The following is a 72089-nucleotide window of genomic DNA, read 5'->3' as shown; positions in this document are numbered from 1 at the left end:
TGTGGAAGATGTCCAAGAAGTTACTTCAAGCACAGGTGCGGGACGCCCGCCTCTGGATATTCCAGGCGATATGCTCATTGTAATCTGCACAGTGATTCTCGGTGCCTTTGTTGTCACACACAGCTGAATAAGTTAAATTCACATTTAGCTCAAAGTTAACATGTTAGATCAGATAGCCATTTTTAGACATACATGGAATTATATGGAGTAGGAATAATTTATGTCCATGTCCAAGCCTATTAGTATATGATGTTGTATTTCATTGTTAATATTGATTAATTACACAACAGTTAGTTCCGGTTGAGCAATTTCATTGGACAAGATCCAGTTCCATGAGTGCTGATATACAGTATAAAAGCACTAGGGCTGGACCCGAATATTCGACTATTCGGATATTCGTTCGTTGGGTAGGTATTCGGTTTTCAATTTTTTACATTTTGACCTTAATTATGAATGGTCGGCCGAGGCAGAAGATTGGGAAGAAAGTAAGCTGAAATCGTCTGTGCTAACCTAAAAGTAGCTAGCTTGCGGTCGGGAAACAGTTGTTGCTTGGCAACACTTGGTAGTGGAATCCTGAGGGAAATGTTTTTGTTGGCGGAGACAAATAACAGACAAAAATCATCTGTCATCTCAAATTACCATTTCTTGATGAATAGCTTTGTTTATACAACGAATCACAGCCGTGCTGATATACAGTACAACAGCACTCCCTCTTGTGTGATATTGCTTAAATGTTTGGAGTGTAGACCTCATAACATCAATGTTTCATTAGTAAGTCATATTTATTATTAGTATCTTATTGTATGAACAAAGTGTTACCCTATCCATGTAAAAGTTATATATACTGAACAAAAATATAAACTCAAAACTTTTGTTTTTGCTCCCATTTTTCATGAGTTGAAAAGACTTTTTCTATGCACAAAAGGCTTATTTCTCTCAAATTTTGTTCACAAATTTGTTTAATTCTGTGTTAGTGAGCACTTCTGCCAAGATAATCCATCCACCTGACAGGTGTGGCATATCAAGATGCTGATTAAACAGCATGATTATTGCACAGGTGTGCCTTGGGCTGGTCACAATAAAAGGCCACTCTAAAATGTGCAGTTTTATCACACAACACAATGCCACAGATGTCGCAAGTTTTGAAGGAGCGTGCAATTGGCATGCTGAAGCTGAAAACATCCCAGCTCTTGCATGGCCTGCATACTCACCAGACATGTCACCCACTGAGCATGTTTGGGACGCTCTGGATCGGCGTGTACGACAGCGTGTTCCACTTCCTGCCGATATCCAGCAACTTGGCACAGCCATTGAAGAGGAGTGGACCAACTCTCCACAGGCCACAATCAACAACCTGATCAACTCTATGTGAAGGAGATGTGTCGCACTGCATGAGGCAAATGGTGGTCACACCAGATACTGAATGGTTTTCAAAAAAAGCATATCTGTAGCCCTAGTCATGTGAGATCCATAGTTCACTGCCTAATAACTGTCTTTTTTCAAGATAAAACTGCACATTTTAGAGTGGCCTTTTATTGTGACCGGCCCAAGGCACACCTGTGCAATAATCATGCTGTTTAATCAGCATCTTGATATGCCACACCTGTCAGGTGGATGGATTATCTTGGCAAAGGAGAAGTGCTCACTAACATGGATTTAAACAAATTTGTGAACAAAATTTGAGAGAAATAAGCCTTTTGTGTGCATATGAAAAGTCTTCAACCTTTTATTTCAACTCATGAAAAATGGGAGCAGAAACAAAAGTGTTGCGTTTATATTTTTGTTCAGTGTATATTGCTGAATGTAGGAAGCACAACATAACAGTGTTATGGAAGTTAGTCACAGTTGTTACAGAAATTAATTGAGTGAAAGTAATCTGGGCTTTCATGTAAATGCCAAAACAATAAGCAGGACACTGCAGGGAATCGAACCCCATCCCAGTAAACCAGGAGTACCCTTACCAGTGCCTTTTGCTTTTTGACGCTACATGGAAGGTAAAGCAAAACCTGCATTACAACAGCATATGACTGGCAGCATTTCATATTATGGCCTAATTGTACTTCATTTGGTTTACCAAATGTGTGTAATTATGTAATTAGTGCAGTTTTGAATAACTGCTATATATGAGCTAATGTTTGTCAATACATGTTTTAGTTATAAATGCTGTTGTAATGCAGGAAAAGAAACCAGTGTTCTCCCGGTCTCCTTTGTCAATACTGTCATGAACTGAATGCAACATGAACATAACAAGTAACTGCTGAACATTAGGGTATGCTATTATAAGTTTTTTTTTATTTTATTTTTTTTATTTAATTAACCTGATGTTTTGCAACGGCCCGTCCTCGGGCTGGAGGACATGTAATTATTGTTCATTACTCATTAATAGGGTGAAATTTTCAATAAATCTGGTCATGTTACTCTTGTATTGGCCTTGTATTGGCCTTGTATTGGCCTTGTATTGGTCTTGTATTGGTCTTGTATTGGCTAAACAGCGTGTCAGTAAAGCGAACCAGTGCTTCCTTGGCTGTTGGCAAACCATGTGAGTCAATTTAGCGTCTACGTCATACACATCAAGCCAATGGCAGACGATTAGACTTCTGACTGACAAATCTTACAGCCAATGAGATTCAGATTCCAACGATGTACAACATATTATGGTTCAGCGAGAGGGCATGCTTTACAGTGTCAGCGTAATACAGGTAGAGAGTTTTTGGCTGTTTTCCACTGCGCACAGCTTTTGAAGACTGAGCGCATTACGCACCGAATGCAGAACTTCTACGCCGGCAAAAACACTTTTGGATTTTGTAGTCATTTTACAATGCTGAAAGCAAAGCAAAAGTCTCGGTATACCGTGGAAGAAGCCGTGGAGTTGATTACCCGTCAAAGTGATGAGTCTGAAGACATATCTGACGAGGAATCTGGGACTAGCAGCAGCATTGACTCCACAGCGGAGGACTTGATGCTATGCTAGATCGCTGAGTATCGAAATACAATTTCAAAATGTTGTTATATTATTATTCAGTGCGTTTATGAATAAGGAGTAGGCTTGATTTTCCATAATAAAAATGGCATGTGAATTTGTGGGATATGTTTGATACATACAAAGGTGATGTAATGCAGATATCATAGCTTGGTACTTACTTTCATGACGCTGATTTATAAAAATCAATAATATGATTTATATAGTACTATAAACTATTGATTTTCCAGCCAGCCAATGTATTCCTTTGTATTTATGAATGCTATTTTTCAGTGTAATAAACAATGAGAAGTCTATACTTGGGAATACAAAGTTGTTTACTTGGAACAGAGTAGAGACCTGAAACTAGGGATGGTGGTAGACAATAGGTGTTTATTTGCATTAGAGTGGTCACCTGAAACTGGGAGTGGGGGGCAGACAGTAGGTGTTTATTTGCATTAGAGTGGTCACCTGAAACTGGGGGTGGGGGGCAGACAGTAGGTGTTTATTTGCATTAGAGTGGTCACCTGAAACTGGGGGTGGGGGGCAGACAGTAGGTGTTTATTTGCATTAGAGTGGAGACCTGACAATGGGGGTGGGGGGATTTGATTCAAATTGCAGTCACTGCACCTCAATCAGTGGATCAGTAAATAAGATGGCTAATGGTTGTTTACTAGGATTAAACCGGATGTCTAAACAACAATCTATGGCAAATGCAACACACAAAATCTGGCCCATTTTTTTACTTGAAAAAACTGCTCCATGACAATATCAAACTGCTCTGCCTTTTCTTTCATTTCTTGCATCTTCAACTTGTTAGCTGCTGTAACACGCTTCTCATGCTGTACATCTCCATGATACTTTCTTGTACTCATGGCTTTTACATGTCCTCTATGCAACACATTTTGTTGACATTTCTTTTTACTCATTTCCTTTACTTTTTCTCTATGCAACACATTTTGTAGATATTTCCTCATAGAGATATAACACTAGAGGGGACATGACGTCATTAAGCGTGGGATAATCGTCCGCCATCTTAACTGGGTCCAGTTTACCTGTAACTACAACAGCTGTCTATAGGAAGCAACCACTGTTGTCCTGATCTGGACCCAACTGCTGCACTAAAAGGACCAAAGAGACCAGATAGGGTGCCATCACCTTCCACACATCAGTAGAGTAGAAGATAGAGGCTGTTTTATATGCTAAATTTAACTGATACAACTTAATACACATTACTAGTAGCCAACAGACTGGAGTTCTATTTGAAACAGTTTGTAACGGTATGTGTTAGCTAGTTAGCTGTTAGATAGTCACAGTTGTCTTGCATACAGTGAGCTAAATAAAAAGTAGTAGTGATGTCTCAATAAAAATATATTAGCATTATAATGGCAGCATAAGGCACTATCACCATTGATGTCAATTACAGTCAGCTGAGAAGTTGACCCAGGTAAGATGGCTGCCATATGGTCCCATTCCAGAATAGGAATTCTCTGACATGTCCCCTCTAGTGTTATATCTCTATGTATTTCCTTATTCATTTCCTTTACTTTTTCTCTATGCATCACATTCTGTAGCCTAGATATTTCTACAAAATATCAGGCAGAATGATACTTTGGTGTAAATTTCCTTTTTCTCTATGCAACACATTTTGTTGATATTTCCTTTTACTCGTTTCCTTTACTTTTTCCTCTATGCAACGCATTTTGTTGATATTTCCTTTTGCTCATTTCCTTTACTCTTTCTCTATGCAACGCATCTTGTTGATATTTCCTTCTACTCATTTCCTTTACTTTTTCTCTATGCAACACATCTTGTTGATATTTCCTTCTACTCATTTCCTTTACTCTTTCTCTATGCAACACATCTTGTTGATATTTCCTTCTACTCATTTCCTTTACTTTTTCTCTATGCAACACATTTTGTTGATATTTCCATTGACTAAACTCCCTTCTCTTTTGTTGATATTCTACATTGCTATACTTTTTCACTGAATATTCTTTATTCTTTTCTTGGTAAACCTTGTTGTTCTTATAACGCATTTTCATTAAGATGTTCCGTTTCTTTTTTAAGTACTTTGAATAAATATTCCCAACAGAAGAACTGCTGATATTTGCACCGCTCTGTGCCTGGCCTTTTAAGTTCCTTCTACACATGTACTGTGTCTCAGATGAATTACCCACTTTGCACAAATCAAAGCAAACCTGCTTATCAACATGTTGGACACAAACTACTGGCTCAAAATGATTATTCTCATACTGTTTCAAGTATATTCCTTCATTTGTGAACATTGAACTATTGCTACTGTATTTGAGCCATCTCTCACCACTGTATGTAAATATGTCCACTCCAAAAGCATTTGCTGTCACTTGAATTTCTATTTCAGTTGCTCTACTGCCAACATACCTCATTTGTGATTTGTTAATATACTCTGCCACTGAAACATATTCTTCATCCAAAAACGTCATGTGTTCTGCACTATGAATTTCCATGTACTTAACAACAGCAAGTCTAATTTTTCTATGACTTTTCTGAGAACCACAGATAACTTGAGATACTGATCTAAAAAAGCTATTACCATCCTCTACGATTTTATTTGTTTTACACACAACACCTAAAGACCCATATTCTGTATGCACTTGCACATCCTGTCTCTCAAACTCCACATTACATTTACTACATAATGTTTTTGCAACTTCAGTGCACATAGGACTAAAAGTGAATGTGATTTTACTCACCTCATCCACAACATCACAATCTGTTTGTTGATCTGTTACATCATCCTCAATATACACTACTCCTTCATTCCCCAAACTTGAAGTTACAACTGGACTAAAACCAGTTGTACGCTCAACTGTTTTCATTCTCTTAGGCTCTGAACTTTTCTCTGCACTTTGCCGTCTAATATTGTACGCTTTGGAGTAGGACCTATTCACTTTGCAGAAACCATAACAACTCTGCAGTTGAGGCTGATGAACACAAACAACAGTTTCGTAATGGTTACCACTGCAATTTTCCAAGTAGATCCCCTGTTTTGACAAACACCTATTTTTGCAACTATATTCTAGCCATCGGTCATCATAATATGTAAAGATATTCACTCCTAAACAATCTGCCGCTGCTTGAATTTCCAGTTTGGTTGCGCAACTGCCAACATATCGCATTTTTGAATTGTTAATGTACTCTGCCATTGAAGGATATTCATTTCTCAAAATATTCTCATATTCCACTCCATTCTTTTCTAGTTGTTTAACAACAGCAAGTCTGATTTTCCTGTGGTTCATCTGTGTGCCACTCACAGCTTGGGACATTGCTCGAAAGAAACTGTTACCATCAGCCACTATGTTCTCAGTCTTGCATGGAGTTCCCAACATACCAACTGCTGTAGACATTGGTGCATCAAGTTTCTCAAAATCCACATTCAACTGTGTACATAAAGCTTGTGCAACATTTTTACAAATAGGATCAAACTGCAGCTTTTTCGAAGCTGTAACTTGAATGTTTTCCAAATTAACACTTTCAACTGCCACTCTGCCAGAAACAGCTTCTACAACCTCATCTGTAGCATCATGACACTCAAAAGCATCACTTGGAAATGACGATTGCAATTTTTCTGAACACATGCAAGCATTAGGATTAGCATCGCTCGGACCTTTGACGGATCTTGGTGTGCGCCGCATACCGAAATCCTCTTCCTTCACAACCACTTCCACAGCACTGGCAGGTGATGGCTCTGAAGACACCTCCACAACGCTTGGTGTTGCCTCCACCTAGAAAAAACAACAATTGAACGAACTGCATAAACAAACACACATACACACTGAATGAAACTAAAATGAGGTCTGTTGTTATTTCAATGTGTACACTTGATGCAACCTAGACTATATAAAGACTACCAACTAAAACAATTTATTTATTTATTAATGAGCGAAAATAACATTGAAGTGTTGTTTTTAATTCTAATTTCTACTGCATTAACAATGACAGTGAAATAGCTTTGCATGCTCCATTCAAAAAACAAACAAAGTGCACCAACCTCCTCCTTCACAGCCACTTTCACAGCCCTGGCAGGTGATGGCTTTGAAGACACCTCCACAACACTCGGTGTTGCCTCCACCTAGAAAGAAAACAATTGAATGAACTGCATAAACAAAATAAAACCATGTATCTTTTCATTGTTTCACAATTATTTACTAAATACTACAAACATATGCAAAAAAGTAATTGCTGCCTGTCTACTCAAACTGTACAACAAACAATTCCAAAGTCAAATATTGCATTTAAAAAAATGACAAACCTGCTGCTTTGCCAGTCTCCTCTTGGAGGCAGCTGCTTTCTGCTGCTGCTCCACCTTTGGTTTCTAATATAAGAAAAGCAAAATAAAGTTTTTGAAGCCATATTTGGGGCATAGCTCCTTTTGGACAATATAAGCAATCTTGACTGTTATTAATTTGTGTGAGTGTGTCAGGAAAAAGGAGACACTTTATAATAAGGCCACAACCAACAGATACAATTTGCATTCAAATTACCTTTTCGCCTTGGACAGCCGTGGACTCCACAGGGCTACAAAGATGCGATGGAACAACTTCATCCATCGCGTCCAACATGGCACTGCTAAACCTGACAGGTGTTAGCGGGATGGAACACTCCTTCAACACCTGTGAAATAAAAATGCAGAAAGACTATTGCTGACAATTTGTCTTGTCAAAAAGCAAGCCATACACATATAATCAATAATCATATCCTAATTGTTTAAGTTAAAGCATAATGCAAACATAACAAACCTGCTGCTGAACCATCCTCCTTTTGGGTGCACCACAGGACTGCTCAAGTTCCCCAGGTTGGCACCTCTGTAATGAGAAATAGCATAGTTTGTATTAAACAAATAGGTACCCTTTGACCATTACTAAGGTAAACTGCTTAGGGAATATCGCTTTTTTCAGAGTCTCAACCACACAATTACAGTGTGCAACCTATTACCTTCCTGCCCTGTCCAACAACTGTCCACTCAAAAGGGTTTGGTGGTGGACGTGGCACGATGACCTCTCCCTTCACAACCACTTTTGGAGAGAATCTTGGCGGTGATGTCCTGGGAGGAACCTGTGGCTTTGGTGCTGCTGTCTCCAGTTGCTGATAAGCAGCACTCCACAGCAACTGCACAAGGGTCTGCATCCCCTCACCATCACTCAAGTGGACCTGCAAAAATAATTAACAATTAATTTACAAAACAGAAATTTTACTCTCAATATGTATCTGCCATTAACTGAACTTGTCATATCAACTACAAAGAAGTGTACATCAAACTTTTCCATTTGCCAAGTCACAACAACAAATTCTACTTACACCATCACTGCTCCACAGCTCAAGGCAGTCCAAAGGAAAGTGCTCAGCAACAGACCAGTACTTGACACCTTAAAAAAAGAGAAAACATCACGAATTATTGAAATATCCATATATATATTTTAACTCCATGCTTTTTGTTAATTACACAACCAATCATGAATATTATGAAAATTATAATATTTATTCAATAATTTTGCCTAAGAAGATATAACCCGTTATACATGTAACTATACTTAAACTAAAATCTTTTTTAAACATACCCATACGTGCCGCCACACGATGAAACTCCTGACGCAGGAGATCCTGCTGATCCGCCTCGATGTTCAGACGCGGAGGAAAGTCCAGGACAAACACCTATACAAAACAATAGTTGGTCATTACAAAAGTAAATTTTTTTCTCAAAATGTCATACCCATTAAAACAAATACACATTATTCTGCAACAGCTCATACAACCAAATTAGTTATAGTTCCAAAGATATATACTAATAACAATAATCATAAATACAATAAAAAATAAGCTTACATTAGGCCAGCGACCGCAGACACTGGCCAGGAGCCTGCCAAAGTCGGCCCCTGCCTCGTCAATGGTCCTGCTGGCTGTCAAGTTGTTGCTAGGGGCCAGAAGACAGACTGCATCGGGTGACCGGGGCACAGCAGCATTCAGCACCTCAGTCCTCAAGTCAACCGCAGCGGCCCCCGGCGTCGACATGACACCAAAGGAAAGTCCTCCCTCTGGCATCTTCACGAATCCATCTACAATGGCTCGTAGATGGGAGTCACCAACAACCAGTACAAACTGGAACAACAGACACAATTTTTTTTAGAATGAAAATCCCTTATTATTCCTCAGATCAAGTATTTTGTTCATAAATTCTAAAACAATAATACCTTCTTGTCTGGAGACTCGGCTGGAATGACCAACTTGTGGCTTCGTCCAGTCAAGGGTGAAATTGGCCAATTTTGCACTGCATGGCGGTAACCTGTACCGCTGCCTATTTATAAACAGACACAAAAGACACCAAGATAAAACTTAATGAACCTTTACAAATCATAAATTATGTAAACACAACAATTACACACTTTTCTACTAGCAAAACTGTACAAAACGCAGGGGAAAAAAAGAGTTTACAATCATGCAACAAGAATATACACCTTACATATATAAGGAAAACATTTAATGAAAAAATGGTTGGCTACATACGTGCACAACTGGCATTGCGGGGCCGCTGAGGTTCCATAGCCACAGTGCGTCGTGCCGCCACTCTCCTCTTGGCTGCCTGGGAACGACGATAGGACTTACCACGAGGCATCTAAAAGTATGTACAGAAAAAAAGTCGGCACAATTGATTAATAATGACATTACAAGACACTTTTAGCCTACAATAATTGGACAATTACATTTTTAAATATATCTATAACTAAGCAACAAATCATTTTTGAACACAACTGTACCAAAATTTGATGCATCACGCTCAACAAAAAAACACCTTAGTGCTGGCTGTACACAACTGTAAACATCTATGTTTACAGTTTCATTACTGCAATAAGTACATTCACAATACAGTACTGAAATAATACAAACAATGGTCATATTATTTAGCATCTCCCCCTTAGCATCTCCATAGATCATAGCTTATAAACACGTCACTGTTAATAAGAACATGTACATGGGTGTGTGAAAATAGTGTTGCCATATATTTTCATGTTGCTTGGAAGGGAGCTAGAACAATATTTTCACTTCAGTTGCGCTGATAAAGACCAGTTATACAGCCTTAACTGCACTAACAACATAATACACATTGAATGAAACTAAAATGAGGTCTGTTGTCATTTCAATGTGTAGCCTACACTTAATCCAACCTAGACTATATAAAGGCTACCAACTAAAACTATTTATTAATGAGCGAAAAGTGTGTTAGTATGGGTGTTGGTTTAAATGAAAACCTAGAGGTTGTTTTTAAAAATTTAAACATTAAAAATTTTGAAAATGCCCGACTCTTGCAGCCAAAAGTCATATTTTGTCATTTTTCTTCTGATGTAAGAAGTTCCTTTCTCATTTCTGTGGTGGAGCTTTCCTAAAGATATGATGCTGGCCGGTGTTTATTATAACTGTATTGCCTCCAAAACACTAATCTGAGTGAAATAAAAAACTTAACAAAAAACGTATTATGTATTTAACGGTTAACAGTTAAATTTAAAATGTAATCAATAATTAAAATAACTCACCTTGCTTCGAACCAAATCCTGTTGTCCACCAAATCCTTGAAGTATCTGACCGTCTCGTCTCTCTGATGATTTGCTCAACTGGCAAGAAGAAACACAAAAGGCCATATTTTCCCATTTCGTTTTGTTGAGTAGCCTACTTTATTTATACACACACACTTAATGAAACTACAATGAGATCAGATCATTCTAAAATATGACCAAATACACTTGAATTAGACATAAATGCCGGTCTCTACCCTGCTTCAAATAAACTGCTGCAGTCTGGGACATGGGCTGATCCATAGTTATTAGAAAAAGTACAACAACAAATTCCATGTACAACCCACAAATGGAATTCAGTAAGGAAAAACTGTGACAAATCAGTAGTTTGCCCTGTCTTGCCAGAGGAAACCTCAGGTGTGTCTCCAGCATTCAAATCTCAACTGTCTCTTAATACAATATCCCACTTAAGTCTCTCCTAGAACCATTTTTCTCTTCCTACCTTGAATGTGACACTCAATTAAATATACAATACAGTATCTGATTCACTACGTTAAGCTCTCCAACGCAACACAGCACCCCTAGTCCCAACACAAAAAACGGATCTGACCTTATCACACAGCAGCCATTTGAACTATTATGAATTATACCTGGCAGATAGACGAACAGTTACCAGACTAACTAGCAACATTGACAACAACTGCCTGAATTTAGCAGGAAGTTAGCTAGTTAGCTTACTAGTTAGTTTGCTACTAGCTAGCTGGCTAGACTAGACTCTGGTAGGTAAGTCAGAGATACTGGGCCAAATACATTAAAATGTGAATCGATATCACTCTGATTCATGAGTTTTTCCTTGTGAATGTGTGAAATACTAAGTGTAGAGCAACTGGACCTGCTCTTCCAGGTCGAGTTTCCCACCCCGGATGTTCAAAATGGCCGCCGTGTGAATAACTCCAAACAAACAAACAGAACTCATGGCACAAAGCTTATGTAATTTAGGCGGAAATCGTTGAGCAATTGATTTTGTAAAGGACAATATTCTTTTAATTTAGATTAGTTAGCTAGTTAACGTTTTTCACTTATTTATGTGGAAAAAAACATGTAGCTGAGTTGACATAATGTTACACATGCCACCATTGAACGTTCATTTAAAAAGGAGCTAACCTTACATCTTAGAATCTTAGTTTAAAAATTAACTAAAACTATCAATAGAATGTGAAGAAATAACAGTTTTAGACTATAACATGTCAAAGACGTCTATGTATTGTGCTGCAGAGATATCTACTGAAGTTAGCATGCTAACCAGCTAGCCCCCACCCGGCCTGTCTCCTAATACCACTAATGTCATCAATAATTAAAATAACTCACCAAGCGTCACACCAAAACAAGTCACCAAATATCTTCCTCAAAGTTAAATCCTTTAAAATGGGCGGTGAAATCTCTGGAAAGTCTCCTCTGTCTATCTCTCTGAATTTGCTGAAAGCAAATACAATGATCAGACTGCACGAGGTTCTTAAGCCAGCGTGTTTAAAAAAATTCGGTTAAACCAATCAGGCGCGCCGTAGAGGAAGGGGGCGGGGCGGGGAGGGGGAGGGGGAGGGGGAGGGGGGCTAGGATGATTCCAAGGACCCTGGGCTGACAAGAACATGAACATAGGACATTAATTATCTCAAGAAATTATTTAGGGCCACTAATATAATATTTTAGCCTCTTTGAATTTTAGAAATAAACTGATGGTGTGTTTTTTTCCATTCCTTTTTGCTAAAGTCATCCACGTAGCCTCCCATATCACACCCCTCGAATGGTTCAGTCCTACCTACCTGCAAAGTTAGGAGACAAAACTTGATAGTTTTTATATATATAATGTAATGTGATGTGTATATATAAAATAAAAAATATGTGCAATATATCTGTTTTTAAAATGAAAAAGCTGTACAGTTTGTGCAGGAATGTGCAAAATAGTTACAATAATTAGTAGGCTACTGTTCGTTCAGCTGGCTGCTATTTATTTGGGCTCAATGTTACAGGCCTCAAGCATGAATTACCTGTGGACAGATGATGTGTCGTGTTTTACACAGGGAAAGCAGAGACAGCAGACGTTAGTGTTCGTTCAGTTGGCTGCTCTGTCTACAGCTAGCGCTCACTTTGGTGTGTACTCCCTCTTGTGGCATGTGGAGTGACTACACTTTCACATATGCGGCTTAAAAACAATTATAAAGATACATTTCAATTTGACCTTTTCACAGGAAAATACATTAAAAAAAAAAACATTCAAACTCCAAAATTGTGACCACACATTTGTAAATGTTACATCAACAATCATGCTTATTGATGTTATAATAAATATTACCTAATATTTAAGAAAGAATATCTGGACGCAGGTTTGAACACCAGTTGGGGCAAAGCCTGTGATACATTTTCAAACATAAACACATATTTATGAATCGAGAAATGTGAATCCCACTTTGTTGTTCACATTTTGTTCTGATTATCATTAGATTGTAGTGGCAGCAAAGTGAGTGCTAATGTTTTAGATATTTTAAGTAATGATAATTTTATGCAATATGAAGTTTGTTGTTGGGGGAACATGCTGTCTGGGTCTGAACAAAAGTTATGAAGTAGCCCAGAACAGTATAGTCCTGGTAACCCTAACCCTTTCTGGCATAAATTAAAAAACAGAAATATAATGCATTTACCATCTACTTCTGAGCCCTTCACTTCACTTGGTGTGGACAGTGTAGCTGATGGTACTACAACAGAAAAAGTCTTGTCAGTCATTTATATTTTGGCAATATACAAAAACTGGTGTTAGCAAAGGCATAAATTATCCATCTTTTCCTTCACCTGCTTTTCTCAGCTTTATATAGTGAATCAATACATGTTCATCACAGTATGTATTGTACTGTTTCTTACATTAATAAGACTATATTTCATTCATACACATGCGTTTATTTGTGTATGGATAAATATTCAGTAGTCAGTCAATACAATTTAGCCTAAGCAGGGGAAGCAACATGGCACACATGCATACAAGTGTTAGTAACCAAAGCAGTTTTAAATATTTATTTTTTCTTTTCATCCATAAAAGAAAATAAAGATTGATACTTACCGACATCATGACTGGTATCAATTCATAGTCACAAACACAATAAGTAGAAAAACACAAAACACAAACATGACCAGACAAGGTCAACATGAGACAGAGCCCCAAACTTGACATGATTGCCTCATTTATTTATTTCAGGATTTATTTCATAGGCATATTTATTTATTTATTTAATATTGACTTAAATGGCATTCCATAGTTATACAGTATATTCTGAATGTCCTGGCTGTATCTCACTGGCTTTGTAACCCCTTGAAAACATTCATTAATTCATTCATTCATTCTTTCTTGCTTTCATCTGATGATAGGGTTCAATTGCCTGGTCTCCTTACTGTCTGGGAGAGAGAGAGGGAGAGAGAGAGAGAGAAAGAGAGAGAGAGAGAGAATACTGCAGTCAGATGTGCTTGGCATTGTGATAAGTGGTGTGTGTGTGTGTGTGTGTGTGTGTGTGTGTGTGTGTGTGTGTGAGCAAGAGAGACAGAAAGGGAGAGAGCAAAAAATTTTAAAAAAAGAGACAAGGAGAGCAGCGGGGGAAGAGAGGAACCAGAGAACGACAGTCAGAGAGACAGAGGGAGACCAGACGACAGCAGACGGTTACCTCACCGCTCACGGACAAATTAAAATGCGTGGCGTGCTGAGGCGGACGGTCGGCCTGATGTGGAACAGTTATCAGCTGATTACATGGCTTTCTTAGCAGTGTCAATAGTTAGAAAATGGATCGTTCTGGTCCTCAGCTCTGAAGCCGCTGTAAAATACCTGTTTAACACAAACCTGTGACCTGTGAATATGAAAGGTGGTACGTGTGGTGTTTTTAAACATCGATATTTCATTTGTGATGCCCAGCTCTGAGGTTTTGTCCTTGACTTTCCTGAAGAGGATCAACATGTTGGAAGTGATTTTCTCCATCTTCCTTTCCCTCCTTCCACCATCTGCTGCCAGAAACTCTTTCAGCTTTAGCTCCGTTTGCTCTGGAAGAACAGAACCTCTTCCTGTTTTTGTGCCGTAAAGCGATCCAGCAGATTTCCCTCCAGATCCACCAGGTGGAGAAACAATGGAGGATGCAGAGTAGAGGCTGATAGAGGCTGACAGGCTGACACTGATGGTCTCATTTGTGTAATAATGTCTCAAAATCAATGTGGTAATGATTTATTTATAATGCAACACATAGCACCTTTAATGCACTAAACAAAAATCACCACTCATACTGGTGCTAGATCTAGTTTGCTTGGTGGTGGAGTAACATTTAACATTTATGATGAATTGATCAGAAGTGAAACATTTATTGCACATTTGTTTTCTTTTTTTTTTTATCACAATGGTGTGTTATCACTGTTTTATTAAAGAAATAAACCAGTGATCCTCAACCTTTTTCATATCAAGGACCCCTTATTTAGTCCACATTAGAGCCACGGACCCCCATTTGATGAGATTTTGTCTCTCTGACCCAAATCTGAGAATATTTTTATTGTTTGATATGATTTTGTCCAGAAATGTATAACTATCTGTATTGTAGATAGAGAGATAAAACAGTCAAAACAGTCATTCTTCTACATTCTCTAAGTGTGTTAACTTCTTGTAAATGAAATAATGCTGAAGTTTAACAATTCATCAGTTTGCTGGGGACCCCCTGGAACCCCCTCAAGGACCACTGGTGGTCCCCGGACCCCACATTGAGAACCATTGAATTAAACCACTCAACATCGTGCTTTACAGTGAATTACATCGACTCTTCATAACTGTTTTAAAATCACTGTAAAGTACAGGTACATGGTTTATTGCTTTATTGTTTTTTCACTTCGACAGTAGGTGTGAAGGGAGGGGAGACCGTTACTCCTTCACTTATCCCCTCACAGTTTTTCCAGCCAGGATTCAAACCAGCAACCTTTCTGAAGACAAACCCTGGTTCACAGCCAAACTCAGACAGCTACGGTCGGAGTAGGAAGAGGCGTTTAGGAGCGGGGACAGAGACAGGTTTAAAGAGTCAAAGCAGAGTCGTTCGCTGAGAACTGGTGTTGGAGTTTCTCAGAGTACGGTCGTTTAGCTTCTCTCACCGCCTTTCTAAACCTGTAAACAACTGTACTCTGAGAAACTCCAACACCAGTTCACAGCCAACAACTCTGTTTCTGTCTGGAAAGGGCTCAGACAGATCGCCAACTACAAACCTAGAGCCCCCCACTCTGCTAACGACTTGCACTTGGCCAACAACTTGAATGAGTTCTACTGCCGCTTTGAGAGACAATGGGACAGTCCTGAAACCTCTTCACAGCTGCCCACCTCAGAGCCCCCCTCCCCCCTACCACAGTGATGACTTTGTCCATCCTGGAGAGGGACGTTAACAGGCTTTTCAAGGTGTCAAACTGCCTCACATCTTCCCTAAGAGAGCAACCTCTAAGGCTCTGTTGTTCCTGCAACACCAACATCTCCTACCTCACCACACAATTTACAATTAACATGTGCAATACAACATATACAGTACTGTGCAAAAGTCTAAGGCACATGTAAAAAAACATCCATAAAGCAAAGATGCTTTCAAAAATGATGAAATGAAAAGTTTCTCCATCCATATCAAAGAAATGTACTATAAAGAGCAGTCTACTGACACGCCAATGCAGAAAACAAATAAACATCAAAGATACATTTTATATAAAAAAGCTAGGGTGCCTAAGACTTTTGCACAGTACTGTATATTTTGTTAATATTTTGCTATTTTTTGTATTTTGTATATATTTTGTTAATATTTTGCTATTTTTTGTATTTTGCTATATTTTGTTAATGCTTATATTGTAAACTTCTTTGCTTATCGTGTCGCCTTATGTACCTTATGCACCAATCACACCAAGTCACTTTCTTTGTATATGCAAACATACTTGGCATAATAAAGAATTCTGATTCTGATTCTGGTCTGAAGCCTGCTTCTCTAAACTGTAGATTCACACAGAGACACAAGGGTAAATCCTCAAGAGCGTAATATGAACATAACGGAAAACTAAGGTGAAACTAAACTAAACTCATGACGCTCTTCTACAGCTCCATGGAGTCAACCATCACCTTCTGTATTATTACTTGGTTTGGTAATCTCTCAACAGGTGACAAGAACAGGTTGCAACATATTGTTAAAGGAATAGTTCACCCAAAAATGAAAATTCTATCATCATCTCCTCCCCCTCATGCCAGTTGAAACACAGGTGAAGTTTGTCCATATAACACACAGGGAGGTTGCAGCACAACTCCATAGCAGCCTTCTCCAAAACCACTGAAGTCAGTGGGGACCAGTTCTTCAGAGTTCCAAAAAGACCTACAGTATATTTACACCATCATTTAGTGCAAATCTGAACTACAGCTGATTGATTTGCAACAAATAATGGTGTATAGGTCTTTCTATTCACAGTGTGATTGTTTGGCTGTTTTTGTTTTGGAGCTCTAAAGAACAGGTCCCCATTGACTTCAGTTGTTTTGGAGAAGGCTGCTACCAAGTTGTGCTGGCAGCCTCCCTGTGTGTTATATGGACTAACAAATTTCACCTGTGTTTCATTTGGCATGAGGGTGAGTAGATGATGACAGAGTTTTCATTTTTGGGTGAACTATTCCTTTAAAGTGGCCAGTAAGGTCATTGGTGTCAAACTGCCTCACATCTTCCATAAAAGAGCAATTTCTAAGGCTCGAGATATTTTACAGTGTCCTCTTCATCCTCTGTATGGAGAATTTGAGCTCCTACCCTCCGGACGGAGATTTAGACTACCAAAGGCCAGGTCTAACAGGTTGAATAATTATTTTATTTCTCAGGCCACCAAACTGTTAAATGCTCATGATGACCCAGCTGATGATTAGTTTCCCATTTAACTACTGGGGGCTGATGATGGTTTTAGCGATGACTAAACATACTCTAGGTTTCCTGCTGTCACTTGATGTATTCATGCATTCATGTTATTTTATCATGTTTTTTGTATCTGAGTCTGTGTGCCTATGTCTCTGTGTGTTCTATGTTTTATCTGGCTGCAAGACAAATTTCCCCTCAGGGACAATAAAGTTGAAGTTGAAGTTGAAGTTGAAGTTGAAGGTGGTAAAGGAAATTCAGCAGTGTGTCTTTAAAGAAATGCTGCAGTAACTGTAACTTCTGTCCAGTGCAGTAGTGACTCCTCTCCATAAGATGGCACTACCAGGCAAAGTGTACAGGGAGGAGGAGGGGGTGGTGGGGGGGGGTTGATACCCTGAGCTGTCCTGATCCTTCAGACATCCAGAGAGAGAGAGAGAGAGGAGAAGAGCAAGACTTACACAGAGACGGAGGGATAAACAGAGTTCGGACCCTGAACTTGTGCGTTGCAGTGCGGCCTGATGGGATTAGACCAGTGCAAAGGGCCAATGGGATTCATTAGGATGTAAGACTGGAGGACTGGCTGAGGATGATGCACACTTTAGCCCAGGCTAATGCTACAGTTATGGGCCTTGTGAGAAAATACACCTGCATGTGTATTTACTGCAGTGGGCCCATGGTAACTCGTGGTAGATGGGCAGAGACAGTTTCTCAAAAGCCTCTATAGTGAAATAACATTTTATTGCATAATTACATAAGTTAATGGGAAAAATAATGGTGGTGCTCAAGACAGGAACAGACTCACTTTAATTGCCAAGTACAATAAATAATTTTGTGCAAAACCTGAGGACAGCCAGTGGAGACTGAGACTGATTCAACTGTTTCAAAATCACTGTTATTATATGTTATATCCATGTACAAATTTGCAAACTCTAGCCATGGTTTCTAGTTCAACTCTTGAAAAGATTGTGACAGATTTAATTGAAACTAAATTAAAATTAAAACTGAATATTGAAAAACTGAATTTCAAATATGTAATATGTAGATAATATGCAGATTCCAATGCTTCAACTTCACTCATCACATCATATTCAGTTCTCTAGTGCAGTGGTTCTCAACGTGGGGTCCGGGGACCACCAGGGGTCCTTGAGGGGGTTCCAGGGGGTCCCCAGCAGTAAACTTCAGTATATGACATTTACAAGAAGTTAACACAATAAGAGAATATAGAAGAATGACTGTTTTGATCATAGTTCCTCTGTTATCTCTCTACCTACAATAGAGACAGTCATGGGATTCTGGACAAAATGTAATCTAACAATCAAAATATTCTCAGATTTGGGTTCGAGAGTCAAAATCTCATCAAATGGGGGTCTGTGGCTCTAATGTGGACTAAATTAGGGGTTCTTGATATGAAAAAGGTTGAGAACCACTGCTCTAGTGGCACAAATCTCAAACCCACAATGTTGCATTGATATCTGTTCATGTCTGTCTTCTTAGTTGGTTTTATGTTGTCTTCCTCATGTTTTGACCGTGTAAATTCATTTTACCATGCCAGTAAAGCACTTTTTGAATTGAATTACTGATAACTTTGAGTGTTTCAAGGTACAAAGGTGTCAGAATCAGATCAATGGAGGCCCAGTTCACAAATATGTGTAGTTTCCAAAGCAGAAGATCATCATGCTGCTACAGGGAGAGCGGTGTGGAGTTGGCTAACGCTGCTCTTCCTCTCCGTCTCTGATTATATTAAGGCTGTGGCTGACGCAGAGAGAGATAAGGGGATTGCCACCAGAGGAGAGGAGAGGAGAGGAGAGGAGAGGAGAGGAGAGGAGAGGAGAGGAGAGGAGAGGAGAGGAGAGGAGAAAGGAAATGAGGAAAGGAGAGGAGAGGGGAAAAGAGGGAAGGAGAGGAGAGGGGAAAAGAGGAGAGGAGACAGGAAAAGAGGAGAGGAGAGGTGAGGAGAGGAGAGGAGAGGAGAGGTGAGGAGAGGAGAGGAGAGGAGAGGAGAAAAGAGGAAAGGAGAGAAGAGGGGAAAAGAGGAGAGGAGACAGGAAAAGAGGAGAGGAGAGAGGAAAGGAGAGGAGAAAGGAAACAAGGAAAGGAGAGGAAAGGGGAAAAGAGGGAAGGAGAGGAGAAGGGAAAAGAGGAAAGGAGAGAAGAGGGGAAAAGAGGAAAGGAAAGGAGAGGAGAAGGGAAAAGAGGAAAGGAGAGGAGAGGGGAAAAGAGGGAAGGAGAGAAGGGAAAAGAGGAGAGGAGAGGAGAAGGGAAAAGAGGAGAGGAGAGAAGAAGGGAAAAGAGGAGAGGAGAGGAGAGGAGAAAGGAAAAGAGGAAAGGAGAGAAGAAGGGAAAAGAGGAGAGGAGAGGAGAAAGGAAAAGAGGAAAGGAGAGAAAAGGGGAAAACAGGAGAGGAGACAGGAAAAGGGGAAAGGAGAGGAGAGGGGAAAAGAGGAGAGGAGAAGGGAAAAAAGGAGAGGACGAGAGAAAAGAGGAGAGGACGAGAGAAAAGAGGAGAAGAAAAGGGAAAAGAGGAGAGGAAAGGGGAAACGAGGAGAAAGAAAAGGAGAGGAGGGAGAGGACGGCTGCCTGCCGGTGTGTGAAAGAAAATTACTAATCAACCTCATCTCTCCCTCCCAATCCCTCCCTCCCTCCCTCTGTGTGAGTCATAACGTACAGATGTAGGCACACACACACACACACACACACACACACACAAACTTTCCTGTACATGATGTTCTCTTTTTCCTCACTCTCTCTCTCTGTGACCTTGTTATTTGTCCTCTCGCTCCCTCCATCCTCTTTCATCCTCAGTTGTTTTTGTATAAAAGACAATTAAACACAATCATGTGTCTGCGTCAGCCCTGACCTGCGGGTCACGCTCCACATCATCACATGTAATTAGCATTCCACTTCCTTGATGATGCGTTTCGGTAATTATGGCGGAACGAAAGCGAGACGGAGCGAGCGTCCTTCCTTTGTTATGTGAGTGTCTTTCAGTATGGGTTTTTTTTTTGAGCTGAAGTTTTCGTACACACACACACACTGTAGCTAAATAGTTTTCAAAGTGTGGTACAGAGTCAGGGCATCTGTGAAACTTTGAGAACAAAAAAAAGTACCACACTTTGAACACTGTACTGTTATCATATCAATACATCAAAGTCTTAAAAACAGTATCAAGTAATCTGTGACTTTATGGGACCATGAATTGCAATAACATTGGCAGAAGTTTTTTACTAAATACTGGAATAATAAAACTGCTTTGTCGTTGGCTTTTTGGGGCTTGGGGAAGGATAATTTTTAGTCTTCGTAGGTGAAATTCAAGTTCAAGTTTGTTTATTTATACAGCGCTTTATCACAAGCATGTCTCAGAGGACTTTACAGAGAATGAGCCTAGCTAGATCTAACTAAACAAAAATCAGTGGTGAACAAAATGATATGAGGACAAGTGTAGCGAAAAGCACAAGACAGACAAGATCAGATTTTAGCAAAACAGACAGTCTACATATTCTACGTAGCCTAACCTACCCAGCACCCCCTTCCCCTAGACCGAGTCATTCCTATGTTCCCAGGGTCCTATGTTCCCCAGATTTATATGGCACATAATGGGAACATGACAAAAGGTCCTATGTTCCCAGGGTCATATGTTCCCCAGTTCTAGGGTTAGGTTAGGTTAGGTTGGTTGTGTTTACCCAGAGCTCAGGGTTAGAGACCTTCAAAATCAAATAAAATGATAACCATTGGTTTTGTTGTGTTTATATAGCTGTTTTGAAGCCTTGTTCCAATAAAAAAAAAACTGGATAATATTTATTAAATATTTTAATTTGAAATGGGTCAAATTTGACCCGAACACAATAGGAGGGTTAATGTGTGTTAACAGAATATTGAACTGGGGAACATAGGACCCTGGGAACTTAGATACGCTCCCCCTTAGACCCTAATGCACACAAGGAAACACTTCCAAGAAAACCCTTACGCCGGGTTCAGACCGCAAGCGTAAGCGCCGCGAAGCGTCAATTCACGCGCGAGCAGGAGCCTGGCTGTTCACACCAGACGCGCATTTCTCCGCGCCGGTCACCAAGCGATTCTGCTCTACAGGAGGAGAAAACCCTGTGGAAACAGGCTGTAGCTGCTGACATTGTGTTCCAACAGCCACCAAAGCTTCATCTGTTCACTGCTGTCCTTGTAGAAACACTGCTGACAGCTCACTGGACTTTTCCACATCAGGGATGAACTTTATATTTTCCATCTTCTTAATTTCCCCCTTTCTTCACAAACTCCCTCATATCAAAGCTGTCACGTTTATTTGTTTGTTTTCTCAGCAAGAGTCGTGACTTGTGATCAGGCAATAATTAGGAAAGCCTAGGGGACCGAGCTATCTCTCGCTCCCCCTCTCTCTATCTCTGTCTCTTTAAATAATGACATATAGGCCTAAATAAATTAAGTAGCCTATAAATAAACAAACTTAAACATGTATCCTTGTTTACTTTTGTGGTAACTCAATAACAGATGCAATTTTCAAAAGACAAGTGATAATTCAAAACCAGATAGATCATCATCCTACAATGTATTGCATTTAAAACTTGCATCAGTGCAGATTGATTCATCAACAACAACAGTGAAGACCCTGGTAAGTTGATCATTTAATATATTTGTGATTCTGTGGTGATATAATGGAGATATGACCATCTATATTGTTTTCTATGGCGTTTTCCTGTGAAATGCGCGCCGCGGCTCGCGGAGAAAATAGACCAGACGCCGAAACTGGCGCTCCAGATCGCGAGCCGGCCGCGGAGCTCCGCGCCGAGGCGCGGCGCGGCGCGCCCGGTCTGAACGGTCAAATCGGTTAACATGGGCGCCGAAAGGAAACTGGCTCCGCTTCGCGGCGCTTCGCGGCGCTTACGCTTGCGGTCTGAACCCGGCGTTAGCAGGAAGAACTTGGAGGAAACCTCGGGCGGGCCGAGGCAAAGAGGGATCCACCTGTGTGTAATACCAGTCACCTGCTCATAGCACCGGCTTGCATCAGTGAGAAGGTGAACATGGATGGGGAGTAAGTGGGGAGTAGGGGTGTGGGTTTTTGCTCCAAAACAGTGAATTGGTTGGAAAGTGAGTTAAAAAAGACAGAAATCTGGTCACTTTGTGCTTAAAAAAACAACAACTTTAAACAAGGATGTATGGCTACAGTAGTTTGGGAAAACATACATTTGTTTTACTGTTCAACATAGCAACACCTAGCCACATAAAATCCAGTATGTTCACAGCACGTTTTCTTGAAAAGTAACACAAATTGTTTTTATTTAATACAAATAATGTGTGTTATTATTACAGCTTTGCCATCAAATTCAGTGCTTCAAGTTACTCAAAAGTCTCACTCCAGGCATGCAAATCATTTATTCCAACCAGCATCAATTTTCTAAACAAGGACTCATAACTGCTTCACATGTCATGTCTTGAACGTCCATGTCTTGATCCTCTGTGTCATGTTGTATACGTGTATGCAAATCTCCCTGTGGGATAATAAAGTATTCTATTCAATGTATTCTATACTCACTCACTCACTCATTCATTCACTTATTCACTCACTCACTCTCTCTCTCTCTCTCTTACCCAGAAGCTGGGCTTGTGCAGGTCGTGCGAGGCAGCTTGTGATGGCACTGCACTTCCTTAAGCTGTCAATCAAATGTTGTGACAGACGACAAAGTTTCCTAATTCACACAGTTTGAACAGAGATATTTAAATTTATTCATAGCTCCGTCTCTGGGTGGTTGTGTCCAATGCATCTCATTCTGAAAACTATTATGTATCTGTCAGCCGCACACAACGGCTGAAATGCAGTTAGCATAAGAAGAGTTTTGTTTCAGAGTGGGATAAATACATTTGGGAATAAAAACAATTTCCTGGAGTTCATCGTTCAATAGCTCTGGAATACAGAGGAGCCGGCCTGGAAAAGTGATTTTATTTTGTCAGATGAGGACTCAACATACTTAGTTTTAGTTTTTAGAGAAGAATTAAATCGTTTTCAAAGCCATAATTTACGACATTGATGCACAAAATGGCACTGCACACAAGAATTACTTTGATTTTAATTATTTGGATTAATTCAAGGGACCGTCACTCATTGATTTGCACATTTTTAGAATGTGTGCAAAAAAAATGAACACTTTTCATTTCCATTTTTACTTTTAATACCCATTCATTTTACTTTTATCATTGTACTTTCATGATCCTATAGACTGTCACACTACTCGTCTACACTTTATTTCCTGGGCGTTTTTTTTTTTTTTTTTTTTTTGCCCTTTTTTACATTTATCTGTTTTAATTCTGTTTGTTTGGTTGTCTCTTGCCTCGTTTTATTTATTTGTTTGTTTGTTTGTTTTTTTAACCTGCCTCTTGTTTTATTTCCTGTTGTAAAGCACTTTGTAACTCTTGTTTTGAAAAGTGCTATATAAATAAAGTGTTACTTACTTACTTAATATTCATTTTCATGTACTCAAGTGACAAAAAAGTGCAAAACAAATCTCTCACTTACCCAAAAATGCCTCTCAGTTCTCAAATCCCTGAGGACGGTATCACACTGAAACATTTTCCTTCACCTCGCCCTAAAAAATGTTTGTACTTTTTTGTCACTTGAGTACATAAATAAATTACTTACTGTTTTATACCAGTGTGCAGGTCACTCCAATTTTCCCAACAATAGATTTTTCTCATAATATCAAGGAAAACAACGACTTTGAGTATGACGAGTAATAACTTGTAGTGTTTGGGTGTTTGTGAGTGTTGATGTAAAATCTAACCCAATCTAATCTAATCAACCTGGAGGTATCAGCACTGAGTTTCACCCCAAACCCAGAACTCACTATATTGATAAAACTGTGACATTGGGTGTTGTCAAATCATTTTAAGCACCTTGTTCTTCTGCTTTCACATCCTGGAAGTGAACGTTGTTGCTAAAATTGAGTTTCATTCCAAAATGCGATGTCTGCTATGTGGCAAGAGGGGGAATTTACCGGCATGAAAGCAAAAACTCAAATTTAAAAACAAAAAAACAACAAGTTAAGTTAATATTTAAGTTAAGGGCTCATTCACAACCTTTGCTTGCAAAATGTTTGGAATTTAGGATTTTTTAGATGCTGAATGATTACATTTAAAGTTTTAATGTTTCCTCATTATAGTGGTTTAAATGAATACTAAAATGTAAATATTTACCAAATGTGTACTTACTGGCTGCGTTACCAAGGCAGTGTCAGGAAAAAACTGTTGATTACAGCATCAAATCATGTGAATCGGTAAATACCAGCTGACTTACCAAGACAAATTCCTCTACATTTAGTGATTCTTATTTATTCATTCTGATTTACAAGACCACAAAAGGGGCATCAACAAATCCGACTTAATGACACAATATACACGTAACAGCCAGCAATCCGGTTATTTTTCGACTTCACACCACATATTTTTAGCATAGGCTTCTATACATGGGACAAACCATAGCTATAACAGGGCTTTAACATCATGACCTAATGTTACGGTAACAGCAGTGAAGTGACTGGCCGGCTGTGACTGCGCTGCCATAACCAGAATAACAAGGGGTCAGACCAGGATTTAGCCCGGCCCGGGGTTAGGAGGTCAGGCTGAAACACACTTATGAAACATGCTTAGGCGGTGAGAAGGCTGTCAGCTGGAAAAGTTACTGCTGACCCTCTCTCACCTCCTCATAACACCGAGACTAGAGCACCATGCTAGAGCATTGAACGTTTTTCAGCTTAAAAAGGAATCCTACGTTAATTAAAGGGACGGTCAACCCAGTTAGAAATGTTAATTTTCTTATTTATATTATATTATTTCTTATTATATTTTCATCATTCACCAAGATTTGAGCGTTCCTAAAATTCAACAACTGTAATAAAACGGAGCTTTTGGCTGCTGCATTTTCTAGTGAAACAGTTCAGAGAGCTGCTGGGCGAGCGAGCTTCACTCAACACTGGAGAGAGAGAAAGAGAGAGAGAGCCGGCACAAAACACACCTCTGCTAGCTCAATGTAGTTGAGCCTAAAACATTAGACAGCAAAAATATTTTTCTAACAATGAGTTTTAAAACCTCATTCTCTAAAGATGGAAAGTTTGAGCGTTGTTTACACCATCAGAACACTTGTAGTACTGAGCAAAGAGTTATTAGTAAGCTCATAAAATGTCATGAAATGAGCATGAACTCTGAAACGCAGACTTCCTGTTGTGGACACAAAATATGTCAAGATCATATTCCTCCAACACAACTTGGATTATGTGACAACAGCACGGATTAGACACACGGTTTTCATCACTAACAGTTAAGTTTGGGCAAGCAAAACAACTTGGTTAAGGTTAGAGAAAGGCTTTGGTCATGGTTAAATAAGAAAAAGTAAACAGAAAAATTAAAACTTGATTCACAGTAGAAATCTTCTCGGTAGAAGCTGGGAATTGAACCCGGGTTGTCGGAGTTGAAGGCAGATTCACCCATTAGGGCTGAACGATTTTGAAAAAATATCTAATTGCGATTATTTTGACTGATATTGCAATTGCGATATGATTTGTGATATTAGAGGGAATGATAATTTTTACATCATTATTCTCATTTTCATTGAAAAACTTATTAAAATGATTATGGTGTGATTTTGGCGGGGATCTGTACCAAACAAAGATGTTTTCTTAAGTCTGTAGAATATGATGTGTGGGCCAGGACATATCTGCAGCACCACAATATTTAATTTAAAATGATATTTTGACACATTTCGCCTTTAACAAATATTGTGCCTCCTGCGATTTGAAAATTGCAGTAGGCCATATTGCAATTTCGATAAAATTTCAAGTAATTGTTCAGCCCTAACACCCATCCACCACATTATTTCAATAAGAGACCCCCTTTTCCTGTTTCTAGCCACGCCTCTTTCACAAAACCCTTTAATTTCTCTCACTTTTCGTGCATGGAGCATGTATTTGCATTTTAAGACATCGTGCTCAATTCACTAAATTTCAGGACACCAGGCTGGTTTGCCACGTGCCCAAATATCCTCTTTCCGAGCGTCACCTGCCCGCTCCATGCAGCTTGTCAGTGGGTGAAGTTCAAAGTCTCAGGATTGATCCCTGTACAGCAGACAGTGTGTCACTCTACTGCACTCTGGTCAAATTCCATCAGAGGGATATGAATTAGAGATAAACTGCTAATTATCCTGTGATATGATATGATGATTGAAGTGCTCTTTAATAAATCAAATTCCCTATATATCCTCGGATCATTTTCTAAGAATTTTGCCGTTTCCAGTAAGTGCATTATCGCTCATAAGAAGCTTTCTGGACCCCGACTTAAAAGGTTTGCAGCATTTAAAGCCTGCTAAGATGGTGCTTTGCGGCGGGTTTGTTAGAGGTAAGGGTTAATGGTCTGAGAGAGTTAGAAGATTACTTACACTTTTAAATACTTCTCTGTGATTTTTTAGGGGGGCTTAAAGGAAAAATCCACCCTTAAAAAGCAGGTATTGGTGATGTTGGCTCATTTTGTTGTTCGGTGGTGTATTTTTCATATTAGAGCGGATAACTGGCCACACATAGCTGACATTATGTCACATTGACATATTTCCAGCAAAACTGCAATGGAGTTTGATATCAGAAAATATTTCAGGATCTAAAACATCAGCGGTAAACGTCAGGTTTTTGGTGTCAGTCCCTCAGAATCAAAGAGCGAGGGGCTTCTTTCTAGAGCCGCCATTTTGGCACCAAGAGACGCTCAACAATCATACAGGGAGAAATCCATCGCAGAAGAGGAGAGAGACCAATTTCTCCACCCACAGGAGCAGGAGAGAGACCAGAATGCAATGCAGCAGAGAGACAGGCTGGGGTTTGAGTAAAGGGGGACGATTCTCACTTTTTCTCAGCTGGAAAAACTCTCGCTCTCTTGCTCTTAACACTGCATTATCACTATCACTCTCTCCACCCACACACATAACCCTCAAAGTTCAGGCTCGTTCTCTGGGGGGTCGTCGAAAGGCATTCTGGGAAACGTAGGAAGTCACTTCATCACAAAATAACTCTTGGAATGCAGTGGACATCACAGATTGACGATATATAACGGTGTAAGAATATCCAGGGGTGGATTTTTACTTTAAAAACCTTAGAAACATCACAAGTCCTGCCTGTCTGGATAAAAGCAGGCTCACCCAAACACTCAACTAAGGCAATTAAAAGAACTTAAGTAATTGGAATGAATTCAAATACAGTTTGACCCAGCTCTGGGATTTCACAGCAAGCGCCTGGGAGTCAATTCAAAACACCAGAGACGTATTTGCAGTGTTGAAGAAATCCAAAAGAGGACTGACATTAACGTGCAAAAGTGAAAAAAAGTGCAAAAACTATATTAGCTATCATGACAGAAACTGTTTCAGCTATCAGCTCTCAACTTAGGAAGAGAACTGATGAAGGTCTAGAGATCAAAATGCTTTTTGTTGGTTCTTGTTGACTTCTTTTTGTCTCCAATTTTTTAACCCACATGTGACACAAACCAACCAAAATCATATTTCTTGGCGCGCTGAGATTTCTCACTTGCTCTAAGCTGGTAGAACACACACAGAGTGAAAGAGTGAAGTGTTTGTCTCTGAAATAAGTTTAAAAGAATCTAAAGAATAAGAAGTAATTGCATTGTAATCTGTTCACCAATCCAAATATACAGTAAAAGTGTCCGCCTGGTTGTATGGAGGCCCTTATGGCAGACACATCCTGAGGGAGTAAGTTGAAAAAAAAAAAAAGGATTGTTGTTGAAGTTAGTATGGCTGAACGAAGAGATGAGAGAGAGAGAGAGAGAGAGAGAGAGAGAGAGAGGGAGGGAGAGGAAGGAGTGAGTTAAAATTATCCACCTAAAGCCAATCCTCCTCAAGCTGATCAGTGTGTGGAATGGACTAACCAGCTTGGGGACTCTGACGCTTGCAGGCAGGTAAGGAAACTTTTATTTTCCTCTTACAAAATCATCGCAATTATTTACTAAAAATCAAACCACTGGGATATCAAACAGGTCTTTTAATTGTTTTGTTATCATAAAATGTTCCGGTGGGAGCTGCTTGGCCCAGTACAGCGGGAACCCAAGCCTTTTGAAAGTGTTAGAGTGAGTCAGGTGGTTTGTCTGGACTGACGCAGATATTACAGATAATATTCCTGCAAACCATCATCTGACATAGCGATAATTCTCGTTCCTTCAGATCACACAACACAGTTTTTAAAACAGTTATTCTGTGTAACGGTGTGGAGGGTAAAGTGTGATGCACTCTGTTATGTAATGCATGGAGAGGATTTTCTCATGGGGCTCTATAGACTTGAGACTCTAACAGGAACTCTACTCTAACTCTACATGCTGTATGTCCAACCGCCAAAGAGACAGCGGCCATTTTAGCGTTTGTGCTGAAAATATACATTTTAAAACAAAAACACAAACAAAACCGAAACACAAACAAAGTGTTGGGATCACACTGGATGAGAAGGGTTTGAAGACGCTGAGTCATCTGCAGTCTACACACCTGTACAGCGGACATGAGGCAGTCTGTCTGTCCGTCTGTCTAGTGTCTATTCATTTTATTTTAAAATTAAAAGCAAAGAAATAGCAGGGGAACTTAAGGATTCGTCCTGATCTGAATCACAGGGAGTTATGTTGAGTTTAGACGAGTCGTTTTGTATTATATTGAGTTGTGTTGAGAACTGAATAGTGCTGTGGCTTGGAGTTGAGCTGAGTTGAGCTGAGTTGAGTTGAATGAAGTTGAATTAAGTTGCATTAAGTTGAATTAAGTTGAATTGAGGTCACAAAATCAGAGAGCTGTTGCACTTGTGGTCGTTCGCGTTTACAGTTTGATGTTTTAACACTCATAGCAAAATGAAACTTGTTGCTGTAACACCATATGAGTCAGGCAAATCCACTGTGCTCAGTTTCACAAAAAATTAGTACTTCAGTGGGTTAAATATTATTTGCAAATAGTCCTTGTTTGTGCTTGTTTTATCTTAGTTAGTGTCGAAACTTTCTAACGTATTTCCAAATGCCTTTCGTTCAATGAAGACTATTTATTTTTTACCTTTTGTAATTCTAACATTGTCTCAGGAAGATCCTTCTTTGTTTTATATTTTAAATACATTGCACCCCCCCCCCCCCTCCCCCCCTCCCCCTCTCTACATGTGCCATGCTCAGATCCTCCTGTAATATTCAGCGCAGTATTGATGGGCTTTAGCTCACGTGCCGCTGGTGAGATCTTGACTTCTAACACCTCAGCCCTCGTGACAGCATCACCATGTGTCTGAACTGAGTCTGACTGCTGAAATTAATTAAGAAGTGACGCAAACCATCCTCTCATCATACATCTGTTTCATTAATAACCCTTCAGATACAGGAGCTATAACTTCAATAGGAATCCATTGTCGCGTTTTCATGCCAGCATCATCAGAACATAATCTTGTCAGAATAAGTGTCACATTTATCTCATGATGAATACTGTTTTGGTCACTGGATCAATAAATTAACTTTCCATCCCACTGAGCCGTTTGACATTGATGTTTAAAAGACGCCTAAATGGTTAAAGACATGTAGGCTAAGATTTGGCTACATAGGATTTAAAAGTTAAAGTTTAGTAGACTACATCTTCTGAGGTATATGACAGAAATAGAACATTATCTTGTACATATGGACTTCTCTGGTGCATATGTTTGATATTTACAGCTGTTTATGCATTATTTAAATATGTATGTATTTACTGATTGGTCTGAAACAAGGCCATACATAGGCAAAAAGATCCTGGGCGATATGAGAGCTAAAGGACAGACGCAACGTTGAAATTAGAGCAGCAACGATTAATCGATTAATCAATTAGTTGTCAACTATTAAATTAATCGCCAACTATTTTGATAATCGGTTTGAGTAATTTTTTAAGAAAAATACGTCAAAATTCTCTGATTCCAGCTTCTTAAATGTGAATATTTTCTGGTTTCTTTACTCCTCTATGACAGTAAACTGAATATCTTTGGGTTGTGGACAAAACAAGACATTTGAGGACGTCATCTTGGGCTTTGGGAAACACTGATCCACATTTTTCACCATTTTCTGACATTTTATAGACCAAACAACTAATCGATTAATCGAGAAAATAATCGACAGATTAATCGACAATGAAAATAATCGTTAGTTGCAGCCCTAGTTGAAATTATATCTAGTGTTCACTTGGAGGGGACCGCTGTGGAAATTTTAGCAATTGATCGGTTAACTGTACTCACAGTATTGCACCATAGTTACCATATAGTGCAGCATTACCTGAAAGTTAGTTACTGCATGAAAATAAGTCAAAGCCAACTTAGTTTTATCATCTGCAATGCTGTGAGCAGACACACGTGTTGTGTCTGGTTCCCTGCCTCTTGGCCCTCCACCTCCTTGTCTCTCTCAGTTCCCGCATGAGCCTCCTGAGCCGCTGGCCGGCCCGCAGGCTGACGGGCTTCGGGACACGTGAGGCACTGAACTGACACCTCAGTCTGACCCCTCATTAGCCTCAGTGAGGCAGGGAGGCTCACAGGGCCAGGGGTGAAACACAACATGGAGAAACCCGTCACCCCTTGCATCAGAAATACACTGCGTGACAAACGTGACACCAGCTCTTATACAATTAAAATAAACGATGGTAGTGTAGAGCAGTGGTTCTCAACGTGGGGTCCGGGGACCACCAGGGGTCCTTGAGGGGGTTCCAAGGGGTCCCCGGCAAATTGATCAATTGTTAAACTTCACCATTATTTCTTTTACAAGAAGTTAACACAATTAGAGAATGTAGAAAAATGACTATTTTGGTCATAGTTTCACTGTTATCTCTGTTATCTATAGAAGTGGAATTCTGGACAAAATCATTTGGGTCTGAGATACCAACTCTCATCAAAGGTGTATTAAATTAGCGGTCCTTGATATGAAAAAGGTTGAGAATCACTGGTGTAGAGGACGATAGGACTGGAGAGCTTCTTATTATCAACTGTATCAAACAAGAAGGTGCTCTTAGGCAGATATATATACATATATATACAGTATATGTATATTAGCTAGGAGTATATAAGAAACCAAGGCACTCAAATTGAAGTGAAAATAATTAAAAGCTTAAACAAGACTCCATAGAAAAATAATTATTTTACCATTGAGTCTTGTTTCAGCTAGGTCAAGGCAAGACACCAAAACACTTTCTGTATGTTGAGTGCCTTGGCTTCTCGTATCCTCCTCGCTAAATTCCGGTATTTTTTAAAGGTTAGTACGTAACTTAATTCCTTGGTTGACAAAGTGATAGCACTCCTTCACAGACTGGATCCTCTGTATCACAGAGCTGCTGAATAATGGACTTGAGATGATGATTTATTTTCAAAAATGAATATGTTTTATTTCAGAATTTACCTCAAACCTATACCTACATTTAGCATTAATATATGGGAACAAAGTGCAGTTTGTTTATTTGAAGCCACTGTCTGGCAGACATTTCATCACTGCTGTTAAAGAAATGCATGCAAAAAAAATAAATAAATAAATAAATAAATACGCAAATAAAGATAGAAAATATAATAACAAATATGCTGTTTTTGATTATATTTGGTGGTATAGATAATAAATTCCAAAACACTACAGCATAACTATTTTGGAAAAATCATTATCTCATCATTCAATATTTCTAAAAGTCTGCAGATCCAGGCTGTAAAGCTGTCATCACTTTGCCAACCAAGGACCTAAGTTACTGACTATTTAATGAAAAGTAATGTAATGAAAACTAATGAGCATTTCTAAGGGTCAGTGTGATGTTTTTGTCTTTTTGGCCCTGCAGTGGCCTGATGAAGCGTGAGGCCTGTTAGTGATCCTGTCTGTTGTCGTCTTCACACCAAGACTCAGACTCTTACTGTGTGTCAGAATGACTTGTTGTGATGGTTTCCTCAACAGCATTTACTATAGAATAGAATAGAATAGAATAGAATAGAATAGAATAGAATAGAATAGATGTAACATTTGTTTGTGCAGCACCTTTAAAGGACACACTTTTCAGCAACACAGTTACAGAGGGATTTACAGACAAAACACAAAATACAATAGAATAGTACAGAATACAGTAGAATAGATATACTCTTCATTACTAAGATACAGACAGAATAGAATAGAACAAAATATGATATGATACAAATTAAAAATTCAGTCTCACATCAAAGAAAACCTCTCCAGGACCAAGCTGCTGACGCTTTGGAATATTTATTTCATTTTGGTCATACCTGTTAATCTCCTTTTTGAATATTTACCATTTTCCAGTAATTTCCGTTTTCAAAGCAGTTTGACTTGATACAGCACGGCGTTGTGATGTGATGTGTGGCGTCTGTCCTTCCTGTGAAAGCCGATCCTGCAGCTCGCTGCCGCCCTAAGCTGCTGCATTAAGAGACTGTATTGTCACATTAGTTGTTGTGTTTCCACTCTCTCCTCTTGAGCCGGAGAGATCTCCCCGGCATCACAAGTATTCCACGTCTGTCCGGCCTGGCGGGGCGAGGCCGGTCTGCTGAGGCTGCTGTCCCTGTGTAAACCCAGATGGCTGCTGACCTCGGGGTGACCCAGGGGTGCTGACCTCGGGGTGACCCAGGGGTGCTGACCTCGGGGTGACCCAGGGTTGCTCACCTCGGGGTGACCCAGGGGTGCTGACCTCTGACTCACCCGTACAGGCCACAGGAAGTGACCCGCGGTCATTTAGGGGCGGCGGTAACCTAGGGCTGGGGTCTGCAAGGAAGGAGGACCAAAATATTGTCCTCTAGCACAGTGGTTCTCAACGTGGGGTCCGGGGACCACCAGGGGTCCTTGAGGGGGTTCCAGGGGGTCCCCAGCAAATTGATGAATGTTTAAACTTCAGCATTATTTCATTTAGTTAACACAATTAGGGAATATCTCTCTACCTACAATACAGATAGTCATGGGATTCTGGACAAAATTATATCTAGCAGTAAAAATATTCTCAGATTTGGGTCCGAGAGACAAAATTCTCATCAGATGGGGGTCTGTGGCTCTAATGTGGACTAAACTAGGGGTCCTTGATATGAAAAAGAGAATCACTGCTCTAGTAGAAGTACTGTTACTTGGCGGAAATATTACAAATAGAAGTACAATTATTGGTATGAAAAACTTAAGTAACTCATTTAAAATATATTCAGAGCAAATGGCACTTTTTAATCTGTGATAAAAAAAAATAAAAATTTCCATCTCCTAGTAGCAAAAGAATCAGCAATGTGTTAACGTTATTGAACAATGGAGATTCAGTTCCATCATTCAATAACGTTAACACATTGCTGATCCTTTCTTTAGCTATCTCACTGGCTTGGAAAGGCTAACAAACTAGCTGGCGACAACCAGGCAAATTCAAACAATAATACTGTTCGGCTAATGTAAACTACACTAAAAAGACAGCAAAGATAAATTTGAGCATTTAATGTTAAAGTTTAGCTAACTTACATTTCCTCCACATGCTTGATGCAGATACATCTCACAGTTGGCCAGTTTCTGTTTCAGTGGTTATGGAAACACAAATTCTGTACTCTGTTATGGATGCAGTATAAAATATAGTGAAGTACAACACTTCAAAAGTCAAAACATACTAAAGTAAAACAAAAAAATTCTATTCCAACTAAACTCTATGATTTCACTGATTAGTTCCTCCTCCCCGGTTGAAAGTGTTAATCAGTGAAATCAGTTGCTGTAGTGTTTGTGAATAAAAACCTGCAGACTGTTGGGTCAGGATGGCAGATAGAAGACGACTGCACTGGAAGTTAAAAAAAGCTGCTGTGTGACCAGAAGGTTGCTGGTTTGAATTTCTCCTTTCCCTCAGCACCCAATACTGACGTGCCTTTGAGCAACTTTCACACTTTGCGGCTCCACAGCAGAAGACTGCTGGCCTGGGCAGATCGGGAGTGTCTGATCTGAGTGTGTGATCTGTAGTGTGAGCCAGTGTTTGTTTGTTTGTTTATTTAGATCCCCATTAGCTACTGTATTGTAACAGTAGCTACTCTTCCTGGGGTCTCCATTAGCATTTTTAACAATACTTCAATAACAGAAAATACATCAATACACATCCGTAACATTCATACTCACAATAAGACTCAATGCATAACACAAACCACTAAGACACACAACAACAAACACCAACTCAAAGCCTGTCTAATACATACGATAGCTCTATATAATAATTTCATCTCTTGGGTAATTGAGAAAAAGAAATTACTTAGCAACTCATCCACTAAATCACAAATAAAAGTGGGATAGATAGCTCAAAAATAAAGTCATATAATATTCTAGACTATTCCTTGTGTAAACAAATACAATCTTAACTTTTTGTTAAAACATGTTGTATTACTTTCTGAAATCAAAAAACTTGGTAATGAATTCCATGCCACCATTGTTCGATAATGAACTGTTCTCTGTATTAAACTAGTTCTACACGGAGGCAACAGAAAACGACCCTCTGAAGATGTGAGATGTGAGGCAGGATGTGTACTCAGTAAAACTCCTCTGAGGATAAATAAATGTTAAAGGAAAATGTTCAATCTCTAGAGGTTTTATGGAATTGATACCTCGATATTTTGTGGATAGTGACAGGAAAGTTGAGAGAGAGGACGGACATGTCCACAATGTTAGGGTCTGAGCATGAAGCCTCTGTTGTTTTTGCCTCTGTTAGTTTGTCTGTCTGTTCGTCTGTCAGCAGGATCTCTCAAAAACCCATGAACATGATCTGGTGATCAGAGGCCAAATTCACCAATGTGTTCTTAAGATAGAGCTTAAGAAATTACATAAGAGGAAATTTTAGGAAGTTCTTAAGTGCAATTCCTCAATATTTTCTTAGTAACAGTCTCATTTCTGACAAATTTCTTTAATTTTCCAACTTAAGAACTTCTCAAAATAGGGCCTGAATTAATTCTGGTTAATAAACTTAACGCTTACTGCCATTGAGGCTAGGAGACAAGGCTAGGAGGCTAGGAGACGAGGCTAGGAGGCAACCCAAAGTGCTTCCATCTACAAAACAATTGGGAAAAACCTAACTAGGGCAAAGATTTAAACATTGGTTGCTGTTGGTAACTGTAAAATTTGCAGCTTATTTTCAACAGACATGAGACAGGCCTACCTGGCCCTACACCAAATAAAGCTTTACAATAAATGTTCATCTTAATGTTAGGTGTAGGGGAACCTATGAAGACTTTGAACTATAACCTACTTGTCTAAAATGTGTTTAAATATATGATATTAGAGGCTTACCTTTTCACTGTAGGAGTTTTAAGACAGGTGAAGGGCCGTCTTAAAGTTAAGAAAAAAATCAAGAACAAATTTGAGAACTTTCATTTCAAGAATACCATTTATTCCTAAGTTTTTTCTTAGGAAGAAACATAAGAAGGAAGTTAAGAAAATATATAAGAACTGTTTTTGAGAATAGCATTTTTTCCTTAAGACTAAAGTTAAGAAAAAAATGGCACTTGAGAAGATTTTTTTTCTTAAGAGGGTTTTGTGAATCCGGCCCCAGGATTTGGGATTTCCACCCTTTGCCAAATATTATTTTTTAGCTGTAACTATGAAACTAACAGAGACTCTATTCCAAATCCTAAGGGTTTATTTGCAAGGTCAAGAATTTATGTATAACGGCAAGTTTGAGAATTGTTGAGTGTTGTTATAGTTAACTTTGAGAGACTCCTGGAAATGCTGAGCACTTTTATTTGTTATTTTTGTTCATATTTATCCCAGCAGATGCAGTTTTCTTTTATAACTTGGCATAGTATTTGCAAATACTTTGTATGGTTAGTTTTATCCTACTTGGGTGCCAGACAGGTGGGGTCTGCCAAACCAATCGACACATTGAGAGAAAGAAAATTTAGACAGTTACGTCTTTGAAAGTCACATGCTTTAGACAGTCAAAATAAAAGCAGAATACTCAAAATTAATAATAAAAAAAAAGCAATGGAACAGTGAAACAGGAATTAAATTAAGGGAAGAGGAGGAGAGGAGGGGTGGAGAAGAGCAACATTCAAATCAGTACTAGGACAACAATTATCCTGACATGATAAACCCCACTCATCTGGTACTTCAACCAGGTTAAAACAATCGCTTTATTGAAATTACTTGCAAATTGTATTTTAATAGGAGGCCAGTGGTCAACAATAAATAGGGCGATGGAGGTTAGTCAGGAATAAAATCAGTGTATTGTGAGGTTAAATAGCGAGGGCTTCGGTTATAAAACTTCTTTGATGTCCTGGATTACAGCGTATGATGGAAAGCAAATGAGATTGATGGTTTGATGATAGAAATTAATTTTAGCTTTTGATATATGACAGAAATTTTGAGGAAATCAATGTTAACCAGGTACTTTGACATGAAGACAGGTCATTTTTTTTGCTTATATTTAGCTATGAACACAAAATAGCTTTTCTAAATCAGGCTATGACTTCATTGCTGACCTGACTTTCACTTACTGCATTGGACGGGGCGTAATTATGGACAACATGACGTCTTCATACTATTAACAAGAGATGGGGTCGTTTCTTTCAGACAGGAAGAGAACTGGTAGTTTATAGAGAGACAAAACCACAAAACCCAACGTGTCCATCAAGTGAAGTGATGACACAAGACACTGAACTCCTGCCTACTCATTTATTCTCTCTGAACAAGCCTAAAATGTAAATCTAAATGTCATGTAAACGTATCTAAGCATACACATTATTATTAGGGAAATGGCTCACACTTTGTCAGAGTGAAGAAAACTGTGGACACTTGGAACGGCCTCGTTATTATGCAGAAAGCCAGACGGCGTTTTTCATCAGGAAGTACAGACAGATGTAATAACCACTAAGAGAACCCTATTAAAGAGAGGGGGAAGTATATAATTTTACTGGAGCAGAAAGGGAGCTTTCAATCACTTTCATGTCTCAGACTTGGCCATAAATGGACTTTGAGGCTTTTTCTTTTGCATAATGAAGTGAGCGAAAAGTTTTAAAAACGAATAACACCCACATACTGATAGAAGTTTCATATAGAATAGACTTCTACCATTGGTTTGATGCTAACAGACTCTACATACACTACTTAAATCAAACTTAATTTTTAGAAAGTTAAAGAATTAGAGCAATCAGTCACCATAATACACACTGTAAGTAGGAATTTGTCTCCTTGCATACCTATAGTACGATCTATAATGCAACAGCTTATAGTAGTAATCATTTTTTTTAAATTTAGTCTCCATCTTCCACTGCACTTCCCACAGATCACCTGTCAATCAAACAGTGTGGGCGGAGCTTGGATTTCCTGTTGCTGCAGTTTGAGTTTCTCTTTTCTTTGTCTGATCAGCCATGGTGGCTATCGCTGCTCATGCTAACTACCCAGTTCTTCTTCTCCTGTTTATTCCAAACAAACCGGAAACGTAAAACGCATCACTTCCTGTGCGGCAGAGGATTTTTCCCAGGAAAGAGCTACCAGACACCAGCTGTTTAGAACAGACAGTGGAGAAGATTTATGAACTGGATATAGGCTGAATCACTGTTTTGTTATAGAGATCAGAGATAGAGAGGAGCAAAATAGACATGTATTTATATGAAAATGTCACAGATTGCCACTTTAAATGCCTTTAAGTGTAAACGTGAGGTGTGATGTCATCATCTACTGTCCGGTCACGTTCAGACGGACATGACTTGTCACCGTGCCAAGTCCACCGTCCAGACACAGAGGCCCGACTCGTGCTCTGCTGCGTGAGGCAGGGAGGTGAAGCAGGGACCCGGCAGGAGGAGGAGGAGGAGGAGCAGCCTGTACAAGCTTAACACACACACACACACACACACACATGCAAAAGTACAGTAGGTGTGCATGTGCAAAGGCACACAGAGGCAAGCATGGATATATTGAGTAAGTAAATCTTTATGTAGCCCCTTTCAAAACTGTAGTAACAAAGTGCTTTACAACAAGAGAGAGAGAAAATGTAACGTAAAAGAATAAAATATTTATACATATACACATACACACATATACATACACATATATACACACATATAATGCAGGGTAAACCCACCAGAAAACTCAGCTTATCCACCTTTTTATTTGCAAAATAGTTCACTCACATTTTTCATCTGACATAAGTCTTCAGTCAGAAATGAATGCTTTTCTGAAAACGTTAAGTGTTTTTGTGCATCTTGGTGGTTGTTTTCCTTACGATCACCAACTGGCGGTCAGAGTTTAGCCTCCTTTGTATTTACCACTGTAGGCAGGTATGCATAAACACACACACACACACACACACAGGTTCTATATGTGCGGAGACACGTGTGACAACAATGGCTTGACTTGGTGAAGTGGTGGTGGGGGGAGGGGGGGATGAGGCGGGGGGTTGAGTCCCACTGGCGGCCCCAGGACCCCGAGGCCAATCCCTCCCAGAGTTAAATCCAACCAATCCTATTAGTCTGTCCTAGGGAGGAGCAGAGGCAGCGGGACCGTCTGAAACGTGAACGATTCCAATCATCACATCAGTCTGTGCTGATATGACCCTCTGTAGATCAGCTGGGAGACGTTTAGGTCGGTGATTCTCAACCTTTTTCATATCAAGGATCCCTAATTTAGTCCACATTAGGGCCACAGACCCCCATTTGATTAAACTTTGTCTCTCAGACCCAAATCTGAGAATATCTTTATTGTTAGATATGATTTTGTCCAGAATTCCCATCTGTATTGAGGGTGAAACAGTGAAACTAATCATTCTTCTACATTCTCTAATTGAGTTAACTTCCTGTAAATGAAATTCAACTTTCTGGGGACCCCCTGGAACCCCCTCAAGGACCCCTGGTGGTCCCCGGACCCCACGTTGAGAACCACTGGTTTAGGTGGTTCAGTTTGTACTTTGTACGAAAGAAATAACAAACTGTGCAGTTGAGACAAAGACACCTTAAAGAGCTTATTGAAAATCTCACCCCAGAAGAAAAAGAGGGGAACGAAAATCGAGGTGACAAGAAAGATACGTGAATCGGGGAAGTGTGAAAGCGTGGCACCGGCAGTGGCAGAGTTAAGCCCCGGACAGATAGAAAGCAGCAGACGATAGTGTCAACAAACACACCTATATGAACAATATTGGGTCAATGGCTGCAGGCGAACTGATCTGTCCTGGGCTTTAGGGGTTTGAATCCCACTGGGGTTCATCCACGCTCAAAAAACATACTATACACACTGATGAAATGATGTGAGGCTTTATTGATCAGCCAGAGGTTAATTGTTCTTCTGCTCGCGCCCTCCACAGAGAGGTCAGAGGTCAGAGGTCAGCTGTGGAGCAGAGTCTCCTGGAGCTGGTAGAGCTGCAGTGTTTTGCTCCTCCAGGACTCTTCAGCAGGCTGGGTGTTTGTTGACAGGAGGCTCGAACACAAGTCCTCTGGTTAATGAACGGTCAACATGAAGGTTTCCTCTGGAGACCGATCAATACAGTTATGGCATAGATCATAGTATGCAGCTATAGTAAAAATTATGATGAAACTGATTAAAATGATTGTGGATATTGTATGGCAGCTTGCTGTAGCACAAATTCATTATTTTAAGTATTTATATTACGTATATAAAAGCATTTATTTTAAATTAACCTGCACTGTAATGTGTGGAAATCAGAAGGCATCTGTAAAGTAAAAAAAATGGTCGCTAACATGATGTAATATTAAAACATCATGTAATGTTTTTTAAACTGTGGTTGGAAACTCCAAATCAGACAGAGATGTTAAAATGGCATATAGGTAATAACAACTAGCTTTTTATAATAAGTCACTGGAGAGTCTCTGAAGTAAGCCTTGTTCATGAGTCTTGGGTCGGCTAATGTTATTTGATGCTAATTATTTGGGAAATTTTAAAAATCCCTCCTGTTTGCTATTCAGGTGTTTAAAGATAAATTCTGAATTGTTTAGCTGTTGCTGCATCGTTGTTGTTGTTGTTGCAATTGCCATAGATGCTATTATCGGGTCTTGTTTTGTAAGGCCTTTTTAGAATAGAATAAAACTAGTCCATACCCGGGATGCGCGCGCCACAACTCTGTGCAGACTTGCCAAAAATACGCATAAACAGCGTAAATTTGGGAAAATGGAAAAATCTGCTTCGTCAGTCCCTGCCTATGCCAACGCTCAATGCCCATGTGCAGTTTCAGATTGATTGGCCAACCCATTGAGGAGCAAAATGGATGCAGACAGACAGACAGAAGGACAGAGTTTTCCTCATTTTATAGTAGGATTGAACGTTATCATCACTGACCTACAGGTCCTTTTTCAGGGGAAATTAAGCAGTACTGCACCCTCACTTTCATACTGTTTTTTCCTCTTCAGATGCATCCCAGTCCTGCCGTATGTTTGACAAATTAAGCCACTGATATTCTCACATCTTTGGCGGAATTGTATTTGTTTCATATTACTGTGGACTTATGGAAGAACTGCCTACTTGGGCTAAATGAGACCCATGAGATAAGTGGTGTGGGAGTAAATGAAAAGATGGGTCAACTGCATGTAACCCAGATGGCTGATAACCAGAAAGCACAAAGCAAAGAACCGCCAATACAAACCAAAAATACAGTAATAATAATTTCAGAACTGTGAAAATCCATGTTATATTTTGTTGAAAATATCATATTTTAATGTAGCTGACACTGAGCTGTAGTGTCACGTACAAATTTAGATATTAAAGAAACATGTCAGTGTTGAGGTCAGCCACATGTAGGTTAAAGCCGGGACAGAAGAAACACTTTTTGTTTTGTTCCCAATCCCTCAAAGGCCAATAGAGGTACAGGAACCTTTATGGCAAGGTATATTTTATGGTATATTTTATAAACAATTCCAATCTAATTAAAACTGAAAGTATAACTCTGGTAAAATGAGTTGGATTGCTCTGATTTTTTGCAGATAAGTTCAAATCCTACCACAAGTTTTCCCTCTTGTGTCTCTCCAACTCTATCACCTTCTTTTTCCTTTTGTCTCAGTTAAAAAAAATAACCTGAGAGGAGTGGGATCCATACATAAAATTTAGGTAAACCGAATTAAGATGGGTTGAGTCTCCACCAGCCCCCTTCCCTCCTGTCCTGTGGGGTCATGTGTGATGCCATGTGCGGCAGCGCGGTATCATGTCTGCTAACGCTCTCCTAATGTTGTCTTTAAGTATCAGACAGTTGGGGCTTGCTGGCAGATTAATGCCCTCATCCTGCTGCTGCACGCACACCTCTTAATGCCTCATTAAAAGGCACTTAAGCATGTCATGGATTCACCTGACTGACTTCAGCAGCATATGTTTATTGTTGTACAGCACATGGGTCAGAAAGCTCTGCAGATACACTCTGAAGCGTGTTTCTGGATTATTCTCTAAGTACTGCCTTTTATTAAATATCAGATCTGTGATGGAGGTTCCTCTCTGACCACAGTCTGTGAAATCTGATGAATGAAATGAATTTGAAATGTAATTTTCTGTGCATTTTATTTATCTATTTAATTATTCAATAATGTGGGTCTCCCTGCCTTAAAGAGCTTAAAGAATTTCATCAGTCTGGGTTTCAGTAGAGAGTTTTAGAGTCCCATGATGGTCTTTTACACCCTGCTAAGGATACTGAATACTTGGAATTTATTTGCCATGAAAATGGAAACATTTAAAGATATTTTAAACATATACAGTACTGTGCAAAAGTCTTAGGCACATGTAAAAAAAAAAATCCGTAAAGCGAAGATGCTTTCAAAAGTAATGAAATGAAAAGTTTCTAAATATCAAAAAAAAAAAAAAATTTGCAGTCTGCTGACACACTAATGTAGAAAACAAATAAACATCTAAGACAAAATGTATATAACAATAATAACTTAGGGTGCCTAAGACCTTTGCACAGTACTGTATATCAGCATAAAGTATCAGCTGTTGGTAGCTTCAATACAAAAATATCAGTCTTGGCCTTCAAAAGCCCATATCAGTCAAACTCTACTATAATACTCATAGTGATTCTTTATTTACATTATTTTTTTTAACTTTTATTTAACCAGGTGAAGTCTCATTGAGATTTAAAATATAATAATACAACAAAATGGACATTGACATACTGTATATACCATTGACAGTGGAAGACATATGATAGACAATAGAGTGTGTGCCTTATGTGTAGAGTGATATGAACAGCCTGCTGTCCAGAGAATATCTTCCACTAACCCTTTGTACTGTATGTAAAGTCCTGTTGTCCTTCACAATGTGTACCATGTGGAAATAATGGTCAAAAAATGGTGAATAAGGTCAGCATGATTCAGATTTTATTAGGTGTTAACAATGCAACAGCCCAATCTCTCACTCATAATTGGCTTTGAAGAGGAACCTGAGCAGAAAGTTGAGGTTTGTCCTGAGTGTTTTAACTGATGAGGCTGTGGGGATAAGGAGCTTAGAGAGGAACAGAGTCTTGTGTTCTGCACTCTCTCCTCTTGGCCTCGTCTCTCGCTCTCTGGCCGAACCCAACAACACCTGCCTCAGTCCTTCAGGCTGTGATACAGAGGGCAACTTTTTGGACAACTCTAATGAGCAGCAGTGTCCAGGGAGTTGCCTCAACATTGTTGCTTTAATCACAATTGGAACTTATCTTTTACCAGGATGCATTTGAATAGATTTGCACTCCCCTGTGTCTTGTTTTGTTGCCTGTTATTGCCCAAAAGTTGCCTAGTGTATTACCACTCTGTGATGATGTGGCTTGATGTTTTGGGCAACATTTGGGCAGTGTTGTCGGGCAACTGTTGCCCAAGGAGATGTCCCAACTGTTTTCAGAGACATGTGTGATGAAACTGTCCTCTCTAAAATCATTCACTGCAAAGAAGTTAAAGAAATGCTGTGTAATAGTCATGGAAAAATAACTTTTCCCCAGTTTGATCCAACCTGTATTTTGTTGTTATTTTGATGTTGACAAGTACATCGATGCAACTTTTTTTGCCCCCCTTTTTTTGAGTGGGTGGATTGATAGGACAGAGAGTCAGATGGCACCAGATTGGGAATGGGAGTGGGATTTATTTGTGGCTGAATGCTGATTGACTGAAAATGTGATATACTTTTGATCATAGATCTTCAGCTGCAGGTCCTCTCATAAAAACAACATACAGTATATTATTCAGCATGACATACTCTGTCCAGTTAAATCCTCAGCCTTTCAAACCTGAAATACAAAGAAGGGCTGAGCAACATTTCATACATAAGTCTACGATTCAGCACTGCCCACTTTCATTGGCTAAAAATCCATAATTAATCCATAATCCATAATTGCTCCCCTGACGTGTTTGTGTTCGTTGTATCAGTTTACATGTAGCCAGGAAACCTTAAAGTTGTGTTTATATTGAGGAAACAGTTCAACAAGTTCAACATCAACCCAAACTAGCACATAATTTTCCCAGTATGGTATTACAACATGGTAAACATTCATATTAAAACAGTTTTGGACTGATATTGAGGTCCTGATTTCACAAAACGATGCAGGTAGCAGCTATGGACGATTACAGACGTCTCAGCTTTCATTCATTCTGGCACTAAATTTATCATCATATCAACATCTATTCAGTGTCAAAATGTTTTCTGGGTTCCCTGTCCTCTGCCTCTGTCCAGTCTCTCCTCACTGTCCTTAAATAGCCAACAAACATGCTGGTCGAGGGCGGACAAGTGCTGACACTGATTCATAAGGCTGTGGCCGGGTGTAATTGACTGGCCTGCCCATGTTTCAAATGAAAACCATTGTTGATTATGTGAATTGCTGGCCTGTGGTTTGGGGGCAGAGCTGCTGGCTGTGATCTGATTACAGACACACACACACACACACACACACACAAACACACACACACACCCTCCTCCACACATACACAAACACACACACACCCTCCTTCGCACTGTCTACCAGGCTGCTGCCGTCACTCAACTTATAGTCACTGCTGGCTCAGTGTAAACACATAAAGCTGACTGACTGAATGAGTCATTTGATAATGAAGAGATGACTTGTTTACAATGCAGATCACCTCTCCTTACGCACTCTCTCGCCTATCTGTCTATCTATCCATCTATCTATCTATCTATCTATCTATCTATCTATCTATCTATCTATCTATCTATCTATCTATCTATATCTATCTATCTATCTATCTATCTATCTTTCAATGTTTATTTCAATAGGGACAGATACATAGACATAGAACATTTAAACAAAAATAGTCTGATGTCACATATCATAACATTTATAGCCTAAGCTAATTTGCAACGTTTGTCCCTAGATGGGCTTTTGTAAAAACACTGTTAAAAACAGATATACAATACAACAGAGATAGAATACACACACAAAAGAACATTGTCAACATAAGACAGATAATACAAAAAAAAAAAGCAGTGGTGGAAGAACTACTCAGATCTTTTACTTAAGTAAAAGTAAAAATACTACAGTATAAAAATACAAGTACAAGTCCTGCATTCAAAATGTTACTTAAGTAAAAGTACAAAAGTATTAGCATCAAAATGTACTTAAAGCAACAAAAGTAAAAGTACTCATTATGCAGAATGGCCCAATATTATTCAATATTATATTATTGAATTATAATTATTGATGCATTAATGTGTAAGCAATGTTGCAGCTGGAAAAGGTGGGGCTGATTTCCACTACTTTATATACTGCTGGGTATCTTACAGTAATCTATAATAATACATCACAATTTATTAGTTGATTATATTTTGTATTAATAATTAGTAACTAGTAACTTAAGTTATCAAATAAAGGTAGTGGAGTAAAAAGTACAATATTTCCCTATGAAATGTAGTGGAGTAGAAGTATAAAGTAGCATAAAATGGCAATACTCAAGTAAAGTACAAGTACCTCAAAATTGTACTTAAGTACAATATTCGAGTAAATGTACTTAGTTACTTTCCACCTCTGGGTATAAGAAAAGAAAACAAGGAAATAAAGAAAGAAAGAGAGAGACAAAGTCACTCATGACTACATGACTGGTTGCTCTTCAGAAACTGTTTTAGTTTGTATTTAAAATTATCCCAGTTATGATCGTGTTTGAGATGTGTGGGTAATGAATTCCATATTTTAACCCCCTGTACAGAGAAAGCTGTTTGTCCAAGGGAGGTTTTGCAGTAAGGCACTTTGCAATTCCCCACAGCAGCGCCCCTAGTGGCTGTGCCAGAGACCCAAAGAGGTTTCACCATATCACAGAGAACATGAGGAGCCTGATTATGAATACATTTATGAATAAGTTTTACGTTAGCAAATTTAATAAAATGATCAAAACCTAAAATGTTTAATTTCTGTATGACACGACAATGGTGAAACCTAATTGGCTTCCTGTGAAGAATTTTTATTGCACGATTGTATATCATCTTAAGAGGTCTGATTACAGTCAGACTAGCTTGAGACCATGAAGTTACACAATAACTCAAATATGAGAAAATCATTGATCGCATGTAGATATTTGCAGCGTGAAATGGTAGACAGTTCCTAATCAGTCTAAATGTATATAGATATGCTTTTGCTGCTCTGCTCACCATTTGTGTATATTTCTCAAATTTTAGATGGGAGTCTAACATCAAGCCAAGATATTTAACCTCATAAGCCTGTTTAATCGATTGTCGATCTATGTACTGTATCTATCTATCTGATAACCCAGTTTCCCTCCCTATAAACCTCACTCTCTCTTCTTCACCTCTTACTCCTTTATTTCCTCTTTCATGGCACAACTTGGCCACTGAGCAGCCACTTCCTGACAGTAATTTGCTCAACCTGACCTGTTGTTATTGTTGTGCATTTGTCATTGTGACTGGTTGTAACGTTAGATTGATTCAGGCTTGAGGAAATTGGAACTACAACATTTATGTACTCTGTCAGTGTAATTGATGCAGTTTTGAAGCAGCACACTCAAACTTTTTTCCATATCGTCACAGTTCTCAGTGACTTTCTTGGCTGATATCTTCAGCGACGTATAACTTGTTGTCTCCTCTTCTTCCTGTAGGCAAGAGCACCCTGGATTTAACGGTGGTTAGAAGCCCAAGTTAAAGGATTAGCTTGGCTGTCGAACACAGGAGATCCTTGGAGCCAAGAAGGATCACCTGGCTGGCCCTGGTCGACGCCGCCCTACCGGGACACGCCAGCCAACCTCTCACGGCTGGTCGGCCTAACATGGGGCCAGAAAACCTGGTGTGACACACAGAGTCGGCTTGAAGATGAGCAGCTACGGGTTTGGCAGCGCCGGCCGCGTTTTTTTTTTTGGAATACCGCCTTGGAGTTTGAGCTAATTGCCCTCTAAAAGGAATTTAGTGCGTCTGAGAGGAGATCTCATTGGGGATCTTATTGTTGACATGCTTCGCACCGACAGCCTCCAATCCATCGCAAATGACCTCCACTCATGGTGTACGTCACACCGAAACTAGAGTCTGGGAGGACCGTCATTTGACAAGGCATAAACCGGACTGTAAGCAAGTATGGCCAGAGACGCCGGTCCTCTGAGCCTGACGCCCTGTCTGCAGGGCAGCCGCGAGGGGGCGGAGCCCTGCTGGGGTTCGTCTTCCATCGTTCCCCCTGTGTTCCCTCCTCTTCTACTCCCTCATATCCTGCACATCAGCAGCGAGCAATCTGCCCGGCATAGAATATGACTATGGCATCAGCCCCAAGTTCGTTTGCACCCCGATTCGCCGGAGGCAGACCCCAGCTGCTATTCCCCACCCAATGTGCCCCACGGACCCAGCAGTAACGGCCACAGTAACGGCCACAGTAACGGCCACAGTAACGGCCACAACGGCAGCAGCCGGCGAGGCATGATGTCCGACGAAGCCAAAACCACCATCTTGCACCTCCGCGAGAGCCTTGTGAGGCAGAAGGAGACCATCCTGGACCAGAGGGAGACGATCCGGGAGCTGACCGCCAAGCTCACCTTGTGCGAGGGTTTCGGCGGTCACCATAGCAATCGGTCACCACGACAACCACCACGACAGCCACCACGACGACCACCACGGGCACCACGGCCCCGCCGGCCACCACCCGCCGTCGTCTTCGCACCACGGGCCTTCGTCGTACCACGACAGCGATCACCACTACTCGCACAACGGCCACCGGCCCGACCCGCACCACAGGAAGGGCGTGTCCTACAGCAAGCACAGCTCCTTCTCCCCGGAGCAGACCGGGAAAACGCTGCAGACGCTGAAGGAGAGGCTGGAGAACCTGCAGGTGAGTTTAAAAAAAAAAGTACCATAGTGTGCAGTTTTCATAGTTTTCAACCCCACAGCAGAGTTACAGATAGAGGCTGGAGAACCTGCAGGTGAGCAGAAAGAAGTATCGGAATTAGTTAAGTGCAGTAAACTATAATAAAGTCTTAATTTGACTTGGTACCATTGGTGCAGGTAACACTGAAGCAGAAACATATTGACATCTTACTGTACATACTGACACACATGGTAGAGGAGAGTGGGGTGCTTTTTGTGCTATTATGGGAGTAAGTATACCCCGGTGGCTCTACTGCAATTCTCCAATAAAGCAGAAATGCCCCAAAAAATAATATAAAAACAAATAAAACTGCTATGGTTGTTGGGCATTCATTTCTGGAACTAATACTGTTTTTGAAGTGCAAACAATCAAAAAATGTGGTCTGACCCAAGGGGCGGTGGAACATTTTACCCCACAAACAACATTTTGAGAAACCTGCTTCACACAGCAACTCAAGCCCAAAGTCCTTTATGAATTCATATTGTACTTTATGAATCCTTAAACTAATATATAATAAAGCCTCAAATGCATCTACTTCCATTTAGATACAATAACCAAGACATTTTTACCATGATGAAGTGCGTGAGCTTTTTTTACTTTTTATCACTTTCTTCATGTATTTTCCTCCATCACAGATTCAGAGAAATGAATTATTCTTCCTAAATCTGCGATCACATGATTAAATTTGTTTATGGTTGCCTAGATACAAGGGGCGGCTCATCTTGCCCTCTCTTCCCCTACAAGGACAAGAGGACAACTCTTATATTCTCTTAGTATTGAGCATATTCTATGTACTCTTAATTATTACATTGTCACTGTTGGGTGAAAACTTCAAGAAGTATGAAAAGCAACCACATTTTTTGCTTTTTTTTTTGCTTTGCCTTGTTTTTTTTTTTGCATATTTCAGTTTATCCAAAGGTGTTTTGAAAGGTTTTATAAGCCCAAGGATGGTAAAATTATCTCAACCCATAGAGGAACATGTTATCCTTCAATTGAAGTGAAAAAATAAAAATCACCAAAATTGGAGTCACAAGGTTTCAGGTGTCAGCAGCAATATTCTAAGTATTATAGTATTCTATAATTATTTTATAAATACAATAAATACACTTTTCATTCTGACAGTGGAGAGTTATGAGTGATGTTTCTGCCCTTTCTAATGTTTAGTAATCAAATCGTTCATGTGTCCCTCAGGAACTGTTTCCTCTTGGTGTGAATTAAATTTGCACTCTAATACCTTCAAGAGCTTTTCAAAAAGATGTTATTTATATAAAAACATGATGGAGCAAGTGAGGCACAACACTCTCTCATTTCAAAAAATATTAATGTGGTTATAATTAAAACCCGCGATGTTTCAGGTGAAAAAGGCTAAACATTTGGTAAGAGCTTCCGGAGGAGGACGTGCGTTTTCTGCACCACGCAAACTTTTAATTTTAAAATGCTGAGTCATGCGTCTGTTGTCTGACCAAAAGGTTGCCCAGGCTAAAAGGAGGTGGAAGCCTATCAGAGGTTTGACTTACAGTAAATGGGGTCGTTTCTTGCGTCATTTAGGGTCACAAGCTCAGCCACCACATCAGCTACCCATGATGCCCACGCAAACACACACACACACACACACACACACACACACACACACACACACACACACACACACACACACACATCAAAAGTTCTAAGAAGTTTCGGTGGTAACACTTTACAATAAGGTACATTAATTAAGGGTTAGTTAATGCTTAATAAGCATTAACTAACCCTTAAATTAACAGTTAACTAATGTGTCTGGTAATAATTTACTAATGGTGTTCATGTTAACTAAGGTATTAATTTATACATTATTTAATAGTTTATAAAGATGACTTAAATAACGTATAAATTAATACCTTAGTTAACATGAACATCATTAGTAAATTATTACCAGACACATTAGTTAACTGTTAATTAAGGGTTAGTTAATGCTTAACTAACCCTTAATTAATGTACCTTTACTGTAAAGTGTTACTGTTTCGGCATGCTATGCTACCCATAGCATACTGTATACTTTGTTGATTATGTTGCCATATTACAGGCCAATGTTATGTTTTTAATAAATATGTACTGTATTAGACGGAAATGCTTTATTCTGCTTTAATAAAATAGATGAAGAAATAGATGAATGAATGCAAAAAGCTGATTTTGATATTTTTCTGTAGAAGTTCAGTTTTCCCGTAATAAAAACACACAGACATTTTAAATGTATTTATTTGTTTACACTAATTCAAATGTTGAAGGTGATACATCACATGCTCTCTCTCTTTCTCTCTCTCTCTCACACACACACATAAACAACCACCCTACCCCCAGCCACCCTCACAGACTCATTAATACACACACACACACACACACACACACACACACACACACACACACAGGGCTAATATCACGGCTGTTTGCCTGTTGTCCTGGAGCCATGGCAGCTAATGTTCTCTCTGAGTTGTTCCGGCTCTCGCTCTCTCTCCCGCTGCCAGTGGATATCAGTGGCCAAGCCCCGAGCCCGAACGGGAAGCTGCTCTAAGTTGATTAGCCCTGACCCCTGACCCCAAACAACCCCTGTATCCAACCATCACATGGAGGGAGATGACAGCATAGGATGGAGGAGGGGGAGGAGAAGGAGGAAAGCCCAAGCTGTGAGAGCTACGTTGTGGAATATTTGATCACAGGATCAGGGTGTTGTTATTTATGGATTTAATGTTCATTCGACCTGGTTAATCCTGTGGAGATCAAGGATCTCTTTCCCCAAGAGAAACCAGGCCAAGACAGCAGCAGCACATTCAGCTACAGGCAGAATAATAATGAGAGAAAGGGAAGAAGGAGGAGACATTGTTGTGTTAAAAACTAAAGAACTTTGTCTTTATTTTACATTGGCAATCTGAAAAGTTACACCTGTCCGATGTGTTTCAGCTTGAATGAGCCTTCTTCAGGGTTTGGTCAGTTTTAACTTTTAACTCTTTAATTGTGCTCCCAAATCTTTTCTAATTTGTAGACATTGTATGTTTTAAATGTTTTAAATTAGCATTTCCTAAACTATGGGTCAGGACCTAAAATGAGCTATATACCTGGTTCAGGTGGGTCAAGACAGTAATAAATATGTTTTCATGATGCCACCCGATGCCCTGTGAAAGCCTCAGTTGCAGCGCAGGTGGTTTCTCAGGCTCCGCTCAGGGAAAGTGTTGCCAAAAATCCCCTTCGATCTCCCTGGAAGGTGTGAGACAAAACAGAAGCGGAGCCGGGATTTACCTCCGTCACTCCCTCCTCTAACAGGATGTCTACGCCACAAGCCCCTGGCCGCACGCCGCGGGGCGCTGGCCACCCTCACCTCCAATTAGCTTCATCCTCCCTGACGAGGCTATTAATCCTGCTGTGCGCTGGCAGGGAACAAAGCCGGATTTGCCGGTGAGGAAGACGAGGATGAGGAAAGGAGAGGAAGGAGGGTGGCAGGAAGGGAGGGGCTGCCGCCCATCCCCATCCACTGCAACTCACTCTACTTAACATGGCATAACTGAACTGCACCGTACATTTATTCCTCCATTCCTTCACTCCATTTCACTGAATTTACTGTACAGTGTGGTTGACACTGGATTAAATAAACAGCACAATTATGGGATTCTTTTATGGTAAAAATCATAATAAACCTACAGCAAACTGTGTTTTTACTGTTTAGTAGCACTTTTCTAAATGGTACCAAATAAAGACAAATGATACAAATGATAAAATAATAGGAAATAAACGTGTGTGTGTGTGTGTGTGTGTGTGCGTGTGTGTGTGTGTGTGTGTGTGTGTGTGTCTCCAGGCCAGGAACTCCTCCAGCTCCTACTCCAGCTCCCTGAGGGATCTCCTCCAGAGGAAGATCAACGCTCTGGAGGAGCAGCTGCACAACCACCACCGAGGTCACCATGACTACGGTCACCACGACGACCACAACGATCACCACGACGATCACCACGACGACCACCATGACGACCACCGTGGCAACGGCCACCATGACGATCACCACGATGACCATCACGGCAACGGCCACCATGACGATCATCACGACGACCACCATGGTACTGGTCACCATGACGACCACCATGACGACCACCACGACGACCACCATGACGACCACCATGACGACCACCACGACAGCAATCACAATAACCACTACAACAGCCGATACAACCATCGCAGAAGTCACAATAATCACTATTACGACCATCACTACGATCGCCACTACGACAGGCATCACGGCCGGAGTTACGGTCACTATGGCAACCATCACAGCAACCGCCACGACGATCACCACGACGACCACCACGACGACCACCACGGCCCTGGCCACCACGACGATCACCATGACGATCGTCACCACGGCCCCGGCTACCACGATGACCACCATGACGATCACCACGACGACCGCCACGGCAACGGTCACCACGGCAACGACCATCACCCGCCGCGGCTGCCTGTCAGCAGCAAACAGACGACTGCGCGCGGCTCCGGCCACAGCAAGCTGGACACAGTGCTCACACACCTGCACCACAGGAACACTGACCCTGGTACACACACACACACACACACACACACACACACACACACACACACACACACACACACACACACACACAGTTCATCTCCTCTCCCAACAAAAGCGTCATTGATAGAGAGGTGGATGGAATAGAATAGATGGAATAGATTAGCTAGCATTTTCTGCTTGTTGAGAAAGTTATGGTCTGACTTACACAGAATTTGGAAGTCAGTGAGATGCGTTACTGATTAAATTTACATTTGCATTTAAATTACATTTGAGTGAATTTATGTAATGACATTTATGTCTGGATCTTCCTAAATCCTAGTCATGACCTTTGAGCTTTAAAACACACAAAAAGAAATTACACACACACACACACACACACAGAAACATTGTCATTTCTCTGCAATTTTTTAGCTTTCTGTGATCCAACTAAGATTAAATTTTGTCATTTTGATTTAGTGTTTTTATCAGCCCCTTGTTTTTTAGCAGACCTGCACAATCAGTATTTTCCCTTTCCCCCTTCTCTGTTGAATCATTTTTATATGTACTCTGCAAATTAATAAACTCTGAACTCGTATCTCAGCAGGAAACAACAAGAAGCCAAAGAGCCCCGAAGCTTTCCAGATCGACTTCCCCATGAGGACCAACTACATGTACGCCAAGATGAAGCAGCCGGTCGTGAACGAGGTCTTTGCCCTGACCATCTGCCTGTGGCTGAAGGGAGGTTCGGGTCCCGGCCTCGGCACCCCCTTCTCCTACTCTGTCCCGGGACAGGCGAACGAACTGGTGCTCATCGAATGGGGCAACAACCCCATGGAGCTGCTGATCAACGACAAGGTAAAAACAATGGAGTATAATAAAGTTTCGTAGATTCGTGGTTCCCCCCAGAAACCTCTAGAAAGCTCCTACAGAAAAAACTGCTATCTGCTATTGGCTGGTCTTTGGTGCCAGGTGACGTCACCACCTGTTGTAGAGAATTTTGAGATATAAAGTCAGAATTCTGAGAAATAAAGTAAATTGCGGGAAAAAATTGTTGTGGCGGGAATGGGCTTCCATATAATACAGTGTTTCTTTGTAAGTAATCCACATATTTATAATAAAACCCAGCAAACATTTTGACGTTGAATAGATAGAACAGCCTGCACCACATTGTTTTGTGAAATTACCTAAATATCTTTCGGATATCAGTTCAAATCAGATTCCAAAGTTGTTTTCGTCTTATGATATTGTTAAAATCTTGATCGCTGTTCATCAAATCCATGCTGGAAACAGCCGCCCAATCTGAATTCACAATTCTAATAGTGAATCCTATTTTAGTTCTAGTTTATTTGCACAGTGATAAAACAGAAGGAAAGTCACAACATGGTGGCAAAAGACACAGAATGCCATGCAAATTACTAATTTGCACAGATGACATAACAAATAAAAGAAAATCCTAATATATTTTGGCAGGTTGGAGACAGTGTTTACTCTCTATTGGTAGAGGAAACACTGGTAGAGGTCTTGGGATCCTCAATTCTACAAGGTTCTTATGGACGAATTCATACCAGCAATCTTCCAGTCACAAACTTCCTTCTGTAACCTTCAAGGTCGTCTGTCCTCAGCTAACACTGTAGTTGTCACACATCCATGGCCCAGAGTGTTTCTATCTAGCAGCAGTAAGGTGAGATAGTCACAGCTCAGACTCTCAGCCGGTTTTTGTCAAGCTGTTGGTTATTGTTCAGTTCTGGCTTCATTGTTGTAGCATCAGTATATTCTCACTGTTGTCTCATATATTCTGCTTAAAGCTGCACTAGGCAACATTTTTATATAACACCTGAACAATCTTGAATGTCCTCAGAAGAAGGGTTGCATCTCTATTTAACAATTTGTTCTACATGCGATAGCTCCCGAGTTGCTTTCTATCAACATATTTTTTTTTCCACCTCTGAGCTGCTTTTGATGTGCAATTTATCTAACTGCATAATTTTATCTAATTATTTTGTCCTGCACAATTCCTAAAAAGTTTAATTTGGTCTTGTTTACTGCATCATCTCGGCCTCACATCACAACATGACTTAGGGCTTTTCTGTTTGTGTGTGTGTGTGTGTGTGTGTCCACAGTACCTTGAGTAAGTCAGAGCAAATTTTAGCCGACTAATTAGTTTATTTGATTTTATCTTGATGGATAGTTTTTTAATAACTGAAGAGTTCTTTTCCAACAAAGCTGAATATATTAATCTGAAAAGTTGATCATTCAATATCTCTAAATATAGCTAATCTATTCTGTAAATGTGTTATCATTTTGTCAACCAAAGATTTCAGTTACCCACTATCATTAAAAAGTACCATAATTTGTTGAACTTTAACTCATTTTCTAAGACTAGGTTTCACTTTATTAAAATATTGGATATCTCATTTTGATTGAAACTTTATGATTTAAGGAGACATTACCCTGCACACAGATTTTTGACAGTCTAATTAATCAATTATTCTATTTATCTATCAGTTAACAATGATCTCTTGTTCTCTGAAATGCTGGTACCAATTCCCTAAACGAAAGATTGACGTTCACCTTTTTCTCCTGCCTTTATCGACACAGTACAGCACAGTAGGCTACTGTGCGCAGTGAGATGAACAAACAAATTAACCAAGCAATTAATCAGATTATCTTAATTGATTATCTTAATTGTATAAGTCACATTGCCAGGAGGGATAAACTGTCATGTCCGTTGAGTCACCTAGTTGGCATCATCAAATTGATTGATGACACATTTAAACAAGCTTCATAATGGAGTTCACTCTCTTGGGGCTCATGATGAAGAAGAAAGTAGAGATTCTAATTTTTTTACTAATCTACTTTCCCTGCAGCAGTGAGCAAAGCTGTTTAAAGCTATCATCCAATAGAGACTTGTCACGGAAAGCTGTCACCAGTGGTCACAAGGCCACGCCATGACGCTGGGGAAAGAAGAGACTGAAGCGTCATCGCCTCTTCCTCCCTGACAAAAACAAATGAACTGCCTCATTTCTGTGTGGCGGTTGGCTGTTCATATTATAGGCTACTAAAAACGGATCAGGGAGGAAGAGTCCTTTTACTTTTGTTGTCTCTCCTCCAACCTGGTGACTTGTCCCAAGTAACCGCAGGTCAAGCCTCAATTATCCCATTATCCAATCACAGGCTCATTCTCTTAACTGATGCATATAGCCTGTTACTAATCTCAACATCAATAATTCCAAAGTGAGATATCCACTATTTGAAAACACTGGCACTACTCAAACAAAACAAAAGCTAGCATGAGAGCAAAATGCATTTTGCTCTCACAATAGAGGCTTTGGTTGTGTCACAAAAAATCCTAGCAACCATGACTGAGGTTATCATGGAGGTCGAGTGGAGAATTAGCTGTGCACAGATAACTGTGCAAGATAAAGAGAGATACCTTAAACAGATGTGAATCCAATCTGTAATGTTTTCAGTAAAAGTGAAAGGTGGATTTGTTTCCAACTGTAGGTTACAGGTCGGTTAACCTGAACAAACTGTTAGTTAGCTAGTAGGCTAATTTAGAAAAGCAACCAATGTTAAGATATGACTATCCACTTCTAATGCTAGCTTGTAGATATGTTAGCTAGTGCATAAATCAGATGTGTTAACAACAAGACAGTGATGGTTAGCTGACCAGATACTATGTTAGCTAGCTAACCTAGCTCTCTCAAGGTGACATTATCTAAATACAAAATTGCTCAGATGTATCAGTTATGAAATGATCAGTCTCCAGTCAAGAACAGCACAGAAATTATCCATGTGTATTGAATTCTGTTGATAAGGCCAAGTTGGACATTTAGAAACGCAGTCAGCTATTCATAGCCATTGTTGACCAAGAGCTGAGGATCTCCAATATGGCCGCCAGAGGGCAGCATCACCTGAAAGCCTTCTATAGATGTGTTTTTTAGGCTAAAATCAACTGTTTTCAAAGTTTTCACTGATGGATTTCAAGTAGCAAGCTTTCTCCAAAATGGATATGTAGCAGAACCAAACCCTTCATTTGCTCAAACTGATTTCCTTATCCTAATCTTTCATGTCTGTCTGTCTCTGTCTACCTGTCTGTCTCTCCACCTGCGTGTCAAGGCGGTGACGTTGCCCATGACCCTGACAGATGGGAAGTGGCACCATGTGTGCGTGACGTGGTCGACGCGTGACGGCCTCTGGGAGGCCTACCAGGACGGGGTGAAGAAGGGCTCCGGACAAAACCTGTCTGCCTGGCATCCCATCAAGCCAGGCGGGATCTTCATCATGGGACAGGAGCAGGTAGGAGCTGTGTTTTTGTCTCTTACATAATTCCTCTATAGATTCAATCCATAATACAATTTCAATCTTGACCCTAACTCTCCTCCCCGCTCCTCAGGACACGCTGGGAGGCCGTTTCGACGCCACTCAGTCCTTCATGGGAGAGATGGCGGATCTCCAGTTCTGGTCCAGAGTGCTGACGCCCAACGAGATCTACAGCCAGGCGAGCTGCGGCGGCCACCTCACCGGAGACATCATGTCCTGGTCGGAGGACACGGTGGAGCTCCACGGCGGGCTTGCCAAGTACCCCTTCGACCCCTGCCACTAAAGGACTGCAACCGGACTCCCAACACCCGCTGCTATATGGACCACAGTTCCCGTCTTTGCCTCTCTAATCGATTACACCCCCATTTCAAAATTGATGGAGAGCGGAAAATGATGGGGGAATACTTTATTTCATTGCTAGTGCTGGTTGTTCGTCATACTGGTCTACGGTTTTGAGAGCAAGACCCTCAGCAAGAAGGTCAGCGCTCAGCAACAACAACGGACAGGAAGAGCAAGGAGCCATTTTGCTTTTGACATTTTGTTTTTGCCATTCCTTTCCTGTCTTCTCTGCCTTCTCCCTCACTTCCTCGCTCTACCTTGGCGGGCTCTTAAGAGCGCTTGGCTTTGGATTTACCGGTTGTGTGGTCATGACCGTCGCTGCTCTGAGGGATCCAACACACATAATAGGATTCCCTTCCCTCAAAATGGGTCCAGCGGGTGATCTCTGGCATTAGCGAGGTGGCACTAGCTTGTTTTGCTTGGTATGTGAGCAACACAAACATTACGGGAGGTGAAACGGTGGCTAAAAGGCACGAGATAGCTTACTCTGATGCAAACCAAGCTAGCGGAGACGTTACAGACTAGTGTGTGGACTAGCAGAACTCACCTGAGACGTGAATGGCAAGAGTTCAAGCACATTGCTTGATCGACACTTGAATGTCTCCTTATTTGTGTATGGAGATTAAAGATTGTTGTTGTTGTAGGACTTTTTCACAAGGCCTGTAAGCACAGAATCAGCACTACCTTTTCAACTCTACCTTGCACATTGAGATTTAAACAGCCTGTTTTCTACTGGCATATCATGCAAAAAAATTCTACACCGAGTGTTTTGTAGGAAGCAAACAGAGGAGTTTGCTTCTGTGTTGTTGAGAAACTTTACTTTCAGAAGAATATGCATGGTATTTTGTCATAGTCTATGCAGGATTGAGGATGGGGTTTTAATTTTTTCGTCTGTCAATCTGCTTTCTCCTTTCAAAAGGCAAACAGCCGTTACATAAGATCAGCACAATGTCAGACATGACAACGTCACGGCCATGAGCCAGCTGACCGCATAAATACAGGTTAACCGCCCCTCAACGTGTTGCCGCGGTAATGCTGATGTCTCCTGGGCAACCGGTGGCTTACAGCGGGATTTACCTGTCGAGAACTGATCTGATCCTGCCTATTTCTGTGCTTGCACCGGCCGACTGGCCGCACCACATGGCAGTGACAGACACACACACACACACACACACACACACACACACATGTATTCGCACATGCTCGGAGGAGATGAGGAGGTGAAAAGAGTAATGCTGGTGGTCTTTGTTGATGTCATGCTAACTGTATGTAGCTGCACTTTCAAGTTTTTATAATAAAAGAGGTTCCTTTTCTTTTTGTACATGTAAAACTATGACTATATCAGATAACCTATTTTTAATTGAAAGGCACAGATTTATTACGGTATGTCTTGCATTGTAAATAAAGTAAATGAGTTGAAAATGTGCGATGAATCCCCTGCAGAGCTCTTCCTCCTCCCAGTCTTTACCCCTCGTTTGTTTGTAAAGCACATTGGGAGTAAATTGTTGTAATGTTTGTTTACTGTGTTCCTGTTCCCCTGAGTTAAACTCGGACTCCGTCTTCCTGCTTTGAACTCTCTCTACTGATAGTAAAAAAAAAAGGGGTATCTGTTGTTGCCATGGTGATAGAATAGCTCTCTCGGCCGGACACGCCCCCCGGCCGCGCAAACCAGACCGCATGGTCTCGACAGCATCGCGCTACGACTGTAAATATCTGCGAGTAGTGGTTTGTTTTCGTAACCTGACTGTAATGCCAAGACGAGCAGCACCTTGAAACCATGCTCCTGTTCTCCTCTCATGATAGTGGGCCAAATGTGCGTGACTTCTCACAAACATTTTTTTTCTTATTTTTCTTCTTCTGTCTTTGTTACATAGACACCGGTTGCACATGCTACTACAATGGAACTGAGTAGTTTGTAAGCTGAACGTTGGCCATGGTGGCAAATACGTAAGACATGTAAAAATCATAAACACAACTTCACAATATACATCGTTAACATAAAAGACTTCGCTTATTCTCGCCTTTGGTGTAAATTTGAACCTTTATATAAACAGAAGTTCAATAGGTCATTTTCTTTATTTTTTTGTTTGTTTATTCTTGTGTCTTGGGCTGTAAATATATGTAAGTTATGTGTGTGTTACAGTGTGTTTGGTCAACAGTCCCTCCCCTGTGTGTAAGCCAAAACTATAAACTCAATCGTAAAACTTGAAAGAGGAAGAAAATGCACTATAAAAGCTGTTACATATTTGTAAATAAGTCAAGATTTTCAATAAAAGTATTGCATATTTTATGAATTCAAACTGGACTGCAAACTCATTCCTTTGCACACTGTATGATGCGCAACAACTGCACACAATGTAGTAAGTTATGAATGGTTTGATTTTTAAATGCAGTGATACGCAGTGAGACTCTAGAGGGCGCTCTTTACTGTGATGAAGGGTCAGCAGCACTCAAGTCACACAAGTCACAGTAAAGATCTTCCTCACTGGTTACCAACTGACTGAACTGTTCTTTTCAAAGCAATATACAAAACAGGTTTTATTCTGGAGAATGTACATACAAAGCAAGCAAGAAAGATCAATAACTAGTTCCCTGATTGGTTTGCAACTAATATAACTCATTATTGGAATTATAAGCATGGCTGGAATGCATCTTGACCCATTGTATTATTATTAATAGTAGTTTTAAACTGATATATTGGGTCATAATTGACCTTTTATTAAAAGTTGGATATCAGCCAGTCAAGTGTCCACCTCAGAAATTGTGGATATGATGCCCTTTGCTTGATTAAATATCTACTGTACTGTATAATTGATCAACACAACACTGGTTGTCTATGGGAAGCCCTTAACCTGGATTGATTGTCATGTGACATTTTGATCAGATTCCACACATTTATCCTGGGTTTCAGTGGAGAGTTTTAGTGTCCCATGATTGTCTAAATGCTGTTTCAGAGGCTTTTCCACCCTGACAAGAATACAATTCTGAGGGAAACGCTGAATTTATGTATTTTTTTGGGCATGAAAATGGTCAAATTTAATGATATTGAATGTTGGCTCAAAGTATCGGCTATCATCAGCTTCAATCCAAAAATATTGGTATGGGTTTTTGTATTAGAAATGTGAGCATTTGATCCCCTGTAGATCTGAATCAGTTCCATGTATAGTAATTTTCAAAAGTACATACGTACATGCTCATAGACACAAAAATGCATGTTCACAAGTTCGTACCTATTCACTCACATACACACAAAGATGGATAAATACACATACATGCAGACTACAAAGACACACAAGCACACAAAGAAGCAAGTACACACACACACACACACACACACACACACTGTGCACACTCGCCAAACACAGCAGCAGCAGACAGAGCAGTTTACACAAGCCTTATTAGTGTTCAGAGCATGAAAATGGGTATTGGATATGATTATGGATTATTAGGCCGGTGTCTGTTTTCATAGGATGCTGGCTGGCGAGGTGAAAGCACAGGTAAATACATCAAAACAATCCCCTCCTGTTTGTTATGTAAGTCGGTGAGGGGCTTAGAGGCAGGAGGTTAATATTGTGGTTTACTGTATTTTAGCTGCTTATAGTCCTCAGGTGTCCGAGCAACACAAGACCAAGACACGTGCAGAAACACGTTGAGGTATCCAGTCGGTGGCGTAGTCAAGGCTGTGAAAATATATTAACAGTATGCAGATACAGATACTAACTAACTGCTGTTGAGAATGACAGGATGGCCTGGTTACAGTATATTTGCCTGTACATTTTAGGTATTTAGCTGAAAATCCTATCTATGTTTACTTTAGTGTTACACAACCAGTCAAAAGTTTGGACACACCTGATTGAATGTTCTATGTTTTTCATTCTCTTAAAGCCATTCTGATCTAAAGGCTTCTGCTTAAATGCTTGAAATTTTGTTTCTTAGACAAATAGTGAAGTTGATCCTATGTATGAATTTCTCTCCAAAGCCTTTGCCTTTCCATCAAGGCAAAGGGCGGCTACTTTAAAGAATCTAAAATATAAGATAGTTTTGATTTGTTTAACACTTTTTTTGGTCACTGCAGAATTCAATTTGTGTTATTTCATAGTTTTGGTGTCTTTACTATTATTCTAAAATGTGGAAAATAGTAAAAATAAAGACAAATGTGGTGTGTCCAAACATTTGACCGGCAGTGTAGATACTCTCATCTCAGTGCCATTTCTATGATGGCTACTGGTTATCAGACACAGGCCTACTTTGCATACGGCTGCAGAGGAGCCATAATTTCAATATTCATATGAGATATATAACTCGGTCTAACCAGAGGCACACCGGACAGTTCTCTTGTGTTTGTTGAGGGACACTTTAGGAATTTAAATACACTCTTTGTGCCTCCTCGGGCGTTTTCAGGCCTGTTAGATGAAAACATGGCCGTGAATAATGGATCAGCTATTCTGGAATGTAAGCAACAGCAAACATCCACAGAGAAAGGTAATTCTACATGGGAATAATATGTTTTGGCTATAGGTATCACTTTTAATTTTTAATTTGTAGTGATAATGTGATAACGTGTTACCAGTGGTGGAAAGTAACTAATTTACTCAAGTACTGTACTTAAGTACAATTTTGAGGTACTTGTACTTTACTTGAGTATTTCCATTTTATGCTACTTTGTACTTATACTCCACTACATTTTAGAGGGAAATATTGTACTTTTTACTCCATTACATTTATTTCACAGCTATAGTTACTAGTTACTTTTCAGATCAATATTTTATATTTAAAACATTTGATCATCTTTATAAAATAACTATAAAATAGCATTGTTATAGATTAGACTGCCCAAAAGTATAGCTAAATTGTTAAGATTAGCTTCATGTTGACAACTTTAAAATGCTGCTTACATGTACATGTATGTCAATAAATCAGTATTAATATTCCAATAATTTATGAAAAATATAACTCTCTAAATGGGGACAGTTTGCATAATGAGTACGTTTACTTTGATACTCTAAGTACATTTTGCTGCCAATACTTATGTACTTTTACTTAAGTAAGATTTTGAATGCAGGACTTTTACTTGTAATGGAGTATCTTTACATTGTTGTATTGCTACTTTTACTTTACTAAGTAAAAGATCTCAGTACTTCTTCCACCGCTGTGTGTTACAGTGTGCTCCTCTGTTGGTCCCTCAGACTGGTGGTACTCTCACTACAGGCAGCTGGCTCATTACCTCGGCCTGCTCTGCTTTCTGCTGACCATCGCCGCTCTGTTCCAGACTCTCTGCTGTGAGTAGCCTACTTGATGTCAGTTTGGCCGTTTCTCAGCAGGTTGGAGTTGTAGCTGTTGAAATATTTCTCAGAGTTAGAGCTGCTCTGGAGGCAGAAATAATCCTGTTGGTTGAGCTAACATCAGGGTATCCAGTTCCAGACAGCATATGACCAAAAAAATCACAATCATATCCCAATATATTTCATCCTGTACTGTTTTCGCTGAAGTTTCCCATAAATTAACAATCCTCCATCTGTCTTTTTTAAAGTTTAATATCGCTTTTACCTTAACTTGTAATTGATTTTCTTCCAGTCCCTGCAAATGGATGATAGTGCACCTATTTGTGAGATTCAAAATTCGTATCCAATTCCGGACACTTACTTTTGTCCGTGTCGGTGTATTCATATACTCAATATTAACCCTTTATTAACCATTCCTGTACCTTCACAATGTTACAGATACTTGTAAGAAGTGCAGGCTATGTACTCAAAGCTCTTATTTTTCCATTTATCAGCCAATACCGATTCTCCACATGAACTAACTGTCGCCCAAAGTGGGACTTAAGGCTTCCCGCTTCTTGTTCGTGACTAAGTTTGTAACTTAGTGTTTTGTATGCTTAAATGTGTATAGATATTTATGAAATTTGATACCTAGCTCCTGAAATGTGTATGAATTTACGTCACTTAGCTTTTGGTTGGGAACTCCGCATAAAAACGCCGGTAAACACCGGAAATTACACAAGTGACTGAGTGGCCAGAATTGGATACAATTCCGTTAAACCTCAAAGGGATTTAGCAACTTTGTTTTTTAAAAGCGAGTAACGACAATTCCAACTTTTCTCTGTTAGACTGAATCCCAAAAAGGCAAAGGGTAAGAGAGGGGGTAGCTAATGTTGTGAAGTCTAGCGCTCTGCTACTAACTGAAAAAGTTATCTAGGACAGTTCAAAGTTCAAACTAGCTGTACTAGCCTATAGCTATCTACTGTAGGTAAGCTAGTTAGCTAGCAGCTGACCTTCCAACGGATGTGAAAAAAGTAGTTATTTTGCGTATATATATTTTTATTTAGCCTATATTTTGGCCAGAGTTCCTTTTTGCGATTAATTGCATCATATTTACATTAACAAGTCTACAGAAGGTCATAAACACACTACATATGTACAGAAAGTGTCCTGACTTGTATCTGTGTATTGCAAAAAACACTATACACCTTATCAATAAATATGTAAATGAGATACAGTAGTCATGTGGCTGCAACTGTGCAGCCAGTAAAAAATGAGACTCCTACAATTAATATACTATACTTAACATTTGAGGATTTTTTTCTGAAATTCATCAGTCAATACTGGTGATACAGATGATTCTATCCGTAAAATCACAACTACTTCCCAAGCAAAGAGCTTAAGACTATCTGGGATTTTGGGGATCTAAAGAGAAGGCCAACAATCTGTCACTTGAAGGTGTTAAATACAAAGGAACTATTATTCCTTGCATAATTTAGAAAAAATAACAATGGTTTGTACAGAAAGCGGGTCTTGTGGAGGAATATTTTGAAAGCTGAGATATTTAAATGCTGAAATTCAAAACGGCCGTGAATAGAGGGTGGCTTTTGCCTTTCTAATGTTAAATAATAAACCATAACACACTGCTGTCATGTTGTCAGACTGCTAGGCGTCAGTTTGTTCAGATGGTGGAAAATCTCATTCTGGACTGAATGTGTTCATTTGAAGGCTTAGTGAGAAATCTCTCTCTGTTTCTTATTGAAGCCTCTGAATGGCCTCATCTCTTTTTTTTTTTTTTTACCTCTATCTCTCTGCTTTGTTTTCTCCCCCACACATCCCTTATTATCCTGTATCCATGGTAACGGGTGTTGGGACAACGTGTGTGTGTCTGTCTGTCTCTCTGTGTGACTGACTTTGTGTTTGTGTGTGTTTGTGTGTGTGCATATATGCTTTTCTGTCTTTCTGCCTGTCTGTCTTACCTTGTGTGTGTGTGTGTGTGTGTGTGTGTGTGTGTGTGTGTGTGTGTGTGTGTGTGTGCCACAGTGGCACAGATCACCCTGGTCTTCCGCTCACAGTCGACGCTGCAGGAAGCCAGACTGAAGGACCTGACACACAAACTGGACAAGCTGAACCAGTCCCACCGCCTCCTGTTCTCCCAGTATCCGGCCCTCAACCAGTACTGCCCACTCACCAACGCCACCACCAATGGTGAGTGTGTGTGTGTGTGTGTGTGTGTGTGTGTGTGTGTATATGTGTGTGAGTGAGTGTGTGTGCAGAGAAACCCATAGAAACCATGGTATGATTGCAAGTGTGTGTGTGTGTGTGTGTGTGTGTGTGTGTTTTGTCTGCTTGCGTGTAACTCCATAATAGCTTTAACAATCCAATAATATTGATTAGGGTTAGACTGATCTATCAGGCCAATATTGGCCTTTTATTAAATATCAGATATCAGCCAGTTCATGTCATCCACAGCTACAGAAAAACTGCAAATTCAATTTTTTTTAACTCATTTGTTCATTTCATTTTAATAATGTTTTTTGTAAAGTAATTATGTATTCTTCAAAGGCCTAATGTATCCCAAAGAGCTGCTGACACTAAAAGAATTTCATGAGTCTGGTTTCAGTGGAGAGTTTTAGTGTCCCATGATGCTCTGAATGCTGTTTCAGAGGCTTCAGAAGAAAATATACCAGACAGAAACACTGAATCCTAGTAATTTTTCGGCATGAAACTGGTCAAATTGAAAGATACAGAATAGTGAGTGTCAGTGAATTCATCTCTAAAAATATTGGTATCAGTCTGGGCACTATTGGTTGAACCCTCACCATATAAGTGTGTGTGCATGCATAATGAGACTCTCTTGATTTCTGAATTATAGTGAAGTCAAGTCAAGTCTCCAAGTTTACTTGTATGTCCCGTAATCCGTAATTGGTTATTATGCCCCACATGAGTGGAATAGCCTGCAGAACGTGCTAAAATTGAAAAGCTTGATTCCATTTGATCGTTTTAAACGTCTTCTGTATGATACTATGCAATCTGAATGTACATGTGCCCTATGAGCTGATGTCTGTCATCTTATTTGTCAGTTGTAACTTGTGTCTTATGTGTGCATTAAGTTGTTTTAAGCTGTGTGTAGTTATATGCTATGTGTTCTTATAATCAGGGCGTCATTGAAAAAGAGAGCTTGATCTCAACTGGCCCTCCCTGAATAAATAAAGGTGAAATGAAAAAAAAAAAAAAATGAAATGAAAATCAATCACAGTTACAGTCTCAAATGGCTTCATAACACTCTTATTATGAAACAAGACATGAAAAATTAAATGATAAATGAAAACAAAAACAACACCGCCAACCTTAGACCCTCAATGAGAACAAGGAATAAAAAGTCTTAGCGTATTATTGATGAGTATTTAACAAACCTACCAAGCAGATAATATGTTCAACTGCTGCAAAAAGTACATTTATCTGCAGTATATACAGTATGTAGACAGCACTATCTTGTGGCTGTATTGGAGTAACTGCTACTGGGATGTTCAGTGTAATGATACCAGAGGTGGGGACTCGAGTCACATGACTTGGACTCGAGTCACAATTGTATTTGCTTGAGACTTGACTGGACTTGGGTTCTGGTGACTTGGGACTCGACTCTGAATTGTACTTTGATGACTTGAAAAGGTTTCTAAAGTCTTGACTTGAGATCTTGTGTTTGTGTAAATGACTTAGATTGAAAGTGATGAGATTTGTTCCAGCAGACGACTGAATTTAAATTCTGTTTTCTGAATTTGTATGGAATGATTTAATTTATTGAAGTTGAAACTGATTATAGAAATCAAACTCATGATGCTCTTACCAAGTTTTTATCCTATTAAAACCATATTGCATTGAAAAGTCCTAGATATTTAGTTTTCTTTAAGATATTAAATTTATACTGGACTCTTGATTTGTTCTGACTTGACTTGCTGTTCTACATTTAGACTTGAGAGTTGACATTAATGACTTGGACTTGACTTGGACTTGACTTGGTAATCTACATTTAGACTTGGGACTTGACTTGATACTTGTGCCTCAAGACTGGAGACTGACTTGGGACTGTGCCAATGCTTTCTGCCATCAATACAATCAGAGTACACAGTATATTACAGTATGGCGGCCATCTTTACTGTAGCAGCCAAGTTCACCATGTTGATTTGAATGAGAATGCCAGTTGTACCCATCTGAACTGTGTGGTTCACATTGTCAGTCTTGAGCTGTTTGTAGTCTATGTGCTTTTGCAAATCACTATGCAAATTAGACAGGAACGGTATTTTGCAAATAGTTCTTGGTGTTTGATTTAATCTGCTCGGAGCGCCAGGTGGGTGGAGTTTACCACATCTGGGCAGTTCAGGGTGAAATGTCTGGGAAGTTATCAGTCACAGAAAATATTAAGCTAATGCTCAAACTGTATGTATTGTACTGTATTGCTTGAGCACTACCCATCTTCTTTCTTTCTTTCTTTCTTTCTTTCTTTCTTTCTTTCTTTCTTTCTTTCTCTTTCTCTGTCTAGTTTGTAAATGTTTTGTTTTGCTTTGCTTTGTTTTGCCTTATTTGCTTAGCTTTTGTTGTTGTTGTTGTTGTTGTTGTTTATGTGTTTGTTTGTTTGGTGGTTTCTGTATTTTATCATTTGGGGGGCTTTGGCTTTGACTTGAAGGTTGAATGTATGAGACTGGCTGCATGTCACTCTTTCTTTCTTTCTTTCTTTCTTTCTCTTTCTCTTTCCTTTACAAATGAAAAGAAAGCGCGTGACTTGTGTGTGACATGTGAAGAAGAAAATTCTCACGAAAGCACAAAAAAGTCCTGAACCTGTTGCCATGGTGATTCTCGAGGTGTTTCCTGGTCCTGAGCCAGGCGGATGACAGGCCATGGAGCCACTATAGCAGTTCAACAGAAACCCCATGGAATGATTCACTTTTCAAAAAAACTGGGTGAACTCAAATGTTTATTCTAACAAAACGACACAGATAAAAAGCCCCGACATTTCAGCAGGATGTTTTCATAGGGGATTTCACCGGGGGCAAAAAGGTCTCATGCATGCAAAGTCAGCCGTTATTCACAGTCCTGCAGAGTTTTGTTCCTGAATGCATCGTTCACACACAGAGAACACTAACCAGCCCATTATAAGAGGATGCTTCTCAGTAATAGCTCTACTAATCTGACTCTAAGCACTAGAAAGGCCGACGAGTCATCGGCTGAAGAGCAGAAATGTAATTATAACCACTATTTTCTCCCATGAAATCTGGTCTGTACAGAAAGTGGGTCTGTAGTCACCGTTTCAACGTTCACATTCAAACACAGCTGAGTTTTGACCCCGGTTTGACCTTTCTGGTGTGAAAACATCATCTGGCACTCGAGGCGGATTAAAACAGACTCCGAGGATGATTTGTTTGGTCTGTCTTCCTCTCTGTTTTTCGGGTCCAGAGCGAGAGTGCCGGCCGTGCCTCGCCAACTGGACGTCCCGGGGCGAGAGCTGCTACCTGTTCAGCCGGGACCGGGCCGACTGGATCAGCAGCCAGTACCACTGCATGGCAGCAGGGGGCGCACTGGTGAGGGTCAACTCAGAGGAGGAGCAGGTACACACACAGCTCTCTCTCTTCTCTCTCTCTTTCTCTCTCTCTCTTCTCTCTCTCTTTCTCTCTCTCTCTCGCTCTCTCTCACACACTCTCTCTCTCTTTCCCTCTCTTTCTCTCTCTCCCCTCCTCTCTCTCTTTCTCTCTCTCTCGCTCTCTCGTTCTCTCTCTCTTTCTCTTTCTCTCTATCTCTTTCTCTCTCTCCTCTCTCTCTCTCTCTTCCTTTCTCTCTCTCTCTATCTTTCTCTCATTCTCTCTCTCTCTTTCTTTCTCTCGTTCTCTTTCTCTCTCTCCCTCCTCTCTCTTTCTCTTTCTCTCTCTCCCTCTTTCTCTCGTTATCTCTCTTTCTCTTTCTCTCTCTCTCTCTTTCTCTCGTTCTCTCTCTCTTTCTCTTTTTCTTTCTCTCCCTCCTCTCTCTCTTTCTTTCTCTCTCTCTCTCTATCTTTCTCTCTCTCTCCCTCCTCTCTCTCTTTCTCTTTCTTTCTCTCTCTCTCTTTCCCTCTCTCTCTATCTTTCTCTCGTTCTCTCTCTCTCACTCTCTCTCTTTCTCTTTATCTCTCTCTCTCTGCAAAAACTGACAGACTTGTTAATTATTTTGTATTCAGACTTATCAAGCTTATTTTAGTTTTTTTACTGCACTGGCAGATCATTTTACCAGTTTCAACAAATTAGATTTTTTCTTTCAGGAGAATGTAACTTGTTTCAGGACATTTGCTTGGTAAAAGTGAAATTGTCGTGTAGAAAATTTCTTGTTTCAAGACTTTCTTCATTGTTTTATGATGATTTCTTTTCCTCTTTGAAAGCCTCTTCATGCCCTTGGGTTTCTTGCTGACACAGCCGGCTCTATTTGTGTTTGTGTTACATGGAAATTCATTGATGATATACATCTTTGCAGTTGTAAACATTTGAGATGCTCTCCGATGAAATATCAGCTGCTTGGTCACACGTTTGTGCACGCACGCACACACACACACACACACACACAGTGAATCTGATGCTGTCCCTCTCACTGTTAAGAATAGATTTAAGAGCTGGATGAAACATGGAGACGTCTGCAGGAACAGTCTCTGCCTCAGGTCGCCTCAGGCTGGATTTACACTTTATTTTCCTCCTACTATACATGTGACTCAGTCTGGATCACTGATCGCTCTCTGAGCACGGAGGGAAATGGGTCCAGTTGAAGAGTTTTGTTCCAAACCATTTGAAAAAACATGACTCCTGCTCAAATCACAAATTACATTACTTTATGAACGTAATTTAAGTCCTTGCTGGAAAAAATAATGACATTTTTATGGACTGGATCCTTTACATTTTAGAGATACTGAATGATTAACTTTGTGGCAATCTCAGAACCCATCGTCTATCGGTCTGACCACGATTAGACTCTGGGGGCGACGGCCAATATTTCGGGGTTTCCGGTGTAGCCAGACATTGTTTACAGTCCGATTAGCAACTTGAGACGCGAGAATGGAGTTGGAGTTGAGAGACGACGTCTACGACCGGATTGTTTCACAAGTTTTTTAGGTCCAGACGACATTTCGGCTAAACTCTATAAACAGATATCTGCATATGAGACGTCGTCTCTCAACTCCGACTCCATTCTCGCGTCTCAAGTTGCTAATCGGACTGTAAACAATGACCAGCGCACGGAAGAGGAAGTCTTGGCCCAGATGTCCGCTGGCTACACCGGAAACCCCGAAATATTGGCCGTCTCCCCCAGAGTCTAATCGTTATCAGACCGATAGATGATGGGTTCTGAGATTGTCTGTATTGTAGGTAGAGAGATAACAATGAAACTCAAAACAGTCATTCTTCTGCATTCTCTAATTGTGCTAACTTCTTATAAATGAAATAATGCTGAAGTTTAACAATTCATCAGTCTGCTGGGGACCCCCTGGAACCCCCTCAAGGACCCCTGGTGGTCCCCGGCCCACACGTTGAGAACCACTGCTCTAAACCACAGCGGTATCCTCCTTTAACCCTTCGGTGTGATCTGTGTTTTCCTTTAGATCTTCCTGTGGAATCAGGCCAAGACTCTGAGCCATGGAGATTCCTACTGGGTCGGCCTGAGGAGCAGCGGTGCAGACGGGGGCTGGCAGTGGAGCGACGGATCCCCGCTGGACCAGGGGCCACAGTAAGACATGAAGGGGGGTGAAACAGGGAAACCAGGGGCAGTTGAGGTGACAAACCAAGGCAAGGCAAGGCAGCTTTATTTGTATAGCACATTTCATACACTGGGGCAATTCAAAGTGCTTTACAGAGTAATACAAATACAGTAAAGGTAAAAGATTTACAATTAAAAAGTGCAAAAGTAGCCTACAGACAAGAGATACAAAAGATAAAAGACTTCAAAAGTAAACTAGTGCAGTTCAAATCAAGTGACATAGAAAGATAAAAGAACACAACAAATACTCCTACTTTTAGATGCTCATTGTGAGTGAACCCATATGTTTTTCTTGAATTTTCTTTTCCCCTGTCCTTCCTGATTCTACTCTTAATCTGATATTTACGTCAGACGAGAATCATAGATTCTCCTCTTGGTCAAAAACCTCACCATCCACAGATGGATGAGAATCATACATCTGTGACCTCCATCTGTACTCCTGTAGGCCTGTAGGAGTTGGATTACATGTGCTGTTAGGACACATCAGTACAGAAGATACGAGATGCATATGGACCCTGGGTGAAGTGATTGTTTTGTGGGGAAAAAACTATAAGAGAGGCATGTAAATTAAATCTGCAACCGATGTTTCACCTACTATTTTACTCATGGCACAAATATAATAATAAACTTGAAAATAAATAAATCAAAAAGTTTACAGAGCGCTTTCAAGGAAGGCACAGAAACAAGAATAGTAAAATATATAAAGATTAGATAAAAAAAAAAAAATAAGAAGCACAAGCAAAAGAAAACACATTAAAAGAAGAATGAATAAATATGTCAAATAAAATTGCAAAAACAATTGCATAAAAGCAAGTGTTTACAGTAAGCAAAGTTTAAAGTTTTAAGAAGAGGTGAAGTCTGTCAGGTGGGTTGATCCTGGGAGCCCTGATGGTAAAAACACAGTCACAGTCCAGGTTCCAACACCGGAAACTTATTTTAGAAACATATTATCTCAGGACAGAACCTCACCTTAACATCTGCCAGGTGTGTTTCATTTAGGGAAAACCCCTTTGTGTTGATGATTGGTGATTTGAGGACTGAAGGTCACCACCAGTGGGCAGTGGTAGATATTATTCTGGCTGGTTGCACCCAGCGGTGGAAGAAGTACTCAGACCTTGTACTTAAATAAAAGTAACAATACCACAGTGTAGAAATACTCTGTTACAAGTGAAAGTCCTGCATTCAAATTTTTACTTAAGTACAAGTACTAAAGTATTAGCATCAAAATATACTTAAAGTACCAAAAGTAAAAGTACTCATTATGCAGAATGGCCCATTTGGATTATAATTATTGATGTGTATCACTTTAATGTTGCAGCTGGTAAAGTGAAGCTGATTTTAATGACTTTATTTACTGCTGGGTAGTTTGTAAATTTCCCCCTGGGGATCAGTAAAGTAAACTTGATCTATAATAATACATCATAATTTATTTGTTGATTATATTTTGTATTATTAATCTGAATATGCAAGGTAACTAGTAACTTAAGTTATCAAATAAATGTAGTGGAGTAAAAAGTACAATATTTCCCTCTGAATTGTAGTGGAGTAGAAGTATAAAGTAGCAGAAAATGGAAATACTCAAGTAAAGTACAAGTACCCCAAAATTGTACTTAAGTACAGTACTTGAGTAAATGTACTTCGTTACTTTCCACCACTGGTTAAACCAAACATCATAAGTTTACTTTAGGTTTTATTTTTCCTAAATTTAGGGAAATTGGCTGAGAACGTTGCAACAAACATCTCAGACTGATTCCTTAGGTAAGAAAAACTACAAAGCACATTTTATACACTAAATGTGAAAAAAGAATTGTTATAGATTAATTGAAAATGAAATAATCGTTAGTTGCAGCCCTACCTGCAATGTTTACATTAATGGGAGGGAGAGGGAGAGCGCTGCTGCTGTAAATGTATTACGTGTTTTTATATGTGTGACTCCAGGAAGACTGGTTGTTGCCTTGGTAACAGTGAGTCCGTGTTTTCCTTCATCTGTCCAGGTTTTGGGAGAGTGAGCCAGATAAAGGAGACAGCAGGGAGCTTTGTGCCCGAATTTCTCCAGGAGAAAACTACAGAACGGACTGGGTCAACTCCAGATGCTCCAACCACCTGAGGAGGATCTGTGAGAGGAGACAAGCAAGTCTGCAGTGAGGAGGAGAGGAGAGGAGGAGGAGAGGAGAGGAGAGGAGAGGAGAGGAGAGGAGAGGAGG

General features: G+C 40.0%; 1 protein-coding gene and 1 pseudogene across 1 annotated transcript; both read left to right on the top strand.

Annotated features, from left to right (window-relative positions):
- Positions 1-46895: 46895 nt before the first annotated feature.
- Positions 46896-56804, top strand: LOC139650115 (uncharacterized; annotated as a pseudogene).
- A 4410-nt stretch (positions 56805-61214) lies between these two features.
- LOC139650114 (C-type lectin domain family 4 member E-like) lies at positions 61215-72030 on the top strand. Its single transcript, XM_071526670.1, has 6 exons — positions 61215-61342; positions 62047-62139; positions 64165-64329; positions 67573-67724; positions 69731-69855; positions 71880-72030. The coding sequence occupies exons 1-6, from the start codon at positions 61279-61281 to the stop codon at positions 72028-72030; spliced, it is 750 nt and encodes a 249-aa protein (XP_071382771.1). The 5' UTR covers positions 61215-61278.
- Positions 72031-72089: the final 59 nt, after the last annotated feature.

The sequence above is a fragment of the Centroberyx affinis genome, unplaced genomic scaffold, assembly GCF_046629955.1.
Source record: "Centroberyx affinis isolate AG114_WGS23_722 - 3 ecotype Tasmania unplaced genomic scaffold, CSIRO-AGI_Caff_v1 ptg001440l_1, whole genome shotgun sequence".
In the NCBI taxonomy this organism is placed as follows: domain Eukaryota; kingdom Metazoa; phylum Chordata; class Actinopteri; order Beryciformes; family Berycidae; genus Centroberyx; species Centroberyx affinis.
The sequence above is the reverse complement of the archived record's forward strand: the minus strand, read 5'-3'. Positions and strand labels throughout refer to the sequence as shown.

Coding starts and splice junctions, on each gene's coding strand:
- LOC139650114 (XM_071526670.1), top strand. CDS start 61,279: ATGGCCGTGAATAATGGATCAGCTATTCTGGAATGTAAGCAACAGCAA. Junction 61,343..62,046: donor GCAAACATCCACAGAGAAAG/GTAATTCTACAT, acceptor TTGGTCCCTCAG/ACTGGTGGTACTCTCACTAC. Junction 62,140..64,164: donor TCTGTTCCAGACTCTCTGCT/GTGAGTAGCCTA, acceptor TGTGTGCCACAG/TGGCACAGATCACCCTGGTC.